The sequence below is a fragment of the Pseudophryne corroboree genome, chromosome 4, assembly GCF_028390025.1.
Source record: "Pseudophryne corroboree isolate aPseCor3 chromosome 4, aPseCor3.hap2, whole genome shotgun sequence".
Classification (NCBI taxonomy): domain Eukaryota; kingdom Metazoa; phylum Chordata; class Amphibia; order Anura; family Myobatrachidae; genus Pseudophryne; species Pseudophryne corroboree.
In genome coordinates this window covers 594,821,802-594,893,890 of record NC_086447.1, presented here as the reverse complement: position 1 = coordinate 594,893,890, position 72,089 = coordinate 594,821,802, and positions in this window count along the sequence as shown.

The window sequence follows — 72,089 nt, the reverse complement described above, 5'->3', positions numbered from 1 at the left end:
CTGTGTAAAATGGGGACACCTGCCTGCCTCACTGTGTAAAATGGGGACACCTGCCTGCCTCACTGTGTAAAATGGGGATATCTGCCTGCTGCGCTCTGTAACATGGGGACACCTGCCTGCCGCACTGTGTAAAATGGGGACACTTGGCTGCTGTAATGTGTAAAATGGGGACTTTTTTTATTTTTTCCCCCCTGTGGTGGGCGTGATGATATCAGATGAGGCCACGCCTTGTCGGGAGCGCGCGCGCCTTTGGCGCGCATACTTTTTCTTTTTATAGCTATATGGGGGGACGCAATTTTTTTTATAGCAATGGGGGGGGGGGCGCATTTTTAAATCTCGCACTTGGAGCCAAATTGTCTAGAAACGGCCCTGACGCTCATTGCCGATTTTCGCAACGGAGCGATTAAGGTATAAATGCGCATGCGCATGGTTCGCAGTGCGCATGCGGTTAGCATTTTAACACAAAACTTAGTAGATTTACTCACGCCCGAACAAAGATTTTTCCTCGTTGAAGTGATCGGAGTGTGATTGACAGGAAGTGGGTGTTTCTGGGTGGAAACTGGCCGTTTTCTGGGAGTGTGCTGAAAAACACAGGCGTGCCAGGGAAAAACGCGGGAGTGTCTGGAGAAACGGGGGAGTGGCTGGCCGGACGTGTGTCAAACCAGGAACGAAACTGACTGAACTAATCGCTATTTGTGAGTAAGTCTCGAGCTACTGAGAAACTGCTAAGAAATTTCTTTTCGCTATTCTGCGAATCTTTTGTTCGCAATTCTACTAAGCTAAGATACACTCCCAGAGGGCGGTGGCTTAGCGTGTGCAATGCTGCTAAAAGCAGCAAGCAAGCGAACAACTCAGAATCACCCCCAAAGTGCTGTAACAGTACTATTTTATTTAATGGTCGTCCCATAAATTCCAGGTTTATAAAGCAGTTAGGCTGATATCATATAGTGTAGAAATATTATCTTCCACTGTTGGTGGTAATGATACAAAGTAATGATAACATATGTATCTAAATGTTGCAATGTTCTTTTACTGCTGCTGACAAGTTATCTAGCTTTATTGCAACACTACCATATAAGTAGAGATAAATACATATTCCAGAGTTGTACCTCAGTGTTAACTGGTGTGTATAAATAAAGTGACACTGATTCACCACCGCTACAAGACAGTGAAGGGCATATGTTCACAACAATAAAGGTGGTATAATTGCAGTAGCAGTGCGATTGCCCTTTCAGGTCAGGCAGTGTACATATGTATAAAATTATAGTAGTAGATGGCGTATCAGCGCAAATAAATAGGAATTTTATATACTGTAAATTAATTAGTAGTAATATGGTCCTGAACGTTATTATAGCTATAATGATATGGTAGGATGTAAGTCATTAATCATAAATGCATTTAATGCGGCATATAGTGAGACACCAACATCATTGTGAACACTACACTCCAATTATATCAGGATTAGATGTATGATGAGATTATAGCTGTTCCCCTACTGTCCTAGGGAAATTAATGTGTACCCAGTACTAATCTAATCGGAATTATCCCTTATTAGGATAATATTATACTGTGTGTTGAGCTATGTCCCCAATGACAGCTGATTGCCAGTGTGCACCACCCACAAATATCATGTTGCTGTCAGCACAATGGAAAACGCTGACGCGTATTACAAAGTATGGCACATAATAGGTTACCTGACCATTTAGCAATGGCTTTAGTGATCCATGCACATGCAATAGTGGGTCTTTGGGCCACCCCAGCAGCTGTGTACAATGATTTGAGTGTAGTCTCAATTTTATGATCAGCCGTGTCTTTCAGGGAGGCTGCACCAGGAACAGACAATACAATTTTACGTGACAGCCTAGAGACTGATGCGTCCACTATCGGTGGATTTTCCCATTTTTTCCTATTCTCCAGAGGAAAAGGAAAAGATGAGTGCAACCTTTTAGGGATCTGAAACTTCTTATCAGGATTAACCCATGGTTCTTCAAACAGGGTATTCAATTCCTTTGACACAGGAAAAGTAAATGAGGACTTCTTCTTTACATTAAAATAAGATTCCTCACACTCCTCTGACACCTTATCAGGAATATACAGAACATTTCTGATAGCCTTTATAAGAGCCTCTATTCTCTTTAACAGAACTGCATCCCCCCTCCCCCCCCCCCCCCCCCTGAGTCCACCTCCCCCTCCTCCATGTCTGACCTGCCAGTGTCAGACTGCAGGATATGGGCCAGAGATTGCTTTTGCGGACAAATGGAAAGGGATTGATACGCCATTTTGGGCACTGTAGGGGACATTTACTAAGCAGTGATAAGAGCGGAGAAGTGAGACAGTGGAGAAGTTGCCCATGGCAACCAATCAGCCCTGAAGTAACATCTATAATTTGCATTCTATAAAATGATACAGAGCTGCTGATTGGTTGATGGAGCAATATCTCCACTGGCTCACTTCTCCGCTCTTATCACTGCTTAGTAAATGTCCCCCTGAGTCTCTGTTCATAAACTTATCCACAGTAAGTATTGCATCTCTTTCTCATTGCAGCACAATTTTGTAGAAAGAGTGGAGATCATTCCCTTAAGAGAATTAACCAACTCCGGTTCAGCCTCGCTATTCTGTGAACCCTGAGTACCCATTAGTAAACCCCCTGGTGAAGAGGAACACTCCGCTGTACAAGAAACACACTCTTTGCCTAACATAATGTAAATGTGATAGCACACACACACACACACACAGGAAATGGGTTAAGCACAAGTAACCCACAAAGAGCCCTTCAGGGAGACACAGAGTTGTTTGGAGCCAGCCCCCACCGTGCCCTTACCGCTAATGCCAAGCTTAGCCGGGTCGCAGACTAAGTACCCTGATAGGGGACTTAGGTGGTCATTCCGAGGTGATCACAGCCAGCAGCTTTTAGCTGCTGCTGCGATCAATAGTCCACACCTATGGGGGAGTGTATTTTAACTTAGCAGGGCTGTGATCGATTGTGCAGCCCTGCTAGGCTAAAAAAATCAAGCAGAAGAAGAGTAGCCCTGGACATACTTACCCTGTGCGATGGCTTCAGAGATGATGGGCCCAGCTTTGACGTCACTCCTCCGCCCCCCGTTGTCCTGGACATGCCTGCGTTATACTCACCACTCCCCGAAAACGCTATCCAACGGTCCGGATCCGCCCCTCCATGCCACCTTGCTGTCAATCTTCTTAATGCCTGCCGCTGCGACCGCTCCTGTCGGAAGCCGCGACGTAACCTGGCGACCCCTGTTGCCGGGCAACGTCGTGCACGCGCCCTGCACCCGCCGCACATACGCATTCCGCAACCATTCGCACAGCAGCAAAATCCGCTGCATGTGAACAGGTCGGAATGACCCCCTAATAGTCGCTCTCCCCCTGCTATGATCCCCTGGTACCGCTGAGGTAATTTGGAGTCACACCGGAGGATCTGCGTGTCCCTGTCAATCAGCGTCTGTGACCACTGCGGAGGAAAAATGGCGCTGGTGAGCTGCTGGATCCTCTCATAGTGAAGCCCTGCCCCTTCAATGGCGCACAGTCTTCCCGCTTTTTTTTATACTGGCTGAGGTCATTTTTGTGCTTAAAATAGATCAGAACCGTTTTAAGGCTGTGTTTGCCAGTTTGGGTACTGTGTACAGTGTACTGAGACGCAGTTGTGTACTGTGTCTGGAGACGCATTCCGCCCCATTTATAAGCCGCACGTCTCCGTACCCTCGTGCCGCCACAATGACCGGCGCCCCGCTAACTGGGACACTGGCTCATTGCTCACCACTCTTCATTCTTCTGGCTTTGTTAGGGGTGGCGGCGTGCAGCGGTGTGCAGCCAACCAGCCTTGCCTGAAAATAACAAACATAGAAAATAAATGCAATAAACTCTTCAGGAGCTTCGTTCAGCATGACCGGCTCCTCCGGGCACATTTTCTAAACTGAGTCTGGTAGGAGGGGCATAGAGGGGGGAGCCAGCCCACACTATCATATTCTTAAAGTGCCCATGGCTCCTTGTGGACCCGTCTATACTCATGTTACTAAATGTACCCCAGTATCCTCTAGGACGTAAGAGAAAATAAAGAAAAAATACGCACATACCGGAACAACAAAGAGTTTTTCCATCTGCGCAAGGCAAAGCCATCCACATTCTGCATAAGCAAGAGGCTGGAAATGGTCGTTGCTGTAGTCAGAGACCCACCCGAAAAATGCCTTGCCACGCCTGCATTTTTAAAAACACACCCATAAAATGCTGTGTTTCCTCCCCTAAATGCTTACTCCTTGTCTATCACGATGCATTCACAGCAATAATTGCAAACTGCTAGTGCTCAGGCACAATGTGAATGCAGCACATGTGCAGTCATTCGATAGCATTTTCTAAATTTTGCAATCTGAGCTGAGTACGGTCATAAGGCCCTTAGCTCTGAGCTGTCCCAGAGAAATACTGTTATATAGATTATATTGCACACCTCGATACTATGCTGATCTAGTCATATTGGAGGTACTTATCAAACTTTGGAGAGAGATAAAACACCACCTAATCAGCTCCTGTCATTTTTCAAACACAGCCTGTAACATGGCAGTTAGTAGCTGATTGGCAGGTACTTTATCTTCATCCATGTTATCTCTCTCCAAGGCTTAGTAAATAGAGCCCATAGTGCCAACCAGGAGCAGCTCCAGAGGTGGGGCTGCAGCCCAGTTCAAAATTCAAATGGAAAAGCCACAGCAACTGCCGGTGAGTCAGTTTGAAATGGCAGTTGATGACAGTTGGTGTGGCTCCCCTATTTGAAATTCAAACTGACCTGCATCCCCTCCTCTAGAGCCGCCACTGGTACCAACCAATCAATCATCTTGTACAGTAACTGCCATTTTACAGACTGTGTTTGAAAAATGCCAGGAACTGATTAGTTAGTACTTTATCTGTCGCCAAGCTTTCGTACATTTCCCCCATTGTATAGGATGAGAGTTCTGCGACATCACTCCACTATACTTTTTTTTAGATGTAAAGAGGTAAGTGGAGGAGAACAGACATAGAAGATGTATCAAGTCTTGGAGAGAGACAAAGAGGAGAAGCTGCCCAAAGCAATCAATAAACTTTTAACTATTGTTTATCTAGCAGTTTGATTGGTTGATTTGGGCAACTTCTCCATTTATCTCTCCCCAAGGCTTGGTACATCTCCCCAGAGAGGTGAGTAGAGGACAAATACAACTGCCCCCAACAATAGTATTAAAAGCAGTGAGTATTCACTGTCCCTGAGGGACACGAGGGTGTGGGGGCTATGTATTCAAGCTTACAGAGACAAAGTGGACAGAGATAAAGTACCCGCCAATCAGCACCTAAATGCCATGTAAATAAGACTTATAGATTATATTGAATGAGAAGCAGAAATGCAGAATGTAAGTCAGGGGTGGGGAACCTCTGGCATGCGGGCCGTATAAGGCCCGCAAAGCCACTTGTTCTGGCCCGCTGCTGTGTGTGTGTCAGGGGAGGAGAGCGCAGCGTGCGCCTCTCCTGCCCCTTTGTGCTCAGTCCGGCGGCGGCGTGTCTCAGCGGTCAGGGCAGGGAGGAGAGCGCAGCTATGTCCAGCAGCAGCGGGGTGTAGGATCTTAAACCAGCTGCCGGTTCATGAGCCAATCAGAGCTTGTGGACCAGCAGCCAATCAGGAGCCGTCACTGCCGGTCCACAAGCTCTGATTGGCTCACGAACCGGCGGCTGGTTTGAGGTCCTACATGCTGCCGCCCGACATAACTGTGATCTCCTCCCTGCCTGGCCCCTGACAGCTGAGACACGATTCCACCAGACTGAGCACTAAGGGGCAGTAGAGGCACACGCACACACACAGCAGCAGCAGCAGCAGCAGCGGTGAGCAGTACAGTGGGGTGGGGGGCATGTGTGGGGTAATATGTATCTGGCACTGTGGGGCAATGTGTATCTGGCACAGTGGGGCAATGTGTATCTGGCACTGTGGGGCAATGTGTATCTGGTACTGTGGGATAATGTGTATCTGGCACTGTGGGGCAATGTGTATCTGACACTGTATCGGCATATGTGTATCTGGCACTGTACTATTGGGGGCATATGTGTATCACGTCTCATTTTAATTGGCCATGCTCTGTGTGGCATGCAGTCACACCCATTTTTTGGCGACCACTAAGGAGCATATCTACTGGGTGCATAATTACTGGGGGCATAACTACAGGGGGGCAGGCTAATTTTTAAGTTGATAATTTTTGTATAGCCCCCGAAGGATTTTATAAATATCCACATGGCCCTTGGTAGAAAAAAGGTTCCCCACCCGTTTTGTAGGTGATACTAACTTTGAGTTTCCCTTTTGCTTCACACTTCCATGCTATACTTGTAGCTTTATTTATTTATTAGCAGTTTCTTATATAGTGCAGCATATTCCGTTGCGCTTTACAATTAGAACAACAGTCATAGAACAAAACTGGGCAAAGACAGACAGACATAGAGGTAGGTAGGCCCTGCTCGCAAGCTTACAATCTATAGGGAAATAGGCATTGATACACAAGGATAGATGCTACCTGTTACATAATGGTCCACCAGATTGCTAGGTTCTTAATGGGTTGTATGATATGATCACCCAGCAATGTTGGAAGACAAAATGTGAGATTATGTGGACTGTACAGAGAGGATGTAACTTGATAGGGAAGCATTGAAGGTTATGTGGGTGGGTCTGGAATTTGGTAGGCTTGTCTGAAGGAATTCACTATGATATGCCGGCGGTCGGGCTCCCAGCGACCAGCATACCGGCGCCGGGAGCCCGACCGCCGGCATACCGACAGCGTGGCGAGCGCAAATGAGCCCCTTGCGGGCTCGCTGCGCTCGCCACGCTATTTTATTCTCCCTCCAGGGGGGTCGTGGACCCCCATGAGGGAGAATAAGTGTCGATATGCTGGCTGTCGGGATCCCGGCGCCGGTATACTGTGCGCAAGGATCCCGTCAGTCGGCATACTGAAGACCACCCGTCTGAAGAGATGAGTTTTCAGGGAACGTTTAAAGGTTTGGAGACTAGAGGAGAGTCTTATTGTGCGTGGAAGGGCAATTCATAGAATCTATAGGTCATGAATAGAGGTATTATGATGATGATGATGATGACGTTGATCAATTCATCCTCCTGTGCAGAGCCGGCCCTAACCAATATGATACCCTAGGCAAGATTTTGACTGGTGCCCCCAAGCACAGACACTAGTTCTGCCTCTGACCCTGTACCCCTTTCCCAGCACCATCACCCCTCACACATAGCAGTCCTCATTTTGGTGCTGCTGTCCCCTATATTTTAAATAGGAACAGTGTGCACATTCGGTGCGCAGCCCAAAAAGGGGAGTATTCTTGCTGGGAAGAGGCATGGCCACACAATAAAACCCCCAGTTGAAATGACTCCACACAGTACTGTAACTTTCACGTTACATCACACAGTAGTACCACATTACACCTCACATTAGTGCCACTTATTCACATTACACCACACCATATTGGTCTTTATTCACACTAGACCACACAGTAGTGCCCTTTCTATACGTTATGCCACAAAGTAGTACACCTTATACACATAATGCCACACATTAGTTATGCCTTTATACACATAATATACACAGTAATGCCCCTTAGACATATGACACACATTATTAATGCCCTTATACACACAATGCCCCTTACACATATGCCATACATTAGTAATGCATTTTGGATGCAGATAGAGCCACAGTCACACACAGAATATAGGCATGCTGCATATCTGTTATGCACACCAGTGCCCGCAGGAATGTACTGGTGTCTGAACGGTGAGGGATGCAAAACAAATGAACTCGCAGACAGACTGGGGAATATGACATTACATACACAGAAGGTGATAGGTTAACAAAATAAACACAAAGTGAACAGAGAAGCCCAAAGGCTAAGAAACTGGGTGTCTCCCTAGTATTAGGAATGCTCAGATGGAAAGAAGCGAGATGTAGTGATTTAATACGTAGAGAACCCGAAATGCTGTTGCTAAGGGCAACAGCAAAACCCTAAAGGGTTACCAACGGGTGTGGCAGTAAACTCCTTGGTCAGAGATGGAATAATAGACACAAGGAGAGTCTCCACAATCCTAGTCCTCACTTGCAGTGCACTGGTTCAGCTTACTGCCACTAAACTGACACCTGAACACCTTGCACAGTGAGAAAGGATTTTGGCAGGCAAGTCTGAGAATACAGCCGCAAACTTGCTAGGTTCACAGAGTAGCAAAAGAACCCCAGCAGGTTAAACGACTGACTCCAGTCTTACTGCTAGGTCTGGATTGGCAGAGGGTAATACCAAATCCCAAGGCCTATTTGCAGTAAGCAACAAACAAATACAAAGTTTACACAGTACTAGCTAGCTTTCAGGAACTGACTAACCAACAAAGATTCAGCAGCATCTGCCTAACCTGAGAAGAGGGTTTATATAGCAGGTGCTGTCCACGCCCCACTCAGACCTCACAGACTGTGAGCACAAAAACCAGCACCGGATCCCCTGCCGTGCACAGAGCCTGTAACCACTGCACAGCAAAAGACCCGAACCGGAGTATCAGCTACGCTCAGGTTACTCCGCTAGCACTTGTCTCCCGGTTGCCATGACGACGTGGCAGCACAGAGCAGGAGACCCTAACAGTACACCCCCTCTGATGAGGGGTCAAAGAACCCCTACCACCGGGTTTATCGGGGAACTGCGAGAAGAAAGAGCGTAACAGTCTGGGGGCATGAAGATCACAACTGCGCACCCACGACCGCTCCTCCGGGCCATACCCCTTCCAGTGCACCAAAAATGACAGCCGACCCCGAACCATCTTGGAGTCAAGAATCCTTTCAACAACAAACTCCCTCTGGCCACGTATCAGAAGAGGGGAAGGTCTTCCACTGGAAGAAGGATTACTCATCGCCCGTTTTAAAAGGGAACAATGAAATGTTTTATTGATACCCAAAGAACGGGGTAGATCTAACTGAAATGCCACCGGATTGATAACCCTAGTGATCTTATAAGGACCGATGAACCGGGGGCCTAACTTATGAGATGGCTGTCTCAACTTCAAATTCTTGGTAGACAACCAGACGAAGTCTCCTAATTTGAAGCTGCAGGGTCTTTTCAGCTTATCAAAAACCCTTTTGGTCACTAATGACACAGACACAAGGGCTTTCTTCACTTGCAGCATAAATAATTCAGACAGGCGTCTGGCCGATGGCAGCCCAACCAATGGAACGAAGTGCGCCATCTTCGAAAACCTGTCAACGACAACCCAGATGGCTGTCATCAACGAGGATTTGGGCAAGTCCACCACAAAATCCATTGAAATGTGGGTCCATGGCTTAGATGGAATAGAGAGTGGATGTAATGGGCCAACAGGAACCCCTCTAGGAGTCTTATTTCGGGCACAGATGTCACATGCCCGAACCCACTGATCCACATCCCTAGCCACTGAGGGCCACCACACCGCCCTAGATAGCAACTCCCGAGTTCTGGCAATACCCGGGTGACCTGCCAACTTCTTGGCATGGAATTCCAGGAACACTCGCTGTCTTAACCTAGGAGGCACAAACAAAAGACCTACCGGAAGGTCTGGAGGAGCCTGCTCCTGTGCTCTAAGGACTAATGACAAGAGGTCCTGGGTAATGCCCACTTTAATACATGATGGGGACACAATGGGCAATGGCTCCTCGGTGGTCTCCTGGATTGGAGCAAAACTCCGCGAGAGCGCATCAGCCTTGATGTTTTTTGACCCAGGGCGATATGTTATCAAAAAATTAAAGCGAGCAAAAAACAAAGCCCATCGTGCCTGCCTGGCATTGAGGCGCTTCGCTGACTCTAAATATGCCAAATTCTTATGGTCAGTGAGAATTGAGACCACAAACTTAGCCCCCTCAAGCCAGTGTCTCCACTCCTCGAGTGCATCCTTAATAGCCAACAATTCCCGGTTACCCACGTCATAATTCATCTCGGCAGGCGAAAATTTACAGAAAAAGTAAGCACAGGGATGAAGGCGATTATCAGACACCGCCATCTGAGAGAGCACTGCCCCAATACCCATCTCAGAGGCATCCACCTCCACCACAAAAGGACGCTCTGGATCTGGGTGTCGCAGCACCTTGGCCGAGACAAATGCCCTTTTGAGACGGGCAAAAGCCGCTTTGGCCTCACAAGACCAGTGAGCAACATCCGCCCCTTTCTTAGTGAGTGCCACCAAGGGCGCCACTATAGACGAAAATCCAGCGATACATCATCTATAAAAATTCGCAAAGCCCAGAAAACGCTGAAGCGCCAAACTAGTGGGCTGCACCCAATCCAGGACTGCCTGTACCTTGGAACCCTCCATTTGGAAACCTTCTGGGGAGATAATATATCCTAGAAATGCGATTTGCTGAACTTCAAATTCGCACTTCTCCAGCTTCGCCCCAAGCCGGTGGTCTCTGAGTTTCTGGAGGACTAAGCGTACATGCTTCCGATGTTCCTCCAGGGAATGGGAGAAGATTAGGATGTCATCTAAGTATACAACTAAGAATCTATCCAAATATTCCCTGAGCACATCGTTCATGAAGTCCTGGAAGACTGCCGGGGCATTACAGAGCCCAAAAGGCATCACCAAATATTCATAATGCCCTGAGTGGGTATTAAAGGCAGTCTTCCATTCATCCCCCTCTCTTATTTGGATTAGATTGTACGCACCACGTAGGTCAATCTTAGAAAAAATGGTGGCAGTACGAAGCTGGTCAAACAAGACCGAAATGAGAGGCAGTGGGTATGAGTTTTTAATCGTGATACGGTTCAATTCCCTGAAGTCGATGCAGGGTCGCAACGAACCATCCTTTTTACCCACGAAGAAGAACCCCGACCCAACTGGAGACTGTGAAGGTCTGATAAATCCCTTAGCCAAGTTCTCCTGAATGTACTCTGCAATAGCCTGAGTCTCAGGACGTGACAGGGAGTACAACCTGCTCTTGGGAAGCTTAGCATTCGGCAACAAATCAATGGCACAGTCATAGGGGCGATGGGGAGGTAGTACCTCTGCAACTCTTTTGGAGAACACGTCCGCAAAATCTGCATAACATCCTGGCAATCCTGGCAAACTTAGCTGCGAAAGCCTGACTGGAAGGCTCAAGCAACTCCTGAAACAATCAGTACCCCAACTAAGAATCTCCCCAGAGACTAGTGATGAGCGGGTTCGGTTCCTCGGAATCCGAACCCCCCCGAACTTCAGCCTTTTTACACGGGTCCAAGGCAGACTCGGATCTTCCCGCCTTGCTCGGTTAACCCGAGCGCGCCCGAACGTCATCATCCCGCTGTCGGATTCTCGCGAGGCTCGGATTCTATCGCGAGACTCGGATTCTATATAAGGAGCCGCGCGTCGCCGCCATTTTCACACGTGCATTGAGATTCATAAGGAGAGGACGTGGCTGGCGTCCTCTCCATTTAGATTAGAAGAGAGAGAGTGAGAGTGAGACACTTGATTTACTGGAGCTTAGGAGTACTACTCAGAGAGTGCAGAGTTTACTAGTGACTGACCAGTGACCACCAGTGCAGTTTTATTATATTATTATTTATATAATCTGTTCTCTGCCTGAAAAAAAACGATACACAGTGACACAGTAACAGTATACCATATCTGTGCTCAGCCTCAGTGTGCTGCATCATCTATGTATATCTGACTGTGCTGAGTGCTCAGTGCTCACACAGCTTAATTGTGGGGGAGACTGGGGAGCAGTAGCAGGAGTACATATTATTTAACAGTGCACACTTTTGCTGCCAGAGTGCCACTGCCAGTGTGACTGACCAGTGACCACTGACCACCAGTATAACTATATTGTGATTGTCTGCCTGAAAAAGTTAAACACTCGTCGTGTGGTGTTTTTATTCTATAAACGCATTCTGCTGACAGTGTCCAGCAGGTCCGTCATTAATTATATAATATATACCTGTCCGGCTGCAGTAGTGATATATATATATATTTTTTATATTATTATCATCCAGTCTATATTTGCAGCAGACGCAGTACGGTAGTCCACGGCTGTAGCTACCTCTGTGTCGGCAGTCGCTCGTCCATCCATAATTGTATACCACCTACCTGTGGTGGTTTTTTTTTTTTCTATCTTCTTGATACTAGTAGCTTACTTTAGGAGTCTGCAGTGCTGCTGACAGTGTCCAGCAGGTCCGTCATTATAATATATACCTGTCCGGCTGCAGTAGTGATATATATATATTTTTTATATCATTATCATCCAGTCTATATTAGCAGCAGACGCAGTACGGTAGTCCACGGCTGTAGCTACCTCTGTGTCGGCAGTCGCTCGTCCATCCATAATTGTATACCACCTACCTGTGGTGTTTTTTTTTTTTTCTATCTTCTTGATACTAGTAGCTTACTTTAGGAGTCTGCAGTGCTGCTGACAGTGTCCAGCAGGTCCGTCATTATAATATATACCTGTCCGGCTGCAGTAGTGATATATATATATATTTTTTATATCATTATCATCCAGTCTATATTAGCAGCAGACGCAGTACGGTAGTCCACGGCTGTAGCTACCTCTGTGTCGGCAGTTGCTCGTGCATCCATAATTGTATACCACCTACCTGTGGTGTTTTTTTTTTCTTTCTATCTTCTTGATACTACTAGTAGCTTACTTTAGGAGTCTGCAGTGCTGCTGACAGTGTCCAGCAGGTCCGTCATTATAATATATACCTGTCCGGCTGCAGTAGTGATATATATATATATTTTTTATATCATTATCATCCAGTCTATATTAGCAGCAGACGCAGTACGGTAGTCCACGGCTGTAGCTACCTCTGTGTCGGCAGTCGCTCGTGCATCCATAATTGTATACCACCTACCTGTGGTGTTTTTTTTTTTTTCTATCTTCTTGATACTACTAGTAGCTTACTTTAGGAGTCTGCAGTGCTGCTGACAGTGTCCAGCAGGTCCGTCATTATATAATATATACCTGTCCGGCTGCAGTAGTGATATATATATATTTTTTATATCATTATCATCCAGTCTATATTAGCAGCAGACGCAGTACGGTAGTCCACGGCTGTAGCTACCTCTGTGTCGGCAGTCGCTCGTCCATCCATAAGTATACTAGTATCCATCCATCTCCATTGTTTACCTGAGGTGCCTTTTAGTTGTGCCTATTAAAATATGGAGAACAAAAATGTTGAGGTTCCAAAAATAGGGAAAGATCAAGATCGACTTCCACCTCGTGCTGAAGCTGCTGCCACTAGTCATGGCCGAGACGATGAAATGCCATCAACGTCGTCTGCCAAGGCCGATGCCCAATGTCATAGTACAGAGCATGTAAAATCCAAAACACCAAATATCAGTAAAAAAAGGACTCAAAAATCTAAAATAAAATTGTCGGAGGAGAAGCGTAAACTTGCCAATATGCCATTTACCACACGGAGTGGCAAGGAACGGATGAGGCCCTGGCCTATGTTCATGGCTAGTGGTTCAGCTTCACATGAGGATGGAAGCACTCAGCCTCTCGCTAGAAAAATGAAAAGACTCAAGCTGGCAAAAGCACAGCAAAGAACTGTGCGTTCTTCGAAATCACAAATCCACAAGGAGAGTCCAATTGTGTCGGTTGCGATGCCTGACCTTCCCAACACTGGACGTGAAGAGCATGCGCCTTCCACCATTTGCACGCCCCCTGCAAGTGCTGGAAGGAGCACCCGCAGTCCAGTTCCTGATAGTCAGATTGAAGATGTCAGTGTTGAAGTACACCAGGATGAGGAGGATATGGGTGTTGCTGGCGCTGGGGAGGAAATTGACCAGGAGGATTCTGATGGTGAGGTGGTTTGTTTAAGTCAGGCACCCGGGGAGACACCTGTTGCCCGTGGGAGGAATATGGCCATTGACATGCCTGGTGAAAATACCAAAAAAATCAGCTCTTCGGTGTGGAAGTATTTCACCAGAAATGCGGACAACAGGTGTCAAGCCGTGTGTTGCCTTTGTCAAGCTGTAATAAGTAGGGGTAAGGACGTTAACCACCTCGGAACATCCTCCCTTATACGTCACCTGCAGCGCATTCATCATATGTCAGTGACAAGTTCAAAAACTTTGGGTGACAGCGGAAGCAGTCCACTGACCAGTAAATCCCTTCCTCTTGTAACCAAGCTCACACAAACCACCCCACCAACTCCCTCAGTGTCAATTTCCTCCTTACCCAGGAAAGCCAATAGTCCTGCAGGCCATGTCACTGGCAAGTCAGACGAGTCCTCTCCGGCCTGGGATTCCTCCGATGCATCCTTGAGTGTAATGCCTACTGCTGCTGGCGCTGCTGTTGTTGCTGCTGGGAGTCGATCGTCATCCCAGAGGGGAAGTCGGAAGACCACTTGTACTACTTCCAGTAAGCAATTGACTGTCCAACAGTCCTTTGCGAGGAAGATGAAATATCACAGCAGTCATCCTGCTGCAAAGCGGATAACTGAGGCCTTGACAACTATGTTGGTGTTAGACGTGCGTCCGGTATCCGCCGTTAGTTCACAGGGAACTAGACAATTTCTTGAGGTAGTGTGCCCCCGTTACCAAATACATTCTAGGTTCCACTTCTCTAGGCAGGCGATAACGAGAATGTACACGGACATCAGAAAAAGACTCACCAGTGTCCTAAAAAATGCAGTTGTACCCAATGTCCACTTAACCACGGACATGTGGACAAGTGGAGCAAGGCAGACTCAGGACTACATGACTGTGACAGCCCACTGGGTAGATGTATTGCCTCCCGCCGCAAGAACAGCAGCGGCGGCACCAGTAGCAGGATCTCTCAAACGCCAGCTCGTTCCTAGGCAGGCTATGCTTTGTATCACCGCTTTCCAGAATACGCACACAGCTGAAAACCTCTTACGGCAACTGAGGAAGATCATCGCAGAATGGCTTACCCCAAATGGACTCTCCTGTGGATTTGTGGCATCGGACAACGCCAGCAATATTGTGTGTGCATTAAATCTGGGCAAATTCCAGCACGTCCCATGTTTTGCACATACCTTGAATTTGGTGGTGCAGAATTATTTAAAAAACGACAGGGGCGTGCAAGAGATGCTGTCGGTGGCCAGAAGAATTGCGGGCCACTTTCGGCGTGCAGGCACCGCGTACAGAAGACTGGAGCACCACCAAAAAAACCTGAACCTGCCCTGCCATCATCTGAAGCAAGAGGTGGTAACGAGGTGGAATTCAACCCTCTATATGCTTCAGAGGATGGAGGAGCAGCAAAAGGCCATTCAAGCCTATACATCTGGCCACGATATAGGCAAAGGAGGTGGAATGCACCTGTCTCAAGCGCAGTGGAGAATGATTTCAACGTTGTGCAAGGTTCTGCAACCTTTTGAACTTGCCACACGTGAAGTCAGTTCAGACACTGCCAGCCTGAGTCAGGTCATTCCCCTCATCAGGCTTTTGCAGAAGAAGCTGGAGACATTGAAGGAGGAGCTAACACAGAGCGATTCCGCTAGGCATGTGGGACTTGTGGATGGAGCCCTTAATTCGCTTAACAAGGATTCATGGGTGGTCAATCTGTTGAAATCAGAGCACTACATTTTGGCCACCGTGCTCGATCCTAGATTTAAAACCTACCTTGGATCTCTCTTTCCGGCAGACACAAGTCTGCAGGGGTTCAAAGAAATGCTGGTGAGAAAATTGTCAAGTCAAGCGAAACGCGACCTGTCAACATCTCCTCCTTCACATTCTCCCGCAATTGGGGGTGCGAGGAAAAGGCTCAGAATTCCGAGCCCACCCGCTGGCGGTGATGCAGGGCAGTCTGATGCTGACATCTCGTCCGGACTGAAGGACCTGCCAACGATTACTGACATGTCGTCTACTGTCACTGCATATGATTCTGTCACCATTGAAAGAATGGTGGAGGATTATATGAGTGACCGCATCCAAGTAGGCACGTCAGACAGTCCGTACGTATACTGGCAGGGAAAAGAGGCAATTTGGAGGCCCTTGCACAAACTGGCTTTATTCTACCTAAGTTGCCCTCCCTCCAGTGTGTACTCCGAAAGAGTGTTTAGTGCCGCCGCTCACCTTGTCAGCAATCGGCGTACGAGGCTACTTCCAGAAAATGTGGAGAAGATGATGTACATTAAAATGAATTATAATCAATTACTCCTTGGAGACATTCAGCAGCAGCAATTGCCTCCAGAAAGTACACGGGGATCTGAGATGGTGGATTCCAGTGGGGACGAATTAATAATCTGTGAGGAGGGGGATGTACACAGTGAAAGGGGTGATGAATCGGAGGATGATGATGAGGTGGACATCTTGCCTCTGTAGAGCCAGTTTGTGCAAGGGGAGATTGATTGCTTCTTTTTTGGTGGGGGTCCAAAACCAACCCGTCATTTCAGTCACAGTCGTGTGGCAGACCCTGTCACTGAAATGATGGGTTGGTTAAAGTGTGCATATCCTGTTTATGCAACATAAGGGTGGGTGGGAGGGCCCAAGGACAATTCCATCTTGCACCTCTTTTTTCTTTTTTTCTTCTTTGCGTCATGTGCTGTTTAGGGAGTGTTTTTTTGAAGGGCCAGCCTGCGTGACACTGCAGTGCCACTCCTAGATGGGCCAGGTGTTTGTGTCGGCCACTTGGGTCGCTGAGCTTAGTCATCCAGCGACCTCGGTGCAAATTTTAGGACTAAAAATAATATTGTGAGGTGTGAGGTGTTCAGAATAGACTGAAAATGAGTGGAAATTATGGTTATTGAGGTTAATAATACTTTGGGATCAAAATGACCCCCAAATTCTATGATTTAAGCTGTTTTTTAGGGTTTTTAAAAAAAAAAAACCGAATCCAAAACACACCCGAATCCGACAAAAAAAATTCGGTGAGGTTTTGCCAAAACGCGTACGAACCCAAAACACGGCCGCGGAACCGAACCCAAAACCAAAACACAAAACCCGAAAAATTTCAAGTGCACAACCCTACCAGAGAACCAGTCAAATTGAGGATTGTGGGCCCTTAACAAGGGTAACCCCAACACCAATGGGGCAAAAGTACAGACAGTCACATAAAAGGACAATTTTTCAGAGTGTGTGGCTCCAATAAACAAAGAAATCTGGCTAGTGCAAGAGGTAATTTTACCCTGGGATAATGGTTCCCCGTTTAACCCACAAATCTCAATTTCCGATGCCAAGGGTACTAAGGGAATAGAGTGTTTCAGGGCGAATTGGCGGTCCATAAAAACCCCGTCGGCCCCACTGTCCACAAAGGCCTCAGTCTTGACAGTTTGACCGAGGATCTTCAAGGTCACCGGAATGATAAAAGTCTTCTTGGGAAATTCCGACTTCTGACCTGACAGGATATTTCCCATCACCCTCAGGCCCTGAAGTTTTCCGGCTTTTCTGGGCATGATACTACCACATGACCTTTATTCCCACAGTACAAACATAACCCCTGCTGTCTCCTCCGCGTCTTCTCACGCGAGGAGAGGCGGGTAGCCCCAATCTGCATAGGCTCCTCGGAAAATTCCTCAGAGTCTGAGGTTCCCTTGGGAAAGAAGGAAACCTCGGTCTCCCTTTCAAGCCTGCGCTCTCTCAGCCGTCTATCCACCCGAATGGATAACTGCATGAGCTGATCCAAGCTATCAGGCAAGGGATATTGTACCAGTTGGTCTTTTAACTGGTTAGAAAGACCTCTTCGGTACTGGTGTCTCAGGGCTGGGTCATTCCACTGGGTATCATGGGCAACCTCCGAAACTCCGTACAATAAACCTCAACTGGCCTTCGCCCTTGCTTAAGGATCGAAATCTGAGCCTCGGCTGAGGCCGTCTTTTCAGGGTCATTATACAACATGCCCAGTGCCGTAAAAAAAGCATCAACACTTTTAAGCGACGGACAGTCAGGCTGCAACCCATATGCCCAGACCTGTGGGTCTCCTTGTAGCAAGGAAATCACTATGCCCACCCGCTGAATCTCCGACCCAGAAGACTGAGGCCTAAGCTGGAAATATAGCTTGCAGCTCTCCTTGAAACCAAAGAACTGCGAGCGATCTCCAGAAAAACGATCCGGGAGATTTACTTTCGGCTCCTTAACCCCTGAAGGTACTGCTGCTGCGGGAGCTCCGCCAGCGGCCTGCGAGGTGTGCATTTTAATGGACAAATCATTAAATTGTCGAGTCAGGACCTGCACCTGATCGACCACCTGTTGCAAAGTATTTTGAGGGGTATGCTCCATATTCCCACAAAATTTCAACAGGAGTATTAGGCTGCTGAATATGTTATGCACACCAGTGCCAGCAGGAATGTACTGGTGTCTGAACGGTGAGGGATGCAAAACAAATGAACTCACAGACAGACTGGGGAATATGACATTACATACACAGAAGGTGATAGGGTAACAAAATAAACACAAAGTGAACAGAGAAGCCCAAAGGCTAAGAAACTGGGTGTCTCCCTAGTATTAGGAATGCTCAGATGGAAAGAAGCGAGATGTAGTGATTTAATACGTAGAGAACCCGAAATGCTGTTGCTAAGGGCAACAGCAAAACCCTAAAGGGTTACCAACGGGTGTGGCAGTAAACTCCTTGGTCAGAGATGGAATAATAGACACAAGGAGAGTCTCCACAATCCTAGTCCTCACTTGCAGTGCACTGGTTCAGCTTACTGCCACTAAACTGACACCTGAACACCTTGCACAGTGAGAAAGGATTTTGGCAGGCAAGTCTGAGAATACAGCCGCAAACTTGCTAGGTTCACAGAGTAGCAAAAGAACCCCAGCAGGTTAAACGACTGACTCCAGTCTTACTGCTAGGTCTGGATTGGCAGAGTGTAATACCAAATCCCAAGGCCTATTTGCAGTAAGCAACAAACAAATACAAAGTTTACACAGTACTAGCTAGCTTTCAGGAACTGACTAACCAACAAAGATTCAGCAGCATCTGCCTAACCTGAGAAGAGGGTTTATATAGCAGGTGCTGTCCACGCCCCACTCAGACCTCACAGACTGTGAGCACAAAAACCAGCACCGGATCCCCTGCCGTGCACAGAGCCTGTAACCACTGCACAGCAAAAGACCCGAACCGGAGTATCAGCTACGCTCAGGTTACTCCGCTAGCACTTGTCTCCCGGTTGCCATGACGACGTGGCAGCACAGAGCAGGAGACCCTAACAATATCATTCTAATCAGCAGAAGCTGCTTATGCCCCTAGGCATTCCAAATGCCATAGGCATTTGCCTAGTTTGCCTATGCCTAGGGCCGGCTCTGCTCCTGTGTTGAGTGATTGTGATAAGTCATAGAACACTAAAGGCTGATGTACAATGAGGCAAATCTTTGCAGAGCAGTTTACAAAATGTTACTCAATAAGCCCTTATTCATACTTGCCTGTGCTTCCGGGACACCCATGAGACTTCCAAATCTCAGGTGTGTCTCCTGGATTCTGGGAAGAGCAGCCAATTCTCTGGGAATCTGATGCTGCCATCCATAGATTGCTCACTTCGAAGTGGGCGGCATAATGGCATGAATCTTCCCTCCTGATTTACCAAGCCAGCAATTATAGTTCTGTATAGCAGGGGATGAGCCACAATGACATTATTGTAATGTAACACCGCCATAGTGCCTCCCTGGATGTTCACTCCCATGCAGATTCCAGCGGGTAAATTTACTAAAGCTTCTAAAAATGAAAAGCAGGGATGTTGCCCATAGCAACCAATCAGATTTTGTCTATCATTTCTCTATAGCATCCTAGAAAATAATAGACAGAATCTTAATGGTTGCTATGGGCCACCTTTCTATTTTAAAAGCCTTAGAGGTCTCTTTATCACCATCCGCCTCTGATGATGAACTTATCACAAAGCATCAGCACCCGCACGGATACTGTCTGCTCTCTGATGGTCACAGCAGTGGCGCCCAATCTCTGTGTGCTGTGTCCTTATTGCTGCTTTAGCCTTCTGCTCTCCAACCATTCCCTCCATACATCTGTAGCAAATTGTGCAGTGTTGTTGATAAGTGCCTATTCCGGCACCCCCCCCCCCCCCGCCCCGCACAATGATCACAGCACTGGCGCACTCCCCCCTCCGAGTACACAAACTCCTCCCCCACAACCCTCACCTTTAATGATCACACCCCATCCCCGATGGTCAGCACACACCAGCACTTGCACAGCCACCCCACACACTGATCACAGCACTGATGCGCTCACACCCCCGCGGATGGACAGAATACACCACGAACCACACAAACCCACCCAGCCCCCCATGTGCAATGATCCCACCCGCTACCCGATGGTGAAACCACACACCGGCGCCCACACAACAGCACAACAGGGACGTGCGGTTTGGTAAATGGCTCAGGAGGCACTGGCTAGTACCAGAGCCAGATTTAAGGATTTATGTGGGCATTATACAAAGGTGCAGTATGTACTGCTGAAAATTTGGTAACTTTAGATCAGAGATGAGCAGGGCACTGCCTCGCCTGCCATAGACTTTTTACTCCAGAGTTTTGACCATAAAAATTATTTGAAAAATAAAAATATTTCAAATATATTCCTTGTATTATTCATATACTTTCTAGGGATGTAGTTGGAATCCCGACGGTCAAAATACCGACGCCGCAATCCCAACCACCAGAATACCGGCAGCGCCGCCACAGCTATTCCCACTCCTGGGTGTCCACAACACCCTTGAAGTGGGAATTGAACCTGTGGCAAGCGAAGGGTAATTTTGATCCTATAGTATTATTAACCTCAATAACCACAATTTACACTCATTTCCAGTCTATTCTGAACACCTCACACCTCACAATACTATTTTTAGTCCAAAAATTTGCACCGAGGTCGCTGGATGACTAAGTAAAGTGACCCAAGAGGGCGGCACAAACACCTGGCCCATCTAGGAGTGGCACTGCAGTGTCAGACAGGATGGCACTTAAAAAAATAGTCCCCAAACAGCACATGATGCAAAGAAAAGAGAAAAAGAGGTGCACTGTGGTCGCTGGATGGCTAAGCTAAGCGACACAAACACCTCAATATCACAGGAATTATTTGTTCTTATTCAATGGTATTATTGGTCCAAATCACTGGAAGAAAATGACAAAATCACTGGAATTATTCGTTCTAATCAATGGTATTATTGGTCCAAATCACTGGAAGAAAATCACAAAATCACTGGAATTATTTGTTCTAATCAATGGTATTATTGGTCAAAATCACTGGAAGAAAATGACAAAATCACTGGAATTATTCGTTCTAATTAATGGTATTATTGGTCCAAATCACTGGAAGAAAATCACAAAATCACTGGAATTATTCGTAAACATTTGTAGAAAGTCGCTGATTACAGAAATGCTCAGATATTCCTGCGAATCCACAATCCCTTTCCAGAGGAAAAAGAAATTGAGAAACCGTTGTTTGAGAACGTTTGTTCTCTTTCCCTTATAAAGGAACAAACCACTTTCCAAGAAGACTGACGTTTTTGGGATTATGGAGACATAATGTTTTTGAATATAAATCCTAAAGCAGGTGGTGTATTAGGGCAAAAGAGTGCAAGAGACCAGCCATGCAGTTTCTGAAATATTATAACAAAATGTTACTATATTTCATAAGCACTCATTCCTAACTCTGCTAAGTACTGTTTGGTATACTGTATCTGGCTTCCATGAGGTAGTTGTCCATTATTTCAGCTTCCATTGACCTTTTTGAAAGCGGTAGAAGTTATTGATTATTTTTTTTTATTTTTATTTTCCCCTATTTTTTATTTTCTCCTGCATAGCCCAGTAAAATGTTGCAATGTTAAGTATTGACTTGTGCCTTCTGGGGGTCCACTTCTTCACCAAACCCAGCCAAATCTTATCCTAACCCTCTGTTCCACGTTCTCTATGTACCCCATCTGTGTCACCCATGTCTGTCTACCCCTCCCCTTTAGATTGTAAGCTCTCACGAGCAGGGCCCTCTTCCCTCATGTGCTTATCCTTTATCTTACTTTAATAATCTTCAACTGTACCACATCCAGCAGTCTTCTGCCACCTGATACTTATTCCATTGTCATCTGCTGATGTAACTATGTGTATTTACCCTGTACTTGTCCTATACTGTCATCAACTGTAAGTTGCTTTTTTCCTGTTTGATTATTTATGTACTCTGTAATTGGGCACTGCAGAACCCTTGTGGCGCCATATAAATAAAGGATAATAATAATAATAATAATAATAATAATAATATAGGGTGTATAATCCCTAGATGATGTTCGGGCGCATTCGTGTTAACCGAGCAAGGCGGGAAGATCCGAGGCTGCCTCGGAACCGTGTAAAATAGGTGAAGTTCGGGGGGGGGGGTTCGGATCTCGAGGAACCGAACCCGCTCATCTCTAATCACAACACATCACTGGCACCAATCCCCAGCTAACCATTTGCAGGCAGTTGTGGGCATCACTGGTGGGGAAACCAGTCGTGTGTGTGTGTGTGGTAGACTAGTCGAAGCGCTGAATATTGCGAGAAAGAAGAGGTGTCGGTTGCAGTAGGGCTTATGGCGGGAGACCCCAGATGAGCTGCAGAACTGATCCAGGACTGTTAGCTGCTGACAGGGATCCCAGGCTGTCCGGGGCAACCTGCCTGGCAGAGATGGTGATAGGAAAGAAGTAGGTGGTCTCTGCCGATCAGTGTCTGCCTTCTTACCATTCAGTTAGGGGAAACTTACTGTACGTAATAAACCATACACTGGGGTGTTCATGCACTGGTAAGAAAACTCCGAATTCTGTGGTTTAGACCTCTAGGGTGGGTGCTAGCATGAGGTCTGTTCACTTAGCCTGCCTATGGTGTTGTAGAGGTGTGTTTGTGTTGGACTTTATTTAAAGGCTTGGGACATGGACCAAAGCTTCGTTGTTCCATTCTTCAGATTATGATCCCGGACCACTGTGTAGTGTTTACATTGCGCTGGTGTTCAACTTCTGTTCCCATCCTTCTGTCTCTTCCTTCACTTTTAGGCTCTTTTTCTTTCCTGGTCTTCCTTTATTCTTTCATGGTCCTCTTATCGACTTTTTGGGGTCCAATTATCAACGCGTTTATCATACCTAGGGCGATATGTACTAAAGGTAAAATGTGGTGAAAACCCTATTTTCGGGATTTTTACCGCTTTTCAATATGTACTAAGCCCTGGACGCCGGGGATTCGGTGTGATCGCAGAAACACACAATAGCGCGTATTTTACCCCAAAATTGATGATGAGGACACACAAATAAAAAGCCGCTGGGTCCCTCAGGACGTGCTGTGACGCGCAGTGCTGTCCTTGAGGACGTGCTGTGACCTGCAGTGCTGTCCCTCAGGACGTGCTGTGACCCGTAGCGCTGTCCTTCAGGACGCACTGTGACCTGCCGCACTGTCCTATGCAGTCCGTCAGTCAGGTCTCCACAACAACAGAGGGAGGAACTTGGAAGGGGCGGAGACCATGAAGAGTGTGATCTCCCGCACTTCCCTCATCCTCTGCATGCCCCCCTCCCCACGAATAACGCTGCACGTGCCCTCCCTCCGCAAGTAGCGTGGCCGTGACTCAACCGCTGCTATGGCAGCCCACAGGACACCCGCCCAGCTGACTCTACTGCTGCATATACCCCAGGTGGGGGCAGTTTGGTCCCTGTGACCCCGGCTGGATGCCACTGCTCTCCGCGCTGATTCCCCTCTTCTCCCTCCCCACCCAGGTGGCCGCCCCCTCCGTGTTTTCCGCTCACCCCTAGCTGCATCCTCTAACTCCAGGCTGGCGGCGGTGCAGGCCTCATGCCGATCCCCGGACTGCCCTAATAAGTTATGCGGCGCGGCCTACCTGGGTCCTGCGGGCCCGAGGAGGGAGAGCTCCGGGCATCGGGATGGAGAGAGACGAGCTGGCCAGGGAAGGTGAGGGATCCACAGTGTGTATTCTTCCCCAATACTCCCCGGCTAGACTCCGCTGCTGCTGCTGGCAGTGTCCATGGAGGAGCCCAGAGTGTTCTTTTTACAGGTACGCAGTGGGGGCCTGGTCCCTGGAGGGTGTTGGTATGGTGGTGCTCCCCAATGGGGGTTCTAGGCTGCACTCTCTCCTGCCTCTCTATCCCTACTCCCTGCTACCTCTGTCCCAACTCCATGGTGCCTCTCTCTGTCCCTGCTCTCTCTGTCCCTACTCCCTGGTGCCTCTCTCTGTCCCTACTCCCTGGTGCCTCTCTCTGTCCCTACTCCCTGCTACCTCTGTCCCTACTCCGTGGTGCCTCTCTCTGTCCCTACTCCCTGGTGCCTCTCTCTGTCCCTACTCCCTTTGTCCCTACTTCCTGGTGCCTCTCTCTGTCCCTACTCTCTGCTACCTCTGTCCCTACTTCCTGGTGCCTCTCTCTGACCCTACTCCCTCTGTCTCTACTCTCTGGTGCATCTCTCTGTCCCTACTACCTCTGTCCCTACTCCCTGGTGCCTCTCTGTCCCTAGTCCCTAGTGCCTCTCTCTGTCCCTACTCCCTGCTACCTCTGTCCCTACTCCCTGGTGCCTCTCTGTCCATACTACCATATAAAACGTGTCAGTGGCGTGCGGTGAGGTCAGTGGCTGGTGAGGCACTACAGCCATAATGTACAACAAATCTGCCGATGACCCCTACCGCCGCCGAGTAAAGGCCCACTACTGACCCTGAGTCGATGCCCTGTGCCACTGCCAATGGCTTACAAACTCACCCACCATCAACTGACCCAGCCCTCCGCCTCTAATTTGCATCTCAGTCCGATGCCGCCAATGCCCGCTGCCTGCCTGCTCATCATACATGTGATATATTGTACATTTTTATAGAAAAAAAAATAGTGTTTGGGACTGGGAAGGGAGTGGGAGGAGGACATGAATGCAATTTTGTTGTCCAGGGCTTCCATTAACTTAATGGAAAAGGGTCTGAATGGGTTAAAAAAAAAATGCGTGAGGTCCCCCCTCCTAAGTGTAACCAGCCTAGGGCTCTTTGAGCCGGTCCTGGTTGTTTAAATACTGGGGAAAAATTGGACAGGGGATCCCCCGTATTTAGACAACCGGCACCGGGCTCTTAGTCCGGTCCTGGTTCCAAATAATACGGGGGACAAAAGACGTAGGGGTCCCCCGTATTTTTTAAACCAGCACCGGGCTCCACTAGCCAGGGACATAATGCCACAGCCGGGGGACACATTTACGTAGGTCCCTGCGTCCGTGGCATTACCCCCCCAACTAGTCAACCCTGGCCGGGGTTCCCTGGAGGTGTGGAGACCCCTTAAATGAAGGGGTCCCCCCCTCAGGCACCCAAGGGCCAGGGGTGAAGCCCGAGGCTGTCCCCAGCACCCCTAGGCGGTGGGTGCCAGGCTGATAGCCATAAGTGTGTAAAAAAAAAGAGTATTGTTTTTTGTTGTGGAACTACAAGGCCCAGCAAGCCTCCCCCGCTTGCTGGTACTTGGAGAACCTCGAGTACCAGCATGCGGGAAAATAACGGGCCCGCTGGTACCTGTAGTTCTACAACAAAAATAATACCCAAATAAAAACACAACTCACACACCGTGACAGTAAAAGTTTATTAAAAACACACTTACACACTCACACATACTTACCTACATCCCACGCCGGTCACGTCCACTTGTCCAGTAGAATCCAATAGGTGGTTCCTGTAAAAATAAGAGAAAGATCACTTACCTACATCCCACGCCGGTCACGTCCACTTGTCCAGTAGAATCCAATAGGAACCAGGCACCTGGAACAAGAATGCAAATAAATACTTACGAGAGAGAGAGAGAGAGAGAGAGAGAGAGGACCCGGCCTCACTCTCACTCACAGACAGCTCCCGGCCCGTTGCTTAGTAACGGGACGCGCCTGGCAACACAAGTCACAGTGCCGCAGGCAGGAAGGAGGCGGCAGCGGCTGGAGGCGGAGGGCCAGGAGGAGAGGTAAGCACTACGGGGACTGCTGCAAGACAACACAAACATACAAACATAGAACTCACCCCTCACTCCTGCTTCAGGCCCGTCGCTCCAATGCCAGTCACAGCCGCCGGGTCCCGCCGCCTCTTCCTCCTCCAGCTGGTGATTGGACAGCGGATACAGCACTGGATCCGCTGCCCAATCACAGGTGCCTCGCTGACATGGGGGTGGTGTCCCTGTCAGCGAGGCACTTGTTTACAGTGCCGCTTTCCTGCTCTGTTTCAATGGGCTTTTACAGCCCAGTGTTTGGCCCCGCCCTGCGCTCTGCCCCCGTTCCCATTATCCACGGGAGGCACTGCTATCAGTGCCTCCCAAAGTCATTTACACGCATCAAATTATTACAATTAAATAAAGAAGATACTTATGACACAGACTATGTGTCATAAGTATCTTCTTTGTATGATTTTAATAATTAATCACAGGGGAGGCACTGCCTCCCCTGCCTCCCCTGCCTCCCCTGACTGCACGTCCCTGAAATGTGTATAACATGCTCTACCTAGCGCAATGTGTATGGAATACTAACTGGCGCAATGTGTATAACATGCTCTACCTGATGCAATGTGTATAACATGCTCTACCTGCTGCAATGTGTGTAACATGCTCTGCCTGGTCCAATGTGTGTAACGTGCTCTACGTGGTGCAGTGTGTATAGGGTGTTCTTACTGGTGCAATCTGTATAACGTGCTCTACCTGGTGCAATGTGTATATGTGTATATGGTGTTCTAACTGGTGCAATGTGTATAACGTGTTCTACCTTCTGCCAAAGGGCACTGAAATGTCTAGTTACAGCTCTGGTGCAGAGTGTCCTGTATGCTACACAGCCCAACAGCATTGTCACCTCCTCCCTCCACCTTGCAACACTTTTGTAGTGTCAAAGTCAAGTCTGTTTTTATATTTGAATAATTAATAAGAGTAATATTAACCTTCATTCCGATGGGACCCAAAAAAGGGTAGATAGGACCCAAATTTTTAAAAGTGAGGGGTCCGTGGACCCACTTTTTTTGGGCTCAGCGCGATCACTGGGAGGGTAATGCCAGCTTTTGCAGGTGTTACCCTATAGAAGCATATGGGCTTCATTCCGCATTCTTACTGAGAGGGATCTGACCAGATCCCACCCATCACTCCTGCGGCTGCCTGCGTCACTCTGCGCAAGCGCAGACAAACTCTCGGCTATAAATAGGAAGTCCAGTGTCTGGCGCTGATTGCAAAGGACAGCTCTTTTCAGGTTAGTACATATGCAATTAGTAACAATGCGATGTGTGTCGAGATATACCATGGATGCTTAGTACATCCCGCCCCCAATGAGTTTTAATTACTTAACTGACATTTTTTTTCCTAAAAATCTCCTGGTCCCTCTGAGAGGGGCAGCTACGGGAAGTTTCTCTTCCCTGCAGCTGCACACACTGTATATCTGACTGGTTGCATCCTTATAAATGGGCCCTTTATCTTTAAATCACCTTTGTTTCCCCTTTAGCTATATATTTTTTCAGTATATTGCTTCTTGCTTCTTGTATCCAGAGATCAATCAGATGGATCTGGAGGTATTTCTGCCCCTGATTCTTCTGCAATAGATATGTGTGTTGCATACATGTGTATTGTATAGGATCAGGTCAGGATCCCAGCGGGTGGGATCTCGGCAGTCAAAATGCTGACGTCGGAAACCTGACACGTCTCGGAATGGTGGTGCTGGCATGTCGACAAGGTATACAACGCTGGTGCTGGGATCCCGAACAATCATCTGCGAGGCCGCCAGAGAGGTAATCTGCGGGGTGGGGGGAAGTTAGGTTTAGGCTTTAGGAGGAGGGTTAGGGTTAGACTGTGGGGAAAGGGATGTTAGGTTTAGGCTGTGGGAATTGAGGGTTAGGTTTAGGCGACCCCGGGGAGGGTTAGGGTTAAGCTGTGGGGCCGGGTTAGGATTAAGCTGCAAGAAGGACAGGTTAGGTTTAGGCTGTGGGAATGGGGAGGTTAGGTTTAGGGACCACCACAAAGGGTTAGGATTAGGCTCTGTGTGTGGGGAGGGGGGGGGGGTAGGTTAGGTGTAGGCTGCTGGAAGGGAGGGTTAGGATGCCATGTGGGGAAGGTAAGTGTACCTCCCCCTGTCAGGATTCTCACTGTCAGGATGCCACAGTCCGTATTCTGACCACTGGCACCGGACGCCGGTATTTCGAACCCAACCCGTATTGTATAAGTGTCATATACATAGATATATTGTATGTGTGTATTATGCTATATATTGTGTAATATATATACTTACCTCCTTTTGCTGACTACTGGTCATTATGGATACACTTGCATGGATCACTGACTGGGAGTCTGAATTACTTAGGAACTAAATATTGCACCAGCACTGGAATCATCTACTCTGCCCTAAATTAACCAACTCATTACTTTTGTATTTATTTTTTATGTTTGAGTTTTTTTTCTGTGTTCTGTAATAAATTTACCATGTCTTCTACACACTGATATATCTCTCTTATATTTCGAATAAGATCTGAGAACGTGTATTAAGGAGTGGGCAGAAGGCATAAGAGCTGGAGAGTGCATATATTTGAAGGCCAGGCTGTGTGTATTGTCTGCTGGAGCACCCAGTTGTTGGTAGTGATACGCCTTACTGCCAGTATATATTCGGTACACATATTCTGTCTAAACATCCTACACATCATATAAAAGGCACATATAAATATACATATAAATGCTGTCTTCCTGCCAGTTTCCACACTTTGATGTGCCTTTTATATGATACCTAGCCCTGAAGAAGCCCTCATAAAGACAAAACGCGTAGAGATGTATCCTTGCAGTATGCATCATCCAATCTGTAAGGTTGCCACCTCTGGGTTCACACCTTGTTAATGTGGAGGTGGGATTATATGTCATCTCTCCTGTATTGACTGTGATTTGTATGTAAGCATTTTATACAATTTTCAAACAACTGAAAATTCTGTATTAAGAATAAAACTTGGGTATCTTTTACTAATTGGCCATTGGCTTTTCTTTGGGTGATTCATTTGGTGAGAGGGTATCTTCGCAAGATCCTCTTCATCAAAAGCATTGGAAACTACCTACTACTATATGGAAGACTTTCTAATTTGAATTTTCATCAAAAAATTATCTGATGCCAATTGTTGGCTCTTTCTCTATATATGGTCGTTTTGTGACTTGGGGGTCTATTCATGAAGCAGTGAAAAGTGTGGAGAAGTGAGCCTGTGGAGAAGTTGCCCATGGCAACCAATCAGTTGCTCCGTGCAATTTATAGTATGCAAATTATAAATGTTACTTCAATGCTGATTGGTTGGCATGGGCAACTTCTCCACTGGCTCACTTCTCCACACTTTTCACTGCTTTATGAATAGGCCCCTTGGACTCATATTAACAAGAGGCCACATCTACATAGCTCTGTTAGCACCCTCTGGAATATTTGTTGTATATATTTTTTTTAGAAAATTGTTTTGGATCAGTTTTCATATTGTGACAACAGGGGCAGTGAACTAAAAAGGAGAGCCATGCATTTGGAGGATAGGAGATGTGTCTTACCTGCTTGCTTGACTTCAGTGCATTTCTCCCCTGCAGTTTGGTGCAGCTGAGAAATGCATGTGACTAGATCTTTTGTGAGGAGCTAGGACCTTTGTCAGTGCCTTGTATGAACACGAATTGATGGATACTGGTCTGTGGTCATCCTGGCATAAGAAACCATAGTGCACAAGTCCAGAGTCATTGTGTGCTTCCACTACAGAGCTTCGTTTTCACAACTGTCCCCAGCCTCTACAGGCATCCATTCACCACCGCTGCTCTTCTCTAGCAATGGTGGCAGAGTCCCTCCCGAAGCTGCAAAGAAATAATTCAGTTGTGAAATGGGCTGAAATACAGCTACAAGTATGCATGAGATGCTTTATTGAGCATGGGTATAAGACCTCTTTGATCACGAGATGTCTCACTTCACAAAGCCTAAAATAATTTTTTGTGGTGAACAGGTGAAACCAAGGGTTTATATTAGTCCAGAGAGCATGATACTGGGCACGAGGTGTGACATCAAACTCAGATATGTACAAAAAACTATTATGAAAAAGGCCATCATTACAACAGACCTAGCTTTTAAGAATTTGAGGAAACCTCCACTTATTAGCATCAGGATGGAGCCTAATTTGAAGGATTTACTCTTCAGACCAATTTTGATCCCTAGAACAACTCCGAGGGGCAACTGGTTGAAATAGCAGACTGGTTGCTCTAAATGCTTGGGCTGCACTTCTGTCACCCACAAAATGGAGATAACATTTTCTTGCACCGTTGAATGACTTGTCAGCTTGATCACGTGTAGTGATGAGCGGGTTCTGTTCCTCAGGATCCGAACCCCCCGAACCTCACCCATTTTACACGGTTCTGAGGCAGACTCGGATCTTCCCGCCTTGCTCGGTTAACCCGAGCGCGCCCGAACGTCATCATCCCGCTGTCGGATTCTTGCGAGATTCGTATTCTATATAAGGAGCCGCGCGTTGCCGCCATTTTCACTTGTGCTTTGGAGATGATAGCGAGAGGACGTGGCTGCGTTCTCTCAGTTTCTGTGTTCAGTGTGCTGCAAATATCTGTGCTCAGTGTGCTGCAAATATCTGTGCTCAGTGTGCTTGCAAATATCTGTGCTCAGTGTGCTGAAAATATCTACGGTCTCTTCCTGAAAAACGCTCTATATCTGTGCTGCATTGTAGTATATAGTAGGAGAACAGTGCAGAATTTTGCTGTGACCACCAGTATATATAGCAGTACGGTACAGTAGTCCATTGCTCTACCTCTGTGTCGTCAAGTATACTATCCATCCATACCTGTGCTGCATTTTAATTGTGCACAGTATATAGTAGGAGGACAGTGCAGAATTTTGCTGTGACCACCAGTATATATAGCAGTACGGTACAGTAGTCCACTGCTCTACCTCTGTGTCGTCAAGTAAACTATCCATCCATACCTGTGCTGCATTTTAGTTGTGCGCAGTATATAGTAGGAGGACAGTGCAGGATTTTGCTGTGACCATCAGTATATATATATATAGCAGTACGGTACAGTAGTGCACTGCTCTACCTCTGTGTCGTCAAGTATACTATCCATCCATACCTGTGCTGCATTTTAGTTGTGCGCAGTATATAGTAGGAGGACAGTGCAGAATTTTGCTGTGACCACCAGTATATATATAGCAGTACGGTACAGTAGTCCACTGCTCTACCTCTGTGTCGTCAAGTATACTATCCATCCATACGTGTGCTGCATTTTAGTTGTGCGCAGTATATAGTAGGAGGACAGTGCAGAATTTTGCTGTGACCACCAGTATATACATAGCAGTACGGTACAGTAGTCCACTGCTCTACCTCTGTGTCGTCAAGTATACTATCCATCCATACCTGTGCTGCATTTTAGTTGTGCGCAGTATATAGTAAGAGGACAGTGCAGAATTTTGCTGTGACCACCAGTATATATATAGCAGTACGGTACAGTAGTCCACTGCTCTACCTCTGTGTCTTCAAGTATACTATCCATTCATACCTGTGCTGCATTTTAGTTGTGCACAGTATACAGTAGGAGGACAGTGCAGAATTTTGCTGTGACCACCAGTATATACATAGCAGTACAGTACAGTAGTCCACTGCTCTACCTCTGTGTCGTTAAGTATACTATCCATCCATATCTGTGCTGCATTTTAATTGTGCGCAGTATATATTAGGATTTGGACAGTGCAGAATTTTGCTGTGACCACCAGTATATATATAGCAGTACGGTACAGTAGGCCATTGCTATTGATATATATTACTGGCATATAATTCTACACATTAAAAAATGGAGAACAAAAATGTGGAGGGTAAAATAGGGAAAGATCAAGATCCACTTCCACCTCGTGCTGAAGCTGCTGCCACTAGTGATGGCCGAGACGATGAAATGCCATCAACGTCGTCTGTCAAGGCCGATGCCCAATGTCATAGTAGAGAGCATGTAAAATTCAAAAAACAAAAGTTCAGTAAAATGACCCAAAAATCAAAATGAAAAGCGTCTGATGAGAAGTGTAAACTTGCCAATATGCCATTTATGCCACGGAGTGGCAAGGAACGGCTGAGGCCCTGGCCTATGTTCATGGCTAGTGGTTCAGCTTCACATGAGGATGGAAGCACTCATCCTCCTGCTAGAAAAATGAAAAGACTTAAGCTGGCAAAAGCACAGCAAAGAACTGTGCATTCTTCGAAATCACAAATCCCCAAGATGAGTCCAATTGTGTCGGTTGCGATGCCTGACCTTCCCAACACTGGACGGGAAGAGGTGGCGCCTTCCACCATTTGCACGCCCCCTGCAAGTGCTGGAAGGAGCACCCACAGTCCAGTTCCTGATAGTCAAATTGAAGATGTCACTGTTGAAGTACACCAGGATGAGGATATGGGTGTTGCTGGCGCTGAGGAGGAAATTGACAAGGAGGATTCTGATGGTGAGGTGGTTTGTTTAAGTCAGGCTCCGGGGACACACCTGTTGTCCGTGGGACGAATATGGCCATTAACATGCCTGGTCAAATTACAAAAAAAATCACCTCTTTGGTGTGGAATTATTTTAACAGAAATGCGGACAACAGGTGTCAAGCCGTGTGTTGCCTTTGTCAAGCTGTAATAAGTAGGGGTAAGGACGTGAACCACCTAGGAACATCCTCCCTTATAAGTCACCTGGAGTGCATTCATCAGAAGTCATTGACAAGTTCAAAAACTTTGGGTGACAGCGGAAGCAGTCCACTGACAACTAAATCCCTTCCTCTTGTAACCAAGCTCCTGCAAACCACACCACCAACTCCCCCAGTGTCATTTCTCCTTAGACAGGAAAGCCAATAGTCCTGCAGGCCATGTCACTGGCAAGTCTGACGAGTCCTCTCCTGCCTGGGATTCCTCTGATGCATCCTTGAGTGTAACGCCTACTGCTGCTGGCGCTGCTGTTGTTGCTGCTGGGAGTCGATCGTCATCCCAGAGGGGAAGTCGGTAGACCACTTGTACTACTTCCAGTAAACAATTGACTGTCCAACAGTCCTTTGCGAGGAAGATGAAATATCACAGCAGTCATCCTGCTGCAAAGCAGATAACTCAGGCCTTGGTAGCCTGGGTGGTGTTAAACGTGTGTCCGGTATCCACCGTTAATTCACAGGGAATTAGAGAATTTATTGAGTTAGTGTGTCCCCGGTACCAAATACCATCTAGGTTCCACTTCTCTAGGCAGGCGAAACAGAGAATGTACACAGACCTCAGAAAAAGAGTCACCAGTGTCCTAAAAAATGCAGTTGTACTCAATGTCCACTTAACCACGAACATGTGGACGAGTGGAGCAGGGCAGACTCTGGACTATATGACTGTGACAGCCCACTGGGTAGATGTATTGCCTCCCGCAGCAAGAACAGCTGCGGCGGCACCAGTAGCAGCATCTCGCAAACGCCAACTCGTTCCTAGGCAGGCTACGCTTTGAATCGCCACTTTCCATAAGAGGCACACAGCTGACAACCACTTATGGAAACTGAGGAACATCATCGTAGAATGGCTTACCCCAATTGGACTCTACTGGGGATTTGTGACATCGGACAACGCCACCAATATTGTGCGTGCATTACATGTGGGCAAATTCCAGCACGTCCCATGTTTTGCACATACATTGAATTTGGTGGTGCAGAATTTTTTTAAAAACGACAGGGGCGTGCAAGAGATGCTGTCAGTGGCCCGAAGAATTGCGGGCCACTTTCGGCATTCAGCCACCGTGTGCCGAAGACTGTAGCATCAGCAAACACTCCTGAACCTGTCCCGCCATCATCTGAAGCAAGAGGTGGTAACGAGGTGGAATTCAACCCTCTATATCACAGGTTCTCAAACTCGGTCCTCAGGACCCCACACGGTGCATGTTTTGCAGGTCTTTTCACAGAATCGCAACTGAAATAATTAGCTCCACCTGTGGACCTTTTAAAATGTGTCAGTGAGTAATTAATACACCTGTGCACCTGCTGGGTTACCTGCAAAACATGCACTGTGTGGGGTCCTGAGGACCAAGTTTGAGAACCACTGCTCTATATGCTACAGAAGATGGTGGAGCAGCAAAAGGCCATTCAAACCTATACAGCTGCCTACGATATAGTCAAAGGAGGGGGTATGCACCTGACTCAAGCACAGTGGAGAATGATTTCAACGTTGTGCAAGGTTCTGCAACCCTTTGAACTTACCACACGTGAAGTCAGTTCAGACACTGCCAGCCTGAGTCAGGTCATTCCCCTCATCAGGCTTTTGCAGAAGAAGCTGGAGAGATTGAAGGAGGAGCTAAAATGGAGTGATTCCGCTAGGCATGTGGGACTTGTGGATGGAGCCCTTCATTTGCTTAACCAGGATTCACGGGTGGTCAATCTGTTGAAATCAGAGCACTACATTTTGGCCACCGTGCTCGATCCTAGGTTTAAAGCCTACGTTGTATCTCTCTTTCCGGCAGACACAAGTCTGCAGAGGTGCAAAGACCTGCAGGTGAGACACTTGTCAAGTCAAGCGGAACGTGACCCGTCAACAGCTCCTCCTTCACATTCTCCCGCAACTGGGGCTGCGGGGAAAAGGCTAAGAATTCTGAGCCCACCCGCTGGCGGTGATGCAGGGCAGTCTGGAGCGAGTGCTGACATCTGTTCCGGACTGAAGGACCTGCCAACGATTACTGACATGTCGTCTACTGTCACTGCATATGATTCTGTCACCATTGAAAGAATGGTGGAGGATTATAAGAGTGACCGCATTCAAGTAGGCACGTCAGACAGTCCGTACGTATACTGGCAGGAAAAAGAGTCAATTTGGAGGCCCTTGCACAAACTGGCTTTATTTTACCTAAGTTGCCCCCCCCTCCAGTGTGTACTCCGAAAAAGTGTTTAGTGCAGCCGCTCACCTTGTCAGCGATCGGCGTACGAGGTTACTTCCAGAAAATGTGGAGAATATGATGTTCATCAAAATGAGTTATAATCAATTCCTCCGTGGAGATATTCACCAGCAATTGCCTCCAGAAAGTACACAGGGACCTGAGATGGTGGATTCCAGTGGGGATGATTTAATACTCTGTGAGGAGGGGGATGTACACAGTGAAAGGGGTGAGGAATTGGACGATGAGGAGGAGGTGGACATCTTGCCTCTGTAGAGCCAGTTTGTGCAAGGAGAGATTGATTGCTTCTTTTTTGGTGGGGGCCCAAACCAACCAGTCATTTCAGTCACAGTCGTGTGGCAGACCCTGTCGCTGAAATGATGGGTTTGTTAAAGTGTGCATGTCCTGTTTATACAACATAAGGGTGGGTGGGAGGGCCCAAGGACAATTCCATCTTGCACCTTTTTTTCCTTTAATTTATCTTTGCATCATGTGCTGTTTCGGGACTATTTTTTGAAGTGCCATCCTGTCTGACACTGCAGTGCCACTCCTAGATGGGCCAGGTGTTTGTGTCGGCCACTTGGGTCGCTTAGCTTAGCCATCCAGCGACCTTGGTGCACCTCTTTTTTTCTTTGCATCATGTGCTGTTTGGGGACTATTTTTTGAAGTGCCATCCTGTCTGACACTGCAGTGCCACTCCTAGATGGGCCAGGTGTTTGTGTCGGCCACTTGGGTCGCTTGGCTTAGTCACACAGTGATAATGTCGATATTATCTTAAACCGTAAAGCTATACCTCTAGATACACTTATATCGTGGAGCCGCTATGGCCGTTAGGCTGAATACACGCGCTACACACTTTGTACGCTATTTGCGTACAGAGTCCCGTACGTGGTACTTACTTGGCGTACCCACGCCGCGCTGAGCGTACAGAGTACGCACAGCGTGCACACACACAATTGATAACCTTTAAACCTTATAAGTAATACAATGTAATAATATGGATACATTTTAAACCTTTATGCAGCAAAGCACTGCAATGATGTTATACTTTAAACCCTAAGTAGCGCTGACGGTATAAAGTACCCGCAGTGCGTACACCATATCAATACTTATAAACCTTATACAGATAAATATGCTTTTAAACACTTGCAGGAAAGTGAGGACACAACACCGATTTGTAGTTGAAACCACAGGGTTCTAAGGCCACCGTGGATTATTTCAAAAGGTAAAACAGTACAAATCATACACTACAGGCTAACAAGATAAATCTAAAACAGAGTAATGGCTACAGTCAATGTACATACGTGAGAATGTTCGCAAGCGCAACCCAGCCGGTCCTCCGCTTGTCAGGTAGAAAGCCATTGTCTGTAGCCACTTTCTCCCCTGTAATATACGGTGGTGGTGGTGCAGTTGCTATCAGTTTCCTGCTGGGGTTAGAACCGGCTGCGTGAGCTAGTTCCCTCTGCATATCACCCTCTTGTTGCCATAAATGTAAACAGTTTGCGTGTCTGATCCTTTGTTTTCGGGATTTTAACAGACATATCCTAATCCTTAAATTCTGCAACACCTCTGGACTAAAACTGCCTACCTTAGGGAATGGTTCCCTATCTTCCGCAGTCATACGTTCCCATTCATTGCATAAAACCTCTGCGTGTGATGCATATTTCTCACACATTATGTACCTCGCCGACCCCTTGGGCCGCGGAATATCAACCTGAACCCTGGTTGATCGTCCCTTACTTGAGCAACTGGCCCCCATATTTTGCAGGTATTGCCTTCTCAGCTAATTCCTACAAAAAACCAAAATACTCAATATAAGGCAACGGTGAAAGTTCAACGAGTGCTCTCACCCACTCACGCCCACGTTGGCCAATACTACCATACACTGTTGATAGCGCAAGCAATGTACCCAACCTAGGGCCCCTGTGTAACCTCTATTCACTGAAAGTATCTGGGAGTGACTTACCCTTTCCAGTAAATATTGGTTGTTGGAGATTTCCTGAGTGACCAGCGAAACTCCCTTAAAACAAAAAATAAGATTTTACTCACCGGTAAATCTATTTCTCGTAGTCCGTAGTGGATGCTGGGACTCCGTAAGGACCATGGGGATTAGCGGCTCCGCAGGAGACTGGGCACAACTAAAGAAAGCTTTAGGACTACCTGGTGTGCACTGGCTCCTCCCACTAAGACCCTCCTCCAGACCTCAGTTAGGATACTGTGCCCGGAAGAGCTGACACAAATAGGAAGGATTTTGAATCCCGGGTAAGACTCATACCAGCCACACCAATCACACCGTATAACTCGTGATACTATACCCAGTTAACAGTATGAAATATAACTGAGCCTCTCAACAGATGGCTCAACAATAACCCTTTAGTTAGGCAATAACTATAAACAAGTATTGCAGACAATCCGCACTTGGGATGGGCGCCCAGCATCCACTACGGACTACGAGAAATAGATTTACCGGTGAGTAAAATCTTATTTTCTCTGACGTCCTAAGTGGATGCTGGGACTCCGTAAGGACCATGGGGATTATACCAAAGCTCCCAAACGGGCGGGAGAGTGCGGATGACTCTGCAGCACCGAATGAGCAAACTCTAGGTCCTCCTCAGCCAGGGTATCAAACTTGTAGACTGTTGCAAAAATGTTTGAACCCGACCAAGTAACAGCTCGGCAAAGTTGTAAAGCCGAGACCCCTCGGGCAGCCGCCCAAGAAGAGCCCACTTTCCTCGTGGAATGGGCTTTTACAGATTTAGGGTGCGGCAGTCCAGCCGCAGCATGTGCAAGTTGAATCGTGCTACAGATCCAGCGAGCAATAGTCTGCTTAGAAGCAGGAGCACCCAGCTTGTTGGGTGCATACAGGATAAATAGCGAGTCAGTTTTCCTGACTCCAGCCGTCCTGGAAACATATACTTTTCAGGGCCCTGACTACGTCCAGTAACTTGGAATCCTCCAAGTCCCAAGTAGCCGCAGGCACCACAATAGGTTGGTTCACATGAAAAACTGATACCACCTTAGGAAGGAATTGGGAACGAGTCCTCAATTCCGCCTTATCCATATAAAATACAGATAAGGGCTTTTGTATGACAAAGCCGCCAATTCTGATACACGCCTGGCCGACGCCACGGCCCACAGCATGACCACTTTCCACGTGAGGTATTGTAGCTCCACGGATTTAAGTGGCTCAACCCAATGCGACTTCAGGAAATCCAACACCACGTTGAGATCCCACGGTGCCACTTGAGGCACAAACGGGGGCTGACTATGCTGCACTCCCTTAACAAAAGTCCGAACTTCAGGCAGTGAAGCCAGTTCTATTTTGGAAGAAAATCGATAGAGCCGAAATCTGGACCTTCATGGAACCCAATTTTAGGCCTATAGTCACCTCTGACTGTAGGAAGTGCAGAAATCGACCTAGCTGAAATTTCTCCTTTGGGGCCTTCCTGGCCTCACAGCACGCAACATATTTCCACCATATGCGGTGATAATGGTTTGCGTTCACTTCTTTCCTAGCTTTAAATAGCGTAGGGATAACTTCCTCCGGAATGCCCTTTTCCTTCAGGATCCGGCGTTCAACCGCCATGCCGTCAAACGCAGCCGCGGTAAGTCTTGGAACAGACAGGCCCCCTACTGCAGCAGGTCCTGTCTGAGCGGCAGAGGCCATGGGTCCTCTGAGATCATTTCTTGGAGTTCTGGTTACCAAGCTCTTCTTGGCCAACCCGGAACAATGAGTATAGTTCTTACTCCTCTCCTTCTTATTATTCTCATTACCCTGGGTAAGAGAGGCAGAGAAGGGAACACATACACCGACTGGTACACCCACGGTGTTACCAGAGCATCCACAGCTATCGCCTGAGGGTCCCTTGACCTGGAGCAATATCTTTGTAGCTTTTTGTTGAGGCGGGACGCCATCATGTCCACCTGTGGCCTTTCCCAACGGTGTACAATCATTTGGAAAACTTCTGGATGAAGTCCCCACTCTCCCGGGTGGAGGTCGCGTCTTCTGAGAAAGTCTGCTTCTCAGTTGTCCACTCCGGGAATGAACACTGCTGACAGTGCTAACACATGATTTTCCGCCCATCGGAGAATCCTTGTGGCTTCTGCCATCGCCATCCTGCTTCTTGTGCCGCCCTGTCGGTTTACATGAGCGACCGCCGTGATGTTGCTTGACTGGATCAGCACCGGCCGGTGTTGAAGCAGGGGTCTAGCCTGACTTAGGGCATTGTAAATGGCCCTTAGTTCCAGAAAATTTATGTGTAGGGAAGTCTCCTGACTTTTCCATAGCCTTGGAAGTTTCTTCCCTGTGTGACTGCCCCCCAGCCTCGAAGGCTGGCATCCGTGGTCACCAGGACCCAGTCCTGTATGCCAAATCTGCGGCCCCCTAGAAGATGAGCACTCTGCAGCCACCACAACAGCGACACCCTGGCCCTTGGAGACAGGGCTATCCGCCGATGCATCTGAAGATGCGACCCGGACCACTTGTCCAACAGATCCCACTGGAAAATCCTTGCATGGGACCTGGCGAATGGAATTTCTTCGTAAGAAGCTACCATCCTTCCCATGGCTCGCGTGCATTGATGCACCGACACCTGTATACGTATTAGGAGGTCTCTGTCTAGAGACGACAACTCCTTGGACTTCTCCTCCGGGAGAAACCCTTTTTATCCTGTTCTGTGTCCAGAACCATACCCGGGAACAGTAGACGCGTCGTAGGAACCAGCTGCGACTTTGGAATATTCAGAATCCAGCCGTGCTGTTGTAGCACTTCCCGAGATAGTGCTACTCCGCCGAACAACTGCTCCCTGGACCTCGCCTTTATAAGAAGATCGTCCAAGTACGGGATAATTATTTCGGTCATTACCTTGGTAAATACCTCGGTGCCGGGGACAGACCAACGGCAACGTCTGGAATTGGTAATGACAATCCTGTACCACAATTTTGAGGTACTCCTGGTGAAGAGGGTAAATAGGGACATGCAGGTAAGCATCCTTGATGTCCAGTGATACCATGAAATTCTCCAGGCTTGCAATAATCGCCCTGAGCGATTCCATTTTGAACTTGAACCTTCGTATATAATTGTTCAAGGCTTTCAATTTTAGAATGGGTCTCACCGAACCGTCTGGTTTCGGTACCACAACATTTTGGAATAGTAACCCCGGCCTTGTTGAAGGAGGGGTACCTTGATTTCACCTGCTGGAAGTACAGCTTGTGAATTGCCGCCAGTACTACCTTTCTCCGAGGGCAGCAGGCAAGGCTGATGTGAGGTAACGGCGAGGGGGAGTCGCCTCGAACTCCAGCCTGTATCCCTGTGATACTATTTGCAGAACCTAGGGATCCACCTGTGGGCAAGCCCACTGGTCCCTGAAGTTCCCGAGACGCGCCCCTACCGCACCTGTCTCCACCTGTGGAGCCCCAACGTCATGCGGTGGACTCAGAGGAAGCGGGGGAAGATTTTTGATCCTGGGAACTGGCTGCTGGTGCAGCTTTTTCCTTCTTCCCTTGTCTCTGTGCAGAAAGGAAGCGCCTTTGACCCGCTTGCTTTTCTGAAGCCGGAAGGACTGTACCTGAAAATACATTGCTTTCTTAGGCTGTGAGGAAACCTGAGGTAAAAAAATTTCTTCCCAGCTGTTGCTGTGGATACGAGGTCCCAGAGACCATCCCCAAACAATTCCTCACCCTTATAAGGCAGAATCTCCATGTGCCTTTTATAGGCAGCATCACCTGTCCACTGCCGGGTTTCTAATACCCTCCTGGCAGAATGGACATTGCATTAATTCTGGATGCCAGCCGGCAAATATCCCTCTGTGCATCCTTTATATCTAAGATGACGTCTTTAATATGCTCTATGTTAGCAAACTATTATCCCTGTCTTAGAGTATTAATATTATCTGACTGGGTATCAGACCACGCTGCAGCAGCACTATTTATGCTGAGGCAATTGCAGGTCTCAGTATATAACCTGAGTGTGTATATACAGACTTCAGGATAGCCTCCTGCTTTTTATCAGCAGGCTCCTTCAAGGTGGCCGTATCCTAAGACGGCAGTGCCACCTTTTTTGACAAACGTGTGAGCGCCTTATCCACCCTAAGGGATATCTCCCAACGTGACCTATCCTCTGGCGGGAAAGGGTACGCCATCAGTAACTTTTTAGAAATTACCAGTTTCTTATCGGGGGAACCCACTCTACTTTACACGCTTCATTCATTCATCTGATGGGGGAACAAAACACTGGCTGCTTTTTCTCCCCAAAAATAAAACCCCTTTTATGTGGTACTTGGGTTCATGTCAGAATTGCGTAACACATTTTTCATTGCCGAGATCATGTAACGGATGTTCCTAGTGGATTGTGTATATGTCTCAACCTCGTCGACACTGGAGTCAGACTCCGTGTCGACATCTGTGTCTGCCATCTGAGGTAACGGGCGCTTTTTTGAGCCCCTGATGGCCTTTGAGACGCCTGGGCAGGCGCGGGCTGAGAAGCCGGCTGTCCCACAGCTGTTTTACGTCATCCAGCCTTCTATGTAAGGAGTTGACATTGTCGGTTAATACCTTCCACCTATCCATCCACTCTGGTGTCGGCCCCACAGGGGGCGACATCCCATTTATCGGCCTCTGCTCCACCTCCACGTAACCTTCCTCATCCCACATGTCGACACAGCCGTACCGACACACAGCACACACAAAGGGAATGCTCTGACTGAGGACAGGACCCCACAAAGTCCTTTGGGGAGACAGAGAGAGAGTATGCCAGCACACACCAGAGCGCTATATAATGCAGGGATTAACACTATAACTGAGTGATTTTCCCCCCAATAGCTGCTTGTATAAACAATATTGCGCCTAAATTTAGTGCCCCCCCTCTCTTTTTAACCCTTTGAGCCTGAAAACTACTGGGGAGAGCCTGGGGAGCTGTCTTCCAGCTGCACTGTGAAGAGAAAATGGCGCCAGTGTGCTGAGGGAGATAGCTCCGCCCCTTTTTCGCTGACTTTTCTCCCATTTTTTTATGGATTCTGGCAGGGGTATTTATCACATATATAGCCTCTGGGGCTATATATTGTGATGATTTTGCCAGGCAAGGTGTTTATATTGCTGCTCAGGGCCCCCCCCCCAGCGCCCTGCACCCATCAGTGACCGGAGTGTGAGGTGTGCATGAGGAGCAATGGCGCACAGCTGCAGTGCTGTGCGCTACCTTGGTGAAGACTGAAGTCTTCTGCCGCCGATTTTCCGGAACACTTCTTGCTTCTGGCTCTGTAAGGGGGCCGGCGGCGCGGCTCCGGGACCGAACATCAATGGCCGGTTCCATGCGGTCGATCCCTCTGGAGCTAATGGTGTCCAGTAGCCTAAGAAGCCCAAGCTACCACCAGTTAGGTAGGTACGCTTCTTCTCCCCTTAGTCCCTCACTGCAGTGAGTCTGTTGCCAGCAGATCTCACTGTAAAATAAAAAAACCTAAAATATACTTTCTTTCTAGGAGCTCAGGAGAGCCCCTAGTGTGCATCCAGCTCAGTGGGGCACAAGAATCTAACTGAGGTCTGGAGGAGGGTCTTAGTGGGAGGAGCCAGTGCACACCAGGTAGTCCTAAAGCTTTCTTTAGTTGTGCCCAGTCTCCTGCGGAGCCGCTAATCCCCATGGTCCTTACGGAGTCCCAGCATCCACTTAGGACGTCAGAGAAAAACCTTTTACACAAATCACGCTTGCGTATGCTACACCCAGCGCTAATGATCCTGCGATTTTATGCAAAGCTCGTAAAAGGGTATCACGTTGAGCTAAGCATTGCACCCACGAACGCGCGGTCCAATCGCACAGCGTATAGGTAACTGTTACTTATCCGCCGTACGACCAATGGAATCGTTTTTCAGGCTGCGAAACCTCAGCCAGAGCGTATCTGAACGGGCCTACCACCTGGGCTGCGCTCTCTAAAAAAAAACCTCACTGACCTTTGGTCTGCGGTACTCTATACCTTCGCTGACCTTTGGTCTGCGATATCTACTACTTTGCTCCTTTGTACTTTAATCAATGTTAACGTGAGCAAGCCACTCTCACGCCACCAAGTGTCCACTCACCTGGTGTGGTCTCCTACAGGATCCCGAATTCCCTGGGTCCACAAAACCTTTATTGTTTGCACACTCACGCTCGTTCACTCATATACACTTTGTTTTTTCTGTACAGAAAATTAACTTTCATTCAGATAAAACAGCCTTAGTTCCAGAGGTAATACAGTAAAAAAGGTTTTTAAACTAAATATTGGAAACTGAACAATTTGTGCTATTATCGCGTGGCTACCGTCTCGCGCCTAAACTAAAACAATGCTATTGTGTGATTTGTACTTAGCGGTCGTACTTTTACGCACGTTGCGTGAACACGCCACGTGTATATGCCTTTACGTTGCATACGCAGTCCCGTACTCTGTCCGAGACACGTGTACAAAGGCCGTACGTCCGCAGTACTACAAATCCCACACTTCTATAAATGTAAGCGATATTTAACTATAATCGCTTACTTAACACAACACACAGTTTCTTCTGTATAAACCTTTACAACTAGGCCAGGCTGCGTGTGCGTCTTACACTTACTTCCTTAAATATTAACTCTAAATTTTTTAACTAAATAGCAACAAATTTTCTCAGTACAGGTCAAAATGAATCTAATAATCGCTACTTATGGCAATAATGCGGGCAGATATGCAAAGTACAAAATACAGGTGTATGTGTGTGTTGTGTGCGCATTTGGCGCCAAAACAGAAATTTCACAGATTTAAAAAAATAGCTTTGCGTTCTTACCTTACGGATCCCTCCAACATCCCTACAAACCATGCAGGGCAGACGCTTATCTAATCAGCACTAGTGTATCCACAAACCAAGAGAAGGCCTATGGGGGATACCTTTCCACCCTTTGCTGATAGATAAAGTCTGCGTAAAGCTGCTAGGCTGCGGGTATGAGGAAAAACCGGACGATGCCCCCAATTGATAATGTCGATATTATCTTAAACCGTAAAGCTATACCTCTAGATACACTTATATCGTGGAGCCGCTATGGCCGTTAGGCTGAATACACACGCTACGCACTTTGTACGCTATTTGCGTACAGAGTCCTGTACGTGGTACGTACTTGGCGTACCCACGCCACGCTGAGCGTACAGAGTACGCACAGCGTGCGCACACACAATTGATAACCTTTAAACCTTATAAGTAATACAATGTAATAATATGGTTACACTTTAAACCTTTATGCAGCAAAGCACTGCAATGATGTTATACCTTAAACCTTAAGTAGCGCTGACGGTATAAAGTACCCGCAGTGCGTACACCTTATCAATACTTATAAACCTTATACAGATAAATATGCTTTTAAACACTTGCAGGAAAGTGAGGACACAACACCGATTTGTAGTTGAAACCACAGGGTTCTAAGGCCACCGTGGATTATTTCAAAAGGTAAAAAAGTACAAATCACACACTACAGGCTAACAATATAAATCTAAAACAGAGTAATGGCTACAGTCAATGTACATACGTGAGAATGTTCGCAAGCGCAACCTGGCCGGTCCGCCGCTTGTCAGGTAGAAAGCGTTCAGATTCTTCTGACCGGCCAGGCAACAATGGGCTTTTTATACACAACTTACATACACAATACAATGGTCACTGTAATCTCATTGTCCATTGGACACAGTGATGTGTCCTTACATTACAGGAGAGGTCATAGGTTGATTTGAAAAGATGGGCGATGTCTTTCCCCAACTGCTCTGGTGGGTGGTATCCACTGGATTCCCGCCGCATACATAATATACAGTAAATACAGTTAATATCTATATTCTACTTCTGCACATAACTATACGCTGGAACATGCGATCTTTCTCTAACCAATACCGGAATGTTACCCTTAAAATACCCTACAGCTGGATACTAGACATCACCTTCTAACCTTTATCTGACCCTTCCTATCATGCAAAGGCGAATCCCTTTGTCCTGGATCTGTTTAAACTGTTGATACTAGCTGATGTGGTGTAGGGGAACTATGTGTACAAAATGCACTATTTGGGTTAAATATGTAATGTAATAATATCTCACAAACTCCGCCGTAAATACCCATACCACGCGCATGATCGCAGGAGCGATCCTACACAAATTGCGGAAATGTGCACGCACGGTGGACTGAGTGCACGCGCAGCGGGCATGTGCATGGGGTTAGTACAGGGTATATGCATTACAATATTTTTCGACTTTGACAACAGCTACCTCATTGCACCTCTTTTTTTCTTTGCATCATGTGCTGTTTGGGGACTATTTTTTAAATCTGCCATCCTGTCTGACACTGCAGTGCCACTCCTAGATGGGCCAGGTGTTTGTGTCGGCCACTTGGGTCGCTTAGCTTAGCCATCCAGCGACCTCGGTGCAAATTTTAGGACTAAAAATAATATTGTGAGGTGTGAGGTGTTCAGAATAGACTGGAAATGAGTGGACATTATGGTTATTGAGGTTATTAATACTATGGGATCAAAATGACCCCCAAATTCTATGATTGAAGCTGTTTTTGAGGGTTTTTTTGAAAAAAAAACACCCGAATCCAAAACACACCCGAATCAAACAAAAAATTTTCGCGTCCGAATCCAAAACACGGCCGCGGAACCGAATCCAAAACCAAAACCCAAAACCCGAAAAATTTCCGGTGCACATCACTAATCACGTGATTTCTTTTCTAATGTGTCCTTGCGAGCTTATGTACATTGCAAAAACAATACAGACTTATAGGGAAAGGATAACCCAACATCAGTACTCTATCCATTTGGCATATATACCAATTGCACAACAGATAAACCTGTGGCAGTGCATTTTCTTCAAGAAAAATAGTGTCTATATTGTGCTATATGATTATAGACTGGATTCCACCCCTCAAAACAGGAAGTGACCATGGCCTATGTTTATTAAATTGTGAAGCCAGATGGATACTTCAACTGGACACTGTGGTACCCAGAGGCCTTAATGAGCTCAACTCATCAGGTGTGTTTCTACATTACTAATGGACACATATAAACCATGATGTGGATCAGAGGCATAACTAGGGCAGGGCGAGTAGGGCATGTGCCCTAGGCTCCATGGCAGGTCTGTCAGTGGGGGATGCCACTGGCCAAGGACTGTGCACTGGACCAGCCATCACCGATCCGCCATGTTCGCCCAGTCAGTATTCACCTGCCCTGATTGCACCCCATAGACCAGCAAGACCTAAAGACTCCCCCAGCAGCGCCGCATCTCCTGTCTTCTAATGAATGAAAGGGAGGCGGTCAAGATCCTGCCGGACAGAAACCCAGCAGTCGAAATACCGACGCCGGAATCCCGACCGGCACAATCCCGACATATTTTCCCTCTGTGGGTGTCCACGACACCCATAGAGGGAGAATAAATTAGTGTGCCGAGTGTAGCGAGGCACCGTGCCCGCAAGGGGCTGCGTTCTGCTCGCCACCCCTGTCGGGTTTGTGTGGTCGGGATTCCGGCGTCGGTATTTTGACCGCCGGGATCCCGTCCAGCGGGATTTAGTACTGATCCCGTATGAAATGCACTCCTTGTAATGACATCACCAGTGTGTGCCCTGCTGGGTCAGGGGAAGAACTTTGGTGGAGCTGCAGACCCACGCCGTTGGACAGAGGTTGCTACACAGTCAGAGGCACAGTTGACCGCTGCCTGTCCCTGGCGGAGGATAGCGATCCAGTCACAGAACTTTTTAGATTTCTGGTGAGTTTGTTTTTCATCCGTCTTTTTTAATGTGTTTTTACTCTGCTCTTCCTCTCCCCACCATATCCCCTGCTCTGTTCCTGGTCACCCCACAGCCGGCTGTGACCCCACTCCCACTGATGCCACTCACAACCTGTCACACCCACACATACAGCCTTTCACCCCACACCTGCTACTCCCCCTTCTCACTCACAGCCTGTCACCCTACTCCAGGGCCGGACTGGCCATCTGGCACTTCTGGCAAATGCCAGAAGGGCCGATGGCCACGTGGGCCGGTCCAGCGGTCACTGAGACACGCAGCCGCTCAGTCCGGCGGCAGCATGTCTCAGCTGTCAGGAGAGGAGAGCGCCCGCCAGCGCGGCTGTGTCTGGCGCGGCGGCATATAGCGGACTTCAAACCAGCCGCCGGTTCGTGAGCCAATCAGAGCTCACGGACCGGCAGCCAATCAGAAGCCACCGGTCCGCGAGCTCTGATTGGCTCACGAACCGGCGGCTGGTTTGAACGAAGTCCGCTATACGCCGCAGCGCCAGACACAGCCGCACTGGCGGGCGCTCTGCTCTCCTGACTCACCCCCGTCCCTCACAGCCCGGAGGAGCAGCAGCAGTAGCAGTGCAGCAGCGGTAAGCAGCTGCAGCACTGGCTACTGTGGGGACAATTGTATACCTGGCACTGTGGGGGCAATTGGCTGGCACTGTGGGGCATTTGTATACCTGGCACTGTGGGGGCAATTGTTTACCTGGCACTGTAGGGGCATTTGTATACCTGGCACTGTGGGGGCAATTGTTTACCTGGCACTGTGGGGGCATTTGTATACCTGGCACTGTGGGGGCATTTGTATACCTGGCACTGTGGGGGCATTTGTATACCTGGCACTGTGGGGGCAATTGTATACCTGGCACTGTGGGGGCAATTGTTTACCTGGCACTGTGGGGGCATTTGTATACCTGGAAATTTTTCTCCCCCAAGCCAAAAAATTCTTTGGCGCCCCCCCCCCCCCCCCCTTCATGCTCCATAATTGGGAGCAAGAAAGGGATAAATATGCGCGTGCCAAAGGTGCGCACAGCAAAAAAGGGGCGTGGTTTCGTTTGAATGGGCGTGGTTTCTCATAAAGGGGCGTGTCATTGCAGGAAAAGACTACCTTATACCCCAGTTTTGCAACCTGCACGCCCATACGTTGGCCACCACAGGAAAGAAAAATAATCCTGATTCATGCCCCTTACATTATTTGTCATTTTTCCTCCTTATAGTAATGCCCAGTATACATTATGCCACATACTGCAATGGCCCTTAGACATTATGCCGCACACAATAATGCACATGACACAATATGCACACACTGTAATGCCCCCGACACATTATGCCACACACTGTAATGCCTGTGACACATTATGCCACACACCGTAATGCCTGTGACACATTATGACAGGAATCGCAATGCCCGTTATACATTATGCTACACACTGCAATGCCCCTGATACATTATAGCACATACAATGTCTGTGACACATTATGACACACACCGCAATGTCCGTGATACATTATGCCACACACTGCAATGCCCGATACATTATAGCACATACAATGCCTGTGACACATTATGCCACACACTGCAATGACCTTGAGACATTATACCACAATGCCCGTGATATAGTATACCATACACCGTAATGCCTGTGACACATACCGCAATGCCCTGCCCGTTATACCCTATGCCACACACCGCAATGCCCGTTATGTATTATGCCACACTGCAATGACCCTGAGACATTATACAGGTTGAGTATCCCATATCCAAATATTCCGAAATACGGAATATTCCGAAATACGGACTTTTTTGAGTGAGAGTGAGATAGTGAAACCTTTGTTTTTTGATGGCTCAATGTACACAAACTTTGTTTAATACACAAAGTTATTAAAAATATTGTATTAAATGACCTTCAGGCTGTTTGTATAAGGTGTATATGGGACATAAATGAATTGTGTGAATGTACACACACTTTGTTCAATGCACAAAGTTATAAAAAATATTGGCTAAAATGACCTTCAGGCTGTGTGTATAAGGTGTATATGTAACATAAATGTATTCTGTGCTTAGACTTGGATCCCATCACCATGATATCTCATTATGGTGTGCAATTATTCCAAAATACGGAAAAATCCGATATCCAAAATACCTCTGGTCCCAAGCATTTTGGATAAGGGATACTCAACCTGTACCACATACCACAATGCCCGTGATATAGTATACCACACACCGTAATGCCTGACACATTATGACACACACCGCAATGTCTGTGATACATTATGCCACACACTGCAATGACCCTGAGACATTATACCACATATCACAATGCCTGCGATATAGTATACCATACACCGTAATGCCTGTGACACATTATGACACACACCGCAATGTCTGTGATACATTATGCCACACACCGTAATGCCCATTACACATTAAGTCCTACAGTAAGGCTTCTAATTACTTTTCAATTACCTGCTCGTTGTCAGGGGTTTCATGCACTGGGTGTCATGCTCGTTGCCAGGGGTTTCATGCTCTTGGTTCCATGCACGGTGCCAGGGGTTTTCATGCTCAGGGTGTCATGCTTGTTGCCAGGGGTTTCATGCACTGGGTGTCATGCTCGTTGCCAGGTGTTTCATGCACTGGGTGTCATGCTAGTTGCTAGGAGGTAGTCATTGTTGCTAGGGCTGTGCTCCCAGTGCCACATATGTCCCCAGTGCCAGATATTCCCCCACGGTGCCAGGTACTCACATGCCCCAGTGCCAAATATGCCCCCAGTGCCACATATGCCCCTAGTGCCAGAAATTCCCCCCCAGTGCCATATATGCCCCCAGTGCCAGATATTCCCCCAGTGCCAGATATCCCCCCGTGCCATATATGCCCCCAGTGCCATATATGCCCCCAGTGCCATATATGCCCCCAGTGCCAGATATTCCACCCCGTGCCATATATGCCCCCAGTGCCATATATGCCCCCAGTGCCAGATATTCCCCCCCCAGTGCCATATATGCCCCCAGTGCCAGATATTCTCCCCCAGTGCCATATATGCCCCAGTGCCAGATATCCCCCCCAGTGCCATATATGCCCCCAGTGCCAGATATTCCCCCCCAGTGCCATATATCCCCCCCCAGTGCCATATATGCCCCAGTGCCAGATATTCCCCCCAGTGCCAGATATCCCCCCCCCAGTGCCAGATATTCCCCCCCGTGCCATATATGCCCCCAGTGCCAGATATTTCTTCCCCCACCTCCCGCCCCCCCCCCCCCCCCCGCCGCCGCTTTTTGGAGGGACACGGAGGGCACAGCTCGCCTCTCCTGTGTCCCTCCTGTATCATCTCCGGCGGCCGCGGGTCTAATAGGGGGAAGTGCCGGTTCGTGAGCCAATTAGAGCTCACGGACGGCACTTCCCCCTATTAGACCCGCGGCCGCCGGAGATGATGCAGGAGGGACACAGGGAGGCGCGCTGTGCCCTCCGTGTCCCTCCAACAAGCGGCGGAGGGAAGGAGACCGCAGACTGACATGCGGACGCTCGTCCGTATGTCAGTCTGCTGTAAATCAGTGGCGCCCCCGCAGCCCCTCGCCCCCAAGCCACCGCGAGGGCTGCGGGGGCAGTAGTTACGCCACTGGTATAAGGGGTCCTACTATTGTGGTGCATAATGCGTATAAGGGGTGTATGGTGTGGTAAACTACACTGAAGGCCACGCCCCCTTTTGAGTGGCCATGCCCCCTTTTCCAGAGCGCGCGCCGTAGGCGCGCCCTTATTTACAACCTTCACATTTCCATACCCCCACTTAAAAATTTCCACTTCAACCACTGGTTGTGTGTATTTTAATAGAAAATGATGTACGCTTGTATGTTGTTAGAATATTAATTATATTTGTAAGAGCATAGACTTATAAGTGGGAGGAGTCAGGAATAGTAAGGGGAGGAGTCACAGAGGTGGGCATGTGTGCTTAAAAAATGCCAGGGCCTATTTTTAGTCCCAGTCCGGCCCTGCCCTACTCCCACTGATCCCATTCATAGCCTGTCACTCCGCACCTGCTACCCCCACATACAGCCTGTCACTCCACACTTGCTACTCCCCCTTCTCGCTCACAGCCTGTCACCCCACTCCCATTGACCCCACTCACAGCCTGTCACCCAAATCCTGCTACTCCTACTTACAGCCTGTCACCCCACACCCGCTACCCCCACTTACAGCTTGTCACCACACACCTGCTATCCCCCCTTCTCGCTCACAGCCTGTCACCCCACACCCATTGACCCCACTCACAGCCTGTAACCCCACACCTGCTACCCCCAATCACAACCTGTCACCCCACACCCATTGACCCCACTCACAGCCTTTCACCCCATTCCCACTACCCCCACATATAGCCTTACACCTCACACCCACTACCCCCACTCACAGCCTGTCACCCCCACACCCATTACCCCCCTTCTCACTCACAGCTTGTCAGCCTACACCTGCTACACCCACAACCATTGACCTTCTCACAGTCTTTCACACCACACCTGCTACACCCACTTACAGCCTGTCACTCCACACTTGCTACTCCCCCTTCTCGCTCACAGCCTGTCACCCCACTCCCATTGACCCCACTCACAGCCTGTCACCCAATTCCTGCTACTCCTACTTACAGCCTGTCACCCCACACCCGCTACCCCCACTTACAGCTTGCTACCATACACCTGCTACCCCCCTTCTCGCTCACAGCCTGTCACCCCACACCCATTGACCCCACTCACAGCCTGTAACCCCACACCTGCAACCCCCAATCACAACCTGTCACCCCACACCAATTGACCCCACTAACAGCCTTTCACCCCATTCCCACTACCCCCACATACAGCCTTACACCTCACACCCACTGCCCCCACTCACAGCCTGTCACCCCACAGCCATTACCCCCTTCTCACTCACAGCTTGTCAGCCTACACCTGCTACACCCACAACCATTGACCTTCTCACAGTCTATCACACCACACCTGCTACACCCACTTACAGCCTGTCACCCCACAACGCTACCCCGTTCTTGCTCACAGCCTGTAACCCCACACCCATTCACAGCCTGTCAACCCACACTCTCTACTCCCACTCACAGCCTGTCACCCAACACCCACTACCCCCACTCACAGCCTTTCACCCTACACCCACTAACCCTCTTTTCACTCACAGCCTGTCACCCCACACCCGCCACCCTCACTCACAGCCTGTCAACCCACACCAGTGATGTCCCTACATGGGCAACTTCTCCACTGGCTCACTTCTCCACACTCTTCACTGCTTCATGAAACCCTTAGTCCCTGATGCCTCCCTGTCCCTACATCCCTGCTGCCTCTGTACCTACAGTATGTTCATGCTGCCTCTGTCCCTACTGTATGTTCCTGCTGCCTCTCTGTCCCTACATCCCTGCTGCTTCTGTCCCTACGTCCCTGCTGTCTCTCTCTCTGTTCCTATGTCCCTACTGCGTTTCTCCCTCTGTCCTTACTGCCTCTATCCCTCTGTCCTTGCTGTATGTTCCTGCTGCCTCTCTGTCCTTACATCCCTGCTGCCGCACTCTCTCCCTGGGTCCCTGCTTCCCCTTTCTCTCTCTATCTGTGTCCCTGCTGTTACACTCTGTCTCTGTGTCCCTTCCACTACTGGAGCTGGATGCTGCTGGTGTGGGAACAGGAGCAGCTTGTTGATCGGATCCCACAAAGGAGGATCATCATAATGTCAATATGCACTGCAATAACATTTATCTGTAGAAGTGTCCAAATGTGTGGCATAATGTGTATTTGAGCCCTACTGTGTGGCATACTGTGTCTATGGAGCACTACTACCATGTGGCATGATGTGTTTAATGGGTACTACTACTGTTGGTATAATGTGTATATGGGGTACTACTACTGTCTTGCGTAATATGTACTGTACTTGGGGTACTACTATTGTGTGGCATAACATGTACATTTACGTCTCTGACTTAAATAGTAAGAACAATAAAAGTGTTGTTGTTTTATTGTATTTCATTCAGAAAGCAGTTTTACAGCAATTAGTGAGTTTATATATCTATAGAAGATTTCAGTCATGCTTTTATAGTGTTTTTTTGGGAGGAGGAACAACATTTTTCATCTTTCCCTTGGCGCCAAAAAGACTAGTTGTGCCTCTGGTGTGGATGATTCTGTGCGCTGCATTACCTCTTTCCTTACTAAAGATGTATAAATGCAGATCCCTAGTAGATCCCCATGCAATACCTACATGATTCATTTCACAGCTAATTTTCTGTTATTTTATAAAATGTTTCATGAATGTTTATTGTTTATTATTTGTCATGTGTGCAGTGATTTTCTTGTATTTTGTTTTATATATGTATATGGTAGGTTCTCTGCTATACCAAACCTCAACCTTGCTATTTTTGCAGGGCAGGTTTTCTGGATAGTTTTGCAGGGCATGTTTTCTGTAAATTCTGGCCAAGTGGTCAGAGGGGATATTTCCCACTGCTGGCATTCTGCAGTTTCAGCCCAGTGATATTCATTTTCATTTAACAAGTTGTGACGGGTGGTCTTCAGGTTGCCGACTGTCGGGATCCCGACGCACAGTATACGACACCGGAATCCCGACAGCCGGTATACCGACAGTTTTTCTCCCTCGTGGGGGTCCACGACCCCCCTGGAGGGAGGAGAAATAGCGTGGCACGTGTAGCGAGCCCGCAAGGGGCTCATTTGCGCTCGCCACGCTGTCGGTATGCCGGCGGTCGGGCTTCCGGCGTCGGTATGATGGTCGCCGGGAGTCCAGCCGCCGGCATACCATACCACACCCGTTGTGACAGTTGTTTAGTTGTGATTGAAGGGTTAAGCTGGGTCCACACTGGAGCGATGTGTGTACCCCCAATGTGCTGATATTAAAACTTGGGTACACATTATATGATATTAACGAAGGATGGAGCAATCACTGTTTCATCCTTCATTAGCACACATGATCTTGCTAATGATATTGTCATGTTTGATGTGCAGCACATCAAACCTGACAACGTCGCTAGTGACTGAGGGCACCCACAGATTGGGCATACCACGGATACCCACAGATTGGGCATTGGACATACCATGGATACCCACAGATTGGGCATACACATTGCCCAATATGCACCGAATTGAGAGATATGTCTGTCTGATCCGCCGGATTGGATGACATATCGCTCAGTGTGTACCCAGCTTTACGTTGCTATGTTATTACTGCTAGTGGAATAGACTAGCCCCCCAGTGATGATGTCATCAGTGTAGACACACCACATGGGTGTGAATGTTGGGATGAGGTTTGATATAAATGTAATCCCCCTTTCTGTGTGATAGATACCTAGTGATGGGGAAATTACAGTTATAGGTAATGTGCCTCCACCCAAGCTGAATATTACTTCTTGGCTTGCTTGGGAAAGCCTGTAAGGTTTGCAAACTGCATATAAAGATCTACTGCCTGTAATGTTTGCTAACTGCATATAAAGATGTACAGTGTTACCCTTGTGATTTATATACCTGCTCCTCTTTCAGACTCCTTGGATCGATTTCAGGACAAACCAAATGAATGGTAAGTATAACAGATTTAATGTATCAAGGTCATACGCGCATGCAGGATGGGTGGGGGTGGGTGGGTTCTGAGTACCTAGAAAACCCCCTGCCCGCTGATACATCGTTTTAGCAGTTTTTTTTAACTTTTTGACGAAGGAACGGAGGCTACAGGCTGCGTATGCAGCGATGCAGCCTCCGTATAGGTACACAATGAGGCTGTGCTCACTAAATATTAGTGATGTGCACCGGAAATTTTTCGGGTTTTGTGTTTTGGTTTTTGGTTCGGTTCCGCGGCCGTGTTTTGGGTTCGAACGCGTTTTGGCAAAACCTCACCAAATTTTTTTTTGTCGGATTCGGTTGTGTTTTGGATTCGGGTGTTTTTTTCAAAAAACCCTAAAAAACAGCTTAAATCATAGAATATGGGGGTCATTTTGATCCCACAGTATTATTAACCTCAATAACCATAATTTACACTCATTTCCAGTCTATTCTGAACACCTCACACCTCACAATATTATTTTTAGTCCTAAAATTTGCACCGAGGTCGCTGGATGGCTAAGCTAAGCGACACAAGTGGCCGACACAAACACATGGCCCATCTAGGAGTGGCACTGCAGTGTCACGCAGGATAGCCCTTCAAAAAAATACTCCCCAAACAGCACATGACGCAAAGAAAAGAAGAGGCGCAATGAGGTAGCTGTGTGACGACTAAGCTAAGCGACCCTAGTGGCCGACACAAACACCTGGCCCATCTAGGAGTGGCACTGCAGTGTCAGGCAGGATGGCCTTTCCAAAAAATACTCCCCAAACAGCACATGACGCAAAGAAAAAAAGAGGCGCAATGAGGTAGCTGTGTGACGACTAAGCTAAGCGACCCTAGTGGCCGACACAAACACCTGGCCCATCTAGGAGTGGCACTGCAGTGTCAGGCAGGATGGCCCTTCAAAAAAATACTCCCCAAACAGCACATGACGCAAAGAAAAAAAGAGGCGCAATGAGGTAGCTGTGTGACGACTAAGCTAAGCGACCCTAGTGGCCGACACAAACACCTGGCCCATCTAGGAGTGGCACTGCAGTGTCACGCAGGATGGCCCTTCCAAAAAATACTCCCCAAACAGCACATAACGCAAAGAAAAAAAGAGGCACAATGAGGTAGCTGTGTGACGACTAAGCTAAGCGACCCTAGTGGCCGACACAAACACCTGGCCCATCTAGGAGTGGCACTGCAGTGTCACGCAGGATGGCCCTTCAAAAAAATACTCCCCAAACAGCACATGACGCAAAGAAAACTGAAAGAAAAAAGAGGCGCAAGATGGAATTGTCCTTGGGCCCTCCCAAAAACCCTTATGTTGTAAAAACAGGACATGCACACTTTAACGAACCCATCATTTCAGCGACAGGGTCTGCCACACGACTGTGACTTAAATGACTGGTTGGTTTGGGCCCCCACCAAAAAAGAAGCAATCAATCTCTCCTTGCACAAACTGGCTCTATAGAGGCAAGATGTCCACCTCATCATCATTGTCCGATTCATCACCCCTTTCACTGTGTACATCCCCCTCCTCACAGATTATTAATTCGTCCCCACTGGAATCCACCATCTCAGGTCCCCGTGTACTTTCTGGAGGCAATTGCTGCTGGTGAATGTCTCCATGGAGGAATTGATTATAATTCATTTTAATGAACATCATCTTCTCCACATTTTCTGGAAGTAACCTCGTACGCCGATTGCTGACAAGGTGAGCGGCGGCACTAAACACTCTTTTGGAGTACACACTGGAGGGAGGGCAACTTAGGTAGAATAAAGCCAGTTTGTGCAAGGGCCTCCAAATTGCCTCTTTTTCCTGCCAGTATACGTACGGACTGTCTGACGTGCCTACTTGGATACGGTCACTCATATAATCCTCCACCATTCTTTCAATGGTGAGAGAATCATATGCAGTGACAGTAGACGACATATCAGTAATCGTTGGCAGGTCCTTCAGTCCGGACCAGATGTCAGCATCAGCAGTCGCTCCAGACTGCCCTGCATCACCGCCAGCGGGTGGGCTCGGAATTTGTAGCCTTTTCCTCGCACCCCCAGTTGCGGGAGAATGTGAAGGAGGAGATGTTGACGGGTCGCGTTCCGCTTGACTTGACAATTTTCTCACCAGCAGTTCTTTGAACCTCTGCAGACTTGTGTCTGCCATAAAGAGAGATCCAACGTAGGTTTTAAATCTAGGATCGAGCACGGTGGCCAAAATGTAGTGCTCTGATTTCAACAGATTGACCACACGTGAAACCTGGTTAAGCGAATGAAGGGCTCCATCCACAAGTCCCACATGCCTAGCGGAATCGCTCTGTTTTAGCTCCTCCTTCAATGCCTCCAGCTTCTTCTGCAAAAGCCTAATGAGGGGAATGACCTGACTCAGGCTGGCAGTGTCTGAACTGACTTCACGTGTGGCAAGTTCAAAAGGTTGCAGAACCTTGCACAACGTTGAAATCATTCTCCACTGCGCTTGAGACAGGTGCATTCCACCTCCTTTGCCTATATCGTGGCCAGATGTATAGGCTTGAATGGCCTTTTGCTGCTCCTCCATCCTCTGAAGCATATAGAGGGTTGAATTCCACCTCGTTACCACCTCTTGCTTCAGATGATGGCAGGGCAGGTTCAGGTGTTTTTGGTGGTGCTCCAGTCTTCTGTACGCGGTGCCTGTACGCCGAAAGTGGCCCGCAATTCTTCTGGCCACCGACAGCATCTCTTGCACGCCCCTCTCGTTTTTTAAATAATTCTGCACCACCAAATTCAAGGTATGTGCAAAACATGGGACGTGCTGGAATTTGCCCAGATGTAATGCACGCACAATATTGCTGGCGTTGTCCGATGCCACAAATCCCCAGGAGAGTCCAATTGGGGTAAGCCATTCTGTGATGATCTTCCTCAGTTGCCGTAAGAGGTTTTCAGCTGTGTGCGTATTCTGGAAAGCGGTGATAGAAAGCGTAGCCTGCCTAGGAACGAGTTGGCGTTTGCGAGATGCTGCTACTGGTGCCGCCGCTGCTGTTCTTGCAGCGGGAGGCAATACATCAACCCAGTGGGCTGTCACAGTCATGTAGTCCTGAGTCTGCCCTGCTCCACTTGTCGAAATGTCCGTGGTTAAGTGGACATTGGGTACAACTGCATTTTTTAGGACACTGGTGAGTCTTTTTCTGACGTCTGTGTACATTCTCGGTATCGCCTGCCTAGAGAAGTGGAACCTAGATGGTATTTGGTAACGGGGGCACACTACCTCAAGCAATTGTCTAGTTCCCTGTGAACTAACGGCGGATACTGGACGCACGTCTAATACCAACATAGTTGTCAAGGCCTCAGTTATCCGCTTTGCAACAGGATGACTGCTGTGATATTTCATCTTCCTCGCAAAGGACTGTTGGACAGTCAATTGCTTACTGGAAGTAGTACAAGTGGTCTTCCGACTTCCCCTCTGGGATGCCGATCGACTCCCAGCAGCAACAACAGCAGCGCCAGCAGCAGTAGGCGTTACACTCAAGGATGCATCGGAGGAATCCAAGGCAGGAGAGGACTCGTCAGACCTGCCAGTGACATGGCCTGCAGGACTATTGGCTTTCCTGGGTAAGGAGGAAATTGACATTGGTGGTGTGGTTTGCGCGAGCTTGGTTACAAGAGGAAGGGATTTACTGGTCAGTGGACTGCTTCCGCTGTCGCCCAAAGTTTTTGAACTTGTCACTGACTTATTATGAATGCGCTGCAGGTGACGTATAAGGGAGGATGTTCCGAGGTGGTTAACGTCCTTACCCCTACTTATTACAGCTTGACAAAGGCAACACACGGCTTGACACCAGTTGTCCGCATTTCTGTTGAAATAATTCCACACTGAAGAGCTGATTTTTTTTGTATTTTGACTAGGCATGTCAATGGCCATATTCCTCCCACGGACAACAGGTGTCTCCCCGGGTGCCTGACTTAAACAAACCACCTCACCATCAGAATCCTCCTTGTCAATTTCCTCCCCAGCGCCAGCAACACCCATATCCTCATCCTGGTGTACTTCAACACTGACATCTTCAATTTCACTATCAGGAACTGGACTGCGGGTGCTCCTTCCAGCACTTGCAGGGGGCGTGCAAATGGTGGAAGGCGCAAGCTCTTCCCGTCCAGTGTTGGGAAGGTCAGGCATCGCAACCAACACAATTGGACTCTCCTTTGGGATTTGGGATTTCGAAGAACGCACAGTTCTTTGCTGTGCTTTTGCCGCAAGTCTTTTCTTTTTTCTAGCGAGAGGATGAGTGCTTCCATCCTCATGTGAAGCTGAACCACTAGCCATGAACATAGGCCAGGGCCTCAGCCGTTCCTTGCCACTCCGTGTCGTAAATGGCATATTGGCAAGTTTACGCTTCTCCTCAGACGCTTTTCATTTTGATTTTTGGGTCATTTTTTTACTGATCTTTTGTGTTTTGGATTTTACATGCTCTGTACTATGACATTGGGCATCGGCCTTGGCAGACGACATTGATGGCATTTCATCGTCTCGGCCATGACTAGTGGCAGCAGCTTCAGCACGAGGTGGAAGTGGATCTTGATCTTTCCCTATTTTTTTAACCTCCACATTTTTGTTCTCCATATTTTGCGCACAGCTAAAAGCCACCACAGGTATACAATGTAGATGGATGGATAGTATAGTATTATATTACTTATGGACGACGAGTGCACTGACGACACAGAGGTAGGTACAGCCGTGGCCTACCGTACTGCTTATATATATAATATACTGTATATAACGGACCTGGTGGACACCGTCAGCAGACTGCTAAACTAGTATGAAGAAAAAAAAAGCCACCACAGGTATACAATGTAGATGGATGGATAGTATAGTATTATATTACTTATGGACGACGAGTGCACTGACGACACAGAGGTAGGTACAGCCGTGGCCTACCGTACTGCTTATATATATAATATACTGTATATAACGGACCTGGTGGACACTGTCAGCAGACTGCTAAACTAGTATGAAGAAAAAAAAAGCCACCACAGGTATACAATGTAGATGGATGGATAGTATAGTATTATATTACTTATGGACGACGAGTGCACTGACGACACAGAGGTAGGTACAGCCGTGGCCTACCGTACTGCTTATATATATAATATACTGTATATAACGGACCTGGTGGACACTGTCAGCAGACTGCTAAACTAGTATGAAGACAAAAAAAAACCACCACAGGTATACAATGTAGATGGATGGATAGTATAGTATTATATTACTTATGGACGACGAGTGCACTGACGACACAGAGGTAGGTACAGCCGTGGCCTACCGTACTGCTTATATATATAATAATATACTGTATATAACGGACCTGGTGGACACTGTCAGCAGACTGCTAAACTAGTATGAAAAAAAAAAAACCCACCACAGGAGTGTTTTTCAGGCAGACAAACGTATACTGGACTGGTGGTCACTGTCAGCAAAACTGTGCACTGTACTCCTGCTATAACTGCTCTCCAGTCCCCACAATTAGGCAGATTGAGCAGTGCACTCAGCACAGATATATCATGCAGCAGTGCAGCACACTGAGCACAGATATGGTCGAGCGTTTTTTTCATGTAGAGAAACAAAGGATTAAACTCACTGGTGGTAAACCCTGCACTGTACTCCCTAACAGCTGCTCCCCATCCCCAATCCTCCCCACAATTATAACTAAGTCACTCAGTTTACTCTTTTCTTTTCTAATATAACGGAGAGGACGCCAGCCACGTCCTCTCCCTATCAATCTCAATGCACGTGTGAAAATGGCGGCGACGCGCGGCTCCTTATATAGAATCCGAATCTCGCGAGAATCCGACAGCGGGATGATGACGTTCGGGCACGCTCGGGTTAACCGAGCAAGGCGGGAGGATCCGAGTCGCTCGGACCCGTGTAAAAAAAGGTGAAGTTCGGGCGGGTTCGGATCCCGAGGATCCGAACCCGCTCATCACTACTAAATATAGGGGGAGGAGCTGCAGCGCAGAGCGCCTGTCAGGCAGCAGCAGCAGCCGGGTAAGGCAGTGACTCTGGCATGTGTGTGTCTGCCACGCATGCTGGCGGGATTCCCGGGGGTGCGTGCCGGCGCGGAGAGAGATGGGGACAGGTGAGAACTTACTTTCCTTCCCTCTGTTATGTCCGACAGCCACAGCAGCTTGTTTGGGGGTGGGGGAGGCAGTGAATAATAAGAATTTACTCACCGGTAATTCTATTTCTCGTAGTCCGTAGTGGATGCTGGGTACTCCATAAGGACCATGGGGTATAGACGGGCTCCGCAGGAGACTGGGCACTCTTAAAAGAAAGATTAGGTACTATATCTGGTGTGCACTGGCTCCTCCCTCTATGCCCCTCCTCCAGACCTCAGTTAGGGAAACTGTGCCCGGAAGAGCTGACATTACTAGGAAAGGATTTGGAATCCAGGGTAAGACTCATACCAGCCACACCAATCACACCGTACAACTCGTGATAACTATACCCAGTTAACAGTATGAACAATAACTGAGCCTCTCTCAACAGATGGCTCATACAATAACCCTTTAGTTAAGTAATAACTATATACATGTATTGCAGAGAGTCCGCACTTGGGACGGGCTCCCAGCATCCACTACGGACTACGAGAAATAGAATTACCGGTGAGTAAATTCTTATTTTCTCTGACGTCCTAGTGGATGCTGGGTACTCCGTAAGGACCATGGGGATTATACCAAAGCTCCCAAACGGGCGGGAGAGTGCGGATGACTCTGCAGCACCGAATGAGCAAACTCATGGTCCTCCTCAGCCAGGGTATCAAACTTGTAGAATTTTGCAAAAGTGTTTGAACCCGACCAAGTAGCAGCTCGGCAAAGTTGTAAAGCCGAGACCCCTCGGGCAGCCGCCCAAGAAGAGCCCACCTTCCTCGTGGAATGGGCTTTTACTAATTTAGGATGCGGCAGTCCAGCCGCAGAATGTGCAAGCTGAATCGTGCTACAGATCCAGCGAGCATATAGTCTGCTTTGAAGCAGGAGCACCCAGCTTGTTGGGTGCATGCAGGATAAATAGCGAGTCAGTTTTTCTGACTCTAGCCATCCTGGAAACAAAAAGTTTCAGGGCCCGGACTACGTCCAGCAACTTGGAATCCTCCAAGTCCCTAGTAGCCGCAGGCACCACAATAGGTTGGTTCAAATGAAATGATGATACCACCTTAGGGAGAAATTGGGGACGAGTCCTCCATTCTGCCCTTTCCATATGGAAGATCAGATATGGGCTTTTACATGACAAAGCCACCAATTCTGACACACGCCTAGTCCAAGCTAAGGCCAAAAGCATGACCACTTTCCACGTGAGATATTTTGAGATATTTTAGCTCCACGGTCTTAAGTGGCTCAAACCAGTGGGATTTTAGGAATTTAACACACGTTTAGATCCCAAGGTGCCACTGGAGGCACAAAAGGGGCTGAATATGCAGCACCCCTGTAACAACGCAGTGAAGCCAGTTCTTTTTGAGAGAGAAAAAGGGATAGGGCCGAAATCTTGGCCTTTATGGATCCTAATTTTAGGCCCATAGTCACTCCTGACTGTAGGAAGTGCAGGAATCGACCCCCCTGGAATTCCTCTGTAGGGCCTTCCCGGCCACACACCAAGCAACCTATTTTCGCCATATACAGTGAAAAAGTCTTGCTGTCACGTCTTTCCTAGCCTTTATCAGCGTAGGAATAACTGCATCCGGAATGCCCTTTTCCGCTAGGATCCGGCGTTCAACCGCCATGCCGTCCAACGCAGCCGCGGTAAGTCTTGGATCAGACAGGGTCCCTGTTGCAACATGTCCTGACTGAGAGGCAGAGGCCATGGGTCCTCTGAGAGCATTTCTTGCAGTTCCGGGTACCGAGTCCTACTTGGCCAATCCGAAGCAAAGAATATTGTTCACACTCCTCCGTTTATTACAATTCTCAGCCCTTGGGTCTGAGAGGAAGAGGAGGGAATATATAGACCGACTGGAACACCCACGGTGTTACTAGTGCGACCACAGCTATCGCCTGAGAGTCCCTTGACCCAGCGTAAAACCTTTTTTATCTTTTTATTGAGGTGGGACGCCATGTAGTCCACCTGAGGCAGTTTCCATCAATTTGCAAAACTGCGTGAAGACTTCCTGATGAAGTCACCACTTTCCCGGGTGGAGGCCGTGTCCACTCCCGGAATGAACACTGCTGACAGTGCGCTTACTTGATTCTCCGCCCAGCGAAGAATTCTGGTGGCTTCTACCCTCGCCACCCTGCTCCTTGTGCCGCCCTGGCGGTTTACATGAGCCCCTGCGGTCTGACTGGATCAGAACCGGTTAGTCGCGAAGCAGGAACTCCGCTTGACTTAGGGCGTTGTATATGGCCCTTAGTTCCAGGATATTGATGTGAAGGCAAGTCTGTTGGCTTGACCACAAACCTTGGAATTTTCTTCCCTGTGTAACTGCCCCCCACCCTCGGAGGCTTGCATCCGTGGTCACCAGGACCCAGTCCTGAATGCCGAATCTGCGGCCCTCGAGAAGGTGAGCACTCCGCAGCCACCACAGGAGAGACACCCTGGCCCTGGGGGATAGGGTGATTAACCGATGCATCTGAAGATGTGATCCGGACCACTTGTCCAGTAAGTTCCATTGTCCTTGCATGGAACCAGTCAAAGGGGATGGCCTCGTATGATGCCATCATCCTTCCCAGGACTCGAGTGCAGCGATGCACTGACACCTGTTTTGGTTTTCAATGGATTCCTGACCAGTGTCATGAGCTCCTGAGCTCTCTCTATCGGGAGATAAACCCTCTTCTGGTCTGTGTCTAGGATCATGCCTAGGCGAGGCAGATGAGCTGTAGGAACCAACTGCGACTTCGGAATATATAGAATCCAGTCGTGTTGCCGTTTCACTTCCAGAGAAGGTGATACGCTGTCCAGCAACTGCTCTCTTGATCTCGCTTTTATGAGGAGATCATCCAAGTATGTGATAATAGTGACACCTTGCTTCCACAGGAGCACCATCATATCCGCCATTACCTTGGTGAAATTGGTAATGACAATCCCGTACCGCAGTTCTGAGGTACGCCTGATGAGGTGGATAAATGGGGACAGGAAGGTATGCATCCCTTATGTCCCGATTCATTTCAGGCTTGCAATGACCGCTCTTAGCGATTCCATCTTGAACCTGAACCTTTTCAGGTATATGTTCAGGGATTTTAATACAATATGGGTCTAACCGAACCGTCTGGTTTCGGGATTATAACATGTTCGAATAATAACACCCTCTTGTTGAAGGAGGGGACCCTTGACCACCACCTGTTGAAGATACAATTTACGAATTGCAGTTAACACTGGCTCCCTCTCTTGGGGGGAAGCCCGCCGGGTCCTCGGTGAGGGGGCATCTTCTCACAGTCCAGCCTGTATCCCTGCGATACAATTTCTATTGCCCAGGGATCTAACAGGGAGTGAACCCACTTGTGGCTGAACTTACGAAGGCGTGTCCCCACCGGGCCTAGCTCCGCCTGTGGAGCCCCATCGACATGTGGTGGATTTTGTAGAGGCTGGGGAGGACTTCTGTTCCTGGGGACTAGCTGTGTTGTACAGCTTCTTTCCTCTGCCCCCGGCTCTGACAAGAAAGGACACACCTCAGACTTTCTTGTTTCTTTATTCGAAAAGCTGCATTTAATAATGTTGTGCTTTCCTAGGCTGTGCAGGAATATAAGGCAAAATATCAGAATTACCAGCTATAGCTGTGGAGACCAGGCCCGAGAACCTTTCTCCACACAATCCTCAGCCTTCCATATGCCTCTTAAGTCGGCATCATCTGTCCAATGTATATTCTACAGGACACGTCAAGCAGAAATCGACATAGCTTTTGTCTCTAGGACCCAGTATACTCATGTCCCTTTGGGCATGCTTTATAATTATATATCTATCACTTAAGACAGCATCTTAAAATATTTATATGCATACTAGGGTCTCAATCTCTGCTGATAAGGTACCTGTCCACGCTGCCACAGCGCTATAAACCCATGCCGACACAATCGCCGGTCTGGGTAGTATACTAGAATGTGCACACTATCTGCAGGATCCCTGAGAATAGCTAGTGCAAACAGGACACCCAAGGGGAAGATTCTCAACACATCCTGGCCCTAGTGGGGAAAGGATACAGCCTGAGAATTCTCTTGTGGGAAGCTGCCGTCACTTGTCTGGAGATTCCCGCTCTTTTTCCTCATGAGAGGAGGGAAATTTACCTCAGCATTCTTCCCCTTAACATGTGTACTCTCGTGTCAGGGACAGATGAGTCATCAGTGATATGCAAATCATCTTTTATTCCAATAATCATATATTGAATATCTTTTAGCCCTCTTGGCTGTAACTTTGCATTATCGTAATCGACAGTGGAGTTAAACTCCGTGTCGATACTTTGTTATTTTGGATAGTGAACATAGAGAGACTCTGAAGGACTCTGTGACATAGGGACAGACCAGGGTAGATTTCCTTTCTGTTCCCTAACCTTTTGTGCAATAATTTTACCTCAGCACTTACACATATCCAAACAGGTGTCGGCGTTGTCGACGGAGACACCCTCCCACACACATATCCGCTCTATCACCTCCTTAGAGGAGCCTTTTACCTCAGACATGTCGACACACGCGTACCGACACACCACACACACAGGGGATGCTCTATTTGAAGACCGTTCCCCCACCAGGCCCTTTGGAGAGACAGAGAGAGAGTATGCCAGCACACACCACAGCGCTATATAATACAGGGATGTACACTAAACTGAGTGATTTTTCCCCTATAGCAGCTTATATACACAGTTTTGCGCCTAAATTTATGTGCCCCCCCTCTCTTTTTTACCCTTTGTGTACCAGGATACTGCAGGGGAGAGCCTGGGGAGCTTCCTTCCAGCTGAGCTGTGAAGAGAAAATGGCGCCGGTGTGCTGAGGAAGAAGGCCCGGCCCCCTCAGCGGTGGGCTTCTGTCCTTTTATGTACTTTAATGGCGGGGGATAATGCACATATACAGTTTATCAGACTGTATTATGTGCTTTTCGCCAAGTAAGGTAATCTAATTGCTGCCCAGGGCACCCCCCCCCCCCCCAGCGCCCTGCACCCATCAGTGACCGGGGTGTGTGGTGTGCTAAGGGAGCAATGGCGCACAGCTGCAGTGCTGTGCGCTACCTTAATGAAGACCGGAGTCTTCAGCCGCCGATTTTCAACTTCTCTTCGTTCTTCTGGCTCTGCAAGGGGGACTGCGGCGCGGCTCCGGGACCGGACGACCGAGGACTGGGCCTGTGTTCGATCCCTCTGGAGCTAATGGTGTCCAGTAGCCTTAGAAGCCCAAGCTAGCTGCAAGCAGGTAGGTTCGCTTCTCTCCCCTCAGTTCCACGTAGCAGTGAGTCTGTTGCCAGCAGATCTCACTGAAAATAAAAAAACCTAACAAATACTTTCTTTTCTAGGAAGCTCAGGAGAGCCCCTAGGGTGCATCCAGCTCTGGCCGGGCACAGATACTAACTGAGGTCTGGAGGAGGGGCATAGAGGGAGGAGCCAGTGCACACCAGATATAGTACCTAATCTTTCTTTTAAGAGTGCCCAGTCTCCTGCGGAGCCCGTCTATACCCCATGGTCCTTACGGAGTACCCAGCATCCACTAGGACGTCAGAGAAAATGGGTTATATACACACTCATACTTGCATTGGGGTGGGGGTCAAACACACACACACACACGGGGGGGGGCTGCTAATAACTGGGTTATATATACACTCATATACTTGTATGGGGTCAAACACACACACATATACACACATGGGAGGGACAGCTAATAAATGGGTTATATACACTCATATACTTGTATGGGGGTCAACACACACACACACACACACACACACACACACACACACACACACATACACACACATGGGGGCAGCTAATAAATGGGTTATATACACTCATATACTTGTATGGGGGTCAACACACACATATACACACATGGGGGCAGCTAATAAATGGGTTATATACACTCATATACTTGGACTGGGGTGGGGGTCAAACACACACACACACACGGGGGGGGTGTAGCTAATGAATGGGTTATATATACACTCATATACTTGGACTGGGGTGGGGGTCAAACATATACACACACAGGGGGGGGGGTGTAGCTAATGAATGGGTTATATATACACTCATATACTTGGATTGGGGTGGGGGTCAAACACACACGCACCCACAGCGGGGAGCAGCTAATAAATGGGTTAGTTATACACTCATATACTTGGATTGGAGTGGAGGTCAAACACACACACACACACACACACACACACACACACACACACACACGGGGGGGGGGGAGCTAGTAGATGGGTTATATATTCACTCATACTTGCATTGGGGTGGGGATCACACACACACACACACACACACTGTATGTGTATATACTGTGTGTGTGTGTGTGTGTGTGTGTGTGTGTGTGTGTGTGTACACACACACATATATATATATATATATATATAGGAAACCCCCCTACAGAATCCTGCGTTTGACACTGAAGGTCATATAACTATAATGTACAATATAAATATCACATATATATATATATATATATATATATATATATCCCCTCACTAACCCCTGGATAATATACCTATACATAAAGATGCATGCAATACAAAAAAACCTCTGTAACCACATCAGTTTAAAAAATGAGAGTGACCCGGGTACTCTTTACCTTTGTAGTGCACTATTGGGGTCCATAGGTATTTACTGTAAACTGTAATGCAATGTAATGACCATCCACCTTAGATAAACGTAGTGACATCCCCTTTCAGGAGAATTCCAATGAGAATTGTATAGTAGTGTCTGCCTCTCTGTGTAATCTTGTAGACCTTTCCTGTTGCAACTGGGGTTTAGGCAAATCTCTCACACTCCCTTTGCGTATCTGTGTTGGGAATCCAATACTGCATCACTTTTAGTTCCTTCTAAACTGATCGCTAGACACTCCTTTAGTAGACCAGTAGATATCCAGCAACTCCAGTAATGGCTGACTGTCAGATAACTCTATTAGTCCCGTAAATGCTGTATAACTGGCTGCCAACGCTGAGCATTTGCTATAAATCAATATAAGGCTTATGCAATCTGCACCCCCAGGTGCCTCTTCCTGTGTTTGCAGTGTCTTTAATCGTGCTGAATGAACTTATTCTCTCTCTCCACAGCTTCCAGCTCCTACTGCTCCTCTTGGACTTATAAGTTCACGACAACAGTTAGTACAGTAAGTATAAATGCCTCTAACCCTAGTCCGCTACAATCCCTTTTCTGTACTCCTGAGCTGTGTCTTGTCCTTTTATACACACATATATAAATATATTACTTTCCGCAGCTTCAGTATATATACGGCAGGTAGAATAAATGAAGGCATGAAACAGTTGCACACCAAGAGCATATAAGGGGTTACACTACATGCAGTGAAGAAGCATCGTTTCCCTGCTGGTATACAATGTTGCAGCCTGCTTGAATAATCACTCACTCCCCCTGCTGCTGTTTTAGGGTTAGAATAAAGTATCTCCCTTTAGTCTGCAGAGTATTATATCATGCCTGGTGTGGGGTATGTGAGTATTAGGGGTTGTAGCAGGGCAGACAGCACGGGATACTACTACCCCAACTGATAAGCTGTAAGCCACAAGCAACTGCGGGTGTGTGATGTGGGGTCAGATGAATTAACTTACACCTCCTGTGAATTCTTCCTAGCCTTAGGATACTCCCCTAACTCCTCCTGCACCTCTCCTACTGGCTGAGCGGTTCGGTTCTGCCCCCGGCACACCTCACATACAGCTCTTCCTCAGCTGCATAAGAATCAGTACAGCTCCACCATAGGTGTGCGCAGGGGGGGTGCCTGGTGAGCACAGGCACCCCCTAATGTCTGGCACCCCGATCTCACATGACTGATGCAGCAATCACCGAGCAGGCAGATTACTGCCCCCTCTGCACTGCACCCTGTCAGGACTGCATTACTGACCGGACGCCTGGGTTAATCAAGGGTGCCACTGCCACCGGCTTTCAAATTCCCAGCTCCACCTCCACGTACAAAAACAGTGTGATGCTCGCACGCCCACCCGTCACACCAGCCACATTCCCACCTCTCTCCTTCTATGCTATGCCAACGCCAGCCACTGATGAGGAGCAGCATGCAGCCAACGTTCCTCTTAGGAAGACAAGTTCAATACTGGCAGGCATTCTGCAGCAGCATTGACACGTCACTTGTTTTTCCAGCAGCAGCAGTAACTAGTCTGCGACTGTCAGTGTCAGTTCAGTTACCGACTTGTAAGTAAGCTGCTGCAGCTTGCAGGGGAAAGAGAGGGGGAGCCAGACCAGGCTGAGTAGGAGCAGTGTAATTGCAGTGAGTGCCATCAGGGGTGTTTATTTGGTGCACACCACAACATCTGACAATGTATCTGCTTTATTAGGATTGGTACAAGGGTGGATATTTTATATGCGTTGATCATCAATAGATGGTGCTAGACACGCCCAAAAGGCGGTGCTAGACACACCCCTCCGACAGTGCACCCTCTAATAAAATGTGCTGCGCACGCCAGTGAGCTCCACAGAGCCTCTCTAACCGCTGCTATCATGGATCCAGAGGCGTCTCACTCCTCACACCCGGGAGCAGGGGCAAGTCTATATACAGCCCTACAGTACCTGTCACTTTCCTCCGCTACGCTCCGCCCCTCCCTCTCCAGTCTTATGCCAGCTACGTCCCTGAGTCTCTGTCACCGCTGCAGGGTTTTCCGCCAGCTCTCTACCTCAGCGGCTTTGGGAACCAAGGTCTGCACTCTGACCAGGGAACCGGTAACAACTGTCACTTCCTGCCAGTGGAGCGCGCTTTTTATAGACTCTCCTCCAGTGGCATGCGGTAACAACTGTCACTCCCTTGCTTTACCTGCTGCACACGGCACCCTTCTTAACCCCTTATATGCTGCAACAACATGAATATTCAACTATTACTTCTGGTTATAGTGTCTTTCTCACAACTCGAAGCATGACTTATATAATACCTCTCTCTCTCTCTCTCTCTCTCTCTCTCTCTATATATATATTTTCACACATTAGATTATTAAGCCAAGCTACATAAATAGACCCACCTGTATAGACAGATGGGTATGCACCTTCTCACTATGCACTTTACATGTCTTGAGAAAGATCCCTGAGAGGATCGAAACACAGACTCCTATTTTGCTTCTATGAGTTAATAAACTAATTTTTTTACCTTCTATGACAAGCCTGGTGAATTTTTTTCTATATACCCAAAACTTTATGTAGGTCTACTGGACATTACAGGATTATCTTGAGATACAGGGCTCGATTTAGCATGGTTAGCAGAAGTGCGGAAATCGTTATTTAGCGATCTCCATACATCTGCGCATGTGCACACTCCATTGTGCGCAAGGACTTAAATTGCGATCATAGGCGTTCGCAGCACCTTTTATTAGGGGGTGCACCGTCGGAGGTGTGTGTCTAGCACCGCCTTTTGGGCGTGTCTAGCACCATCTATTGACGGTCATCGTAATATAAAATATCCACCCTTGTGACAATCCTAATAAAGCAGATACATTGTCAGATGTTGTGGTGTGCACCAAACAAACACCCCTGATGGCACTAACTGCAATTACACTGCTCCTCCTCAGCCTGGTCTGGCTCCCCCTCTCTTTACCCTGCAAGCTGCAGCAGCTTACTTACAAGTCAGTAACTCACTGACACTGACAGTCGCAGACTCGTACTGCTGCTGCTGGAAAAACGAGTGACGCGTCAATGCTGCTGCCGGCCGCCTGCCAGTATTGAATTTGTCTTCCTAAGAGGAATGCTGGCTGCAGGCTGCTCCTCATCAGTGTCTGGCGTTTGCATAGCATAGAAGGAGAGAGGTGGGAATGTGGCGGGTGTGACGGGTGGGCGGTGGCATCCTTGATTAACCCAGGTGTCCGGTCAGTAATGCAGTCCTGACAGGGTGCAGCGCAGAGGGGACAGTAATCAGCCTGCTCGGCGATCGCTGCATCAGGCATGTGAGATCGGTGTGCCAGACATTAGGGCAGGTGCCAGGCACCCCCCCTGCGCACACCTATGACTGCGATCGTATGCTGTTTAGCGATGCGCTCGCATTTCAGCAGGGTAAAAGACCCGGCATGCGGGGCGGCCTTGCCTTGTGCTGGGTGGCCCACCGCATGCTAGAGAAAGAAGTTGTAGTTTTGCGATTTGTAGCTTAATTGACTGAATTGGATATCTGTGAGTGCGGCTTTATTTGTGAACTATTTGTGCACTGCGCGAGAATCCATGACACTAGAATGAACCTCGTAGCTACAAGAGCTGTGCAGTAAACTCTGCGTAAAAAGGCAAAACCTGGAAAATCCCATGGCTAATCAAATGTTCCTTTAACTGTTGTCCCCCTATCTATCTGGTATCCGGAGTATAGATCTACACTAAAAAGGTCTACAGTCAATAGGTCTACCACTAATGGTAGACATGCATTAGGTCAATAGGGTCAAAAGGTCAACATATAAAAAGGTTGACAGTTTAAAAGATTGACAGGGTCAAAAGGTCGAAATGACAATGGTCGATACACGTTTTTTTTTAAAGAAATGTATTTTTTTTCTACTTTTTCATACTTTACCATCCACGTGGACTACGATTGGGAATAGTAACCTGTGCCGAGAGCAGCGGTTGCAGAGTGAGGCACCTTGCCCGAACCATTGCGAGCGAAGCAGTACACTAATGGGGCTTAAAACAACAGATACAGTGATAGTCTTTGTGCGCACAATTAGGCGGCTCTAGTTAACCATGAGATATGGGATCACACCCTAGACCCCAAACAATGAATACAAGAAAAGACAAATTATCTCTGGTATACAAGTGCGCCTAAACTAAAAAAATGAATAAGAGAAAAGGGTATGTACTCCCCTGATTCGTGTAGCTCTTTGATCCATATTGATGTGATTGAGTTATTCTACGTGCTTACATGCAAGTTTTTACTTGTGAGTTGTATATTGAAGGGGGCATCCCCTGAAACGTTTATGGTAACGGTTCTCTAATATACAGGAAGATTTACTTCTATTTCACCAACTCTGAGTGATTGAATTTAGGGTTATAAAACCCCGATTAAAATCCATATCACTAGTAGTGAGGTGTTGTCTCACGATTTGAATGTGCAATTTCACCCAACAGTATTACATGAGGATCTGTGTTTTTTTGTTCTCTTTTATGTCATACATCATCTAAAGAGACAAGTGGAACACCTCAAAGAACTACACGAATCAGGGGAGTACATACCCTTTTCTCTTATTCATTTTTTTAGTTTAGGCGCACTTGTATACCAGAGATAATTTGTCTTTTCTTGTACTAATGGAGCTTGTTTGTGGCAGAAAAGTGACAAAACACCCAAAAAAATAAATATTGTTTCTACCTTTTTTGTCTACCATTTCCATGTCGCCCTTTTGACCCTGTCGACCTAATGTATGTCTGTCATTAGTGATAGACCTGTTGACTGTAGACCATTTTAGTGTAGATCTATAGTCCATACCCATTGGATGCAATATTTTTACGTTTTGTATAATACAATTTTTGTATTTATTTATTTTTTTTACAAATTTTTAGTATTAGTTCAAGGGGACCTACTTGTACTGTTCCTAAAAATGTTACACTATTATTGGAAAAGGTGCATAATTAACTTTTTGTTTTGATTCTGTGGATAAGGTTGAGTGTGTTACTGATCTCATTTGTAGTATGTGTCATATAGTATGAATCATTTTGCCTGTCAGATACAATGCTTGAGGAAACTAGAAATGGGTTTTTAGTGTCTTACTACAGATTTAGGTCTTGTCTTCTAGCACCACCTGGAGACCTCTGAAAGTAAGTGCATGTAAAGAGACCTAGTAAACACTAGAGATGAGCGCCGGAAATTTTTCGGGTTTTGTGTTTTGGTTTTGGGTTCGGTTCCGCGGCCGTGTTTTGGGTTCGACCGCGTTTTGGCAAAACCTCACCGAATTTTTTTTGTCGGATTC